Source organism: Neofelis nebulosa, chromosome 12, assembly GCF_028018385.1.
Source record: "Neofelis nebulosa isolate mNeoNeb1 chromosome 12, mNeoNeb1.pri, whole genome shotgun sequence".
NCBI lineage: Eukaryota > Metazoa > Chordata > Mammalia > Carnivora > Felidae > Neofelis > Neofelis nebulosa.
Genome location: NC_080793.1, coordinates 6779742 through 6832296, shown reverse-complemented (window position 1 = coordinate 6832296; position 52555 = coordinate 6779742). Strand labels below are relative to the sequence as shown.

General features: G+C 58.7%; 1 protein-coding gene across 1 annotated transcript; it reads left to right on the top strand.

Moving 5' to 3' along the window:
• The first annotated feature begins 9688 nt into the window (after nt 1-9688).
• On the top strand, nt 9689-51286 carry PRRX2 (paired related homeobox 2). The gene is made up of 4 exons (XM_058693842.1): nt 9689-10160; nt 48482-48675; nt 49530-49708; nt 50819-51286. Exons 1-4 carry the CDS (start codon nt 9890-9892, stop codon nt 50952-50954), a joined length of 780 nt encoding a protein of 259 aa, XP_058549825.1. The 5' UTR covers nt 9689-9889; the 3' UTR covers nt 50955-51286.
• The last annotated feature ends 1269 nt before the right edge of the window (nt 51287-52555 follow it).

Here is a 52555-nt window from a genome sequence, read left to right as displayed (position 1 = left end):
CTGTCCTCAGAGTGGCCCCAGGCCCAGCCCCGAGGGGGCACAGGAAGGAGCGTGGCACACATTTGTGGAATGGATGTCTCATGACCTTGGTGCACACGGAGCCCTTAATCATGTAATTCAAGCTCTTGGCAGGGAGGGGAAAGTGAGTCACGGTGAGACCAAAAGGGACGCTGCGGCAGGGCCCAGGTCAGGGGGGAGCCTCTCTGGGTCCCCTGCCTGGCCGTCTCTGGACCCCAGCCCTTTCCACCTGCTGAACCCTGCTCGTGCCTCACCAGTCCGCTCAATTCCCCCTCCCCGCACCCCTTCCCCCATGCTCCCCGGATCTTCCTGCTTCTCTAGATTCTCTGCTGGGCTGTCTGGGTCACCACTGCATCCCCGTGTCCCAGCCAGGCCCCCGCACCAGAAGGCGCCCCGTGAAAACGTGTCTATAGGCGTACTGAGCCCTGCATTCAGGTCCTGCCAGCTTGTTAACGGGGGGGGGGGGGGGGGGGGGGGCGCGCGGGGAAGAGGCCAAGTCCTGCCCCCCGGCTCTGCTCTAGGTCTGGGGAAGCTGTAAAGGTGGTGTTGACAGGGGCTGCGGCTGTAAGTGGACACGTGCTGTGCGCTGGGGACCAGGCAGATGCTCGGGGAGCCCGGCAGAACCTTCTTACGGCCGCATGGCAACCCCGGGGAGGGAGGGTGGGTAACTCTTGTTATCCCCATTTGACAGATAAAGAAATGCAGGTTTGGAGAAACCGGGTTGTTGGTCCACAGTTATGGGGTTGAACGGCAGAGCTAGGACTGGAACTCGGCTGTGTCTGGGGCGGCATCATTGGCATGACCTCAGGGCAGTACTTCGTCCGGGTGCAGGGAGGAAGGCCTCCAGGGACCGAGGGGACCAGGTCTGAGCAGCGAGAGGCAGGTGGGGAAAGGCAGGGGATCTGGGACCCAAGGGCTGTACTACGATCTGGGTGATCAGATGGGGGGTGGTGGGGCAGGGGCACAGAATGCAAGGGTCGAGGCTATACTAAGGGCGGGAGCAAGAGGCCAGAGGCCCCAAGAGCCACCAGATCTGCAAGGCCATCGGTGGGCCCGCACTAATCCGAAACAAACGCAGAGGGAGACGTGGGGTCCCTCTTGCAGGCCCTGACAAGGTGATGATATACAGAGTTTTAAATAAATGTATCTCATTAGGGCCGTATTGTCTGGCAGGAGAAAAATGATGCCCTTCCCCACCCCTGCCTCCCACCCCCCTCCCCCCACCCCCCGCCCCCCGCCCAAAAGGGGGAAAAAATCCAATGCTACAGCTAAAAAGGAAATTGCATTAATACAGATTGTTTTATTTAAAAAACCTTGACCTCCACTTCAAAAAAAGTCATTAGACATTCTCCTTCTCAAAGGCCGCCGGAGCGATTATGGGGCGGCCTGCTCATTCCTCAATGACTTACTGTTCCCGCGCTCGGGGAAATGTGTGAGGAATCGGGGAGTAATTTAAGGCTCCCTGCAGAAAGGTGTGTAAATCTTTGCATGTCTAAAGAAACTTTACCAGACCACTAAGTCAGAGGAAAAGAAAACTGGGAGAACCCACCCCCCTCCCTTTTTTTTTCCCCCCATTTCTTTCCTTTGGAACTCTGATCTCTTTGATGGTAAAAATGGTCATATTTCACCCCCAAAATATCAGCAATCAGCGAACTAAAGGAAGTGGGAGCCCTGGGGAGTTTCACTGCCGATTAGGCCCTTGGTTTAATTATTTAACGCCTGCCTGGATCGTGCAGGCTGCGAACACACTCTCCTGCCGTGGGTTCAAGAGCAAGTTATAAATAACAATAAATATTATATCCCCAATTAAGCGGGTGAGCTGAAAGCCTCGTCCCCCCGCCTTCCAGCCCTGCCTGGTCCTCAGCCACTGCCCCCCTTTTATTGAACATGCCCTCCCCCCACCCCCACCCCCCCCACCCCCCCACCCCCCCCACCCCACCCCCCCCCCACCCCCCCCACCCCCGCCCCATTGCTGTGTGCAAGGAGGAGCCTCCCAAGCCCCACCCCACTCGCCACAAAGTAATCACAGCAAGATGTTGCAGGGCCCGGGAGGGAGCCAGAGCAGGGCCTGAGGGTTCCGGAAGCCTTTATGAAGGCTCAGGCCTCTCCGGGCCTCAGCCTGTGCTCCCCCCCACCCCCGGCCCCGGGCATCCTTCCCCTGACCCGTGGCAAGGCTGGGGGGGTGTCGGGGCAGTTTGCCAGAAGAAAATGCTGGAGAGTTGCATGCGAGGTGGATCCCCAGTGTGGGATGGGTCCTTTCCCCTTTGAGCCTCAGTTTCTCCGCCTGTAACAAGAGGGGTCATCCTGGGAGTCATGTGGGTCCCAGCCGCCCAAAGCCTGCGGCGTGGGAAGATGTGTTTACGGGAACAGAGTGATTGGCCCGACTGAGTTTAGTCTGTGAGGCTCAGCCGGACGAGAATACCTCCTCAGGAGTCCCACCAGGGTCAGGCGCTCCCCGGAGGGAACTCGGCATACAGTAGGTGCTCCATAAATCCCCATGGAATGAGTTGTTCTGGACCGTTTCCCATTGCCCCATCTCCCCGTGAAGTGTGCGGGTGGCAAGGGGTTTGCTGCGGGTCTAGAGTGCAGTGAGCTGTGCCCTCCTGGAGCCGTGCATACAGTAGGCACTCAATAGGAGCTTGTTCGGCCCTAGGCCTGGATGCAGGTTTGTCCTGGCCCTGCCGGCTCCTCGGGACCCCAGACCTGCCTTATTGCCGCCCCGGCACCAGCCCAGGCACGATCCACCATGCCGGCCGGGCGTCTCCTGGGCAGTGGGGGTTCTGACCCCCGGCCACCCAATCAGCTGTCCACTCTCAGGACAACCACGTGTGGAGTCGTACTGTGTGCTGGGGCAGGGCCCGCGTCAGCTTCTCCTTTTTCTCCCCAATGCCAGGTTCTGGGGACGCAACGGTGAGCGGGAGAGAGCGGGCCGTCTGTCGGCAGGACGGGAAGCGGAGGCTCGGAGAGGGGGGCACGTGACCCGAAGTCACAGCACGTCCACAGTGGGGCCAGTCTCGAGTCCAGTCCAGTCTCCCCATTTAGGCCATTCTCTCTGCTCTCTTGGCTCTTATCAAAGCCTTTTCTTCATACCCGCAGGGGACGTTTATCAAATATTTTCCCCATGCCAGGCCTTCGATTTACACGGCCGGCTTTATCTGCTTCTCGCAAGAGCCCCGGGAGATACGCCCTGTCATTCCCTCCGGTTGACAGGCGAGGACAACTGAAATCCAGGGAGGTTAAGTGACCCAGTCCCGCTGCTGGAAAGTGTCAAACACCCTAACTCTGACCCTAACCCTAACTGCGCCCCCAAAACTCTGAAACCAAAACAGGAAAACCAAAAGGCTTTTTGGTTTTTGAACCAAAAACTCTGAACCCCAAAACTCTGAAACCAAAACAGGAAAACCAAAAGGCTGCGTGGAGGCTGGTCCGAAGGTGGTGAGTGAACACAATTTTAGTCCGTTACGGATCGGGCTCCTCATTCTATTCTTCGCCCCCTTCTCACTACTGCATTTGGCTTATCTTAAAAAAAAAAAAAAAAAAAAAAAAAAAAAAGGCGACACGGAAAGAGAAGGAAAGAGAAGCTAATACACCGACTTGCCATCTGGACAGATAACATCACTATGATTATGTCTTTTTTTTTTTTAATGTTTATTTTTGAGAGAGAGAGAGAGCATGAGTGGGGAGGGGCAGAGGGAGAGGGAGACAGGGAATCTGAAACAGGCTCCAGACTCCAAGCTGTCAGCGCAGGCCCCGACGTGGGGCTCGAACTCACGAGCCATAAGATCGCGACCTGAGCCGAAGTCGGATGTTTCACCAACTGAGCCACCCAGGAGCCCCAAGAACCAACGATTATGTCTTAACTTTAGCTTTGGAGTTCCTGGTTAGCCAAGGCAAAAAGGGAAATGCAACGTCGGCCATGTCTAGTTATATCCGGAGTTTTTTTGTTTGTTTTTTGTTATTTATTTTTTTAAGGAGACCGTAACCCTTCAAGAGAAACACAGAGCTTCTGAGTCCTAAATTCCCATGGAACCACTTGGCATGATGGTCAACAGCCTGACAAACTTACTGGAACACCAAGCTTATGCTTCCTGGGTCTCGGTTTCCCCTCCTCGCACGGTAGTTGGGAGGACAAGGTAAGACAATGTGGTTTAAGGTGAGCCGCTGCCATTACGGAACCCATGTCAATCTTTGGATTTGCAGGTAAAGCAGAAATATTTTTCAAAGGAGCATAATAGTTCAACCCTTGCCAAGAGCTGAAGACCAGTCACTTCAGCAGGATATCCCGGCCGGGAGATCCTCAGGAGGGAAACTGAGGCTGGGAAAAGTCCGGGCAGTGAGCTGAGGGAGAGAACCAGATGTCCTGCCCCGTTGGGCCCGACTCCACTTCCCACAGGGTGGACGGGGGTCTGGGATGAGCAGGGAGCCCCGCTGTGATCGCAGCCTGACACAATATTTACAGAACCCTGTGATCTGTCACGGTCATGCCTGGTCACGTCTGAGTCACATCAGCCTGCGCTGTTTACGATTCCCCAGACGCACAAGAGTGAGCGCAGTTCAGCCCGTGTGCCTCTGCTGTCCCTGATGAACTGGCTCCTTCGGAAGAGGCTCCTGGGTACACGGCCACAGGGGCCGATTAGATGAACCAGAAGAGCCGTAGGATTCCGTGCCATTCTCGGTCTCAGTTTACCCATCTGTGAAATGGGCCTTGCCCTTGAACGACGGACAGTCGAGTGTCTTGTCGTTGTTGTGGCTGAGGAATGACGCCGATTCAACTCCAGAAGAAATAGAACCATGGCGGGAGAAAAATGGGTAGTGACTATAGACGGACCTCTTACAGATAAGAAACGCGAGAGGTCATTAGATACCAAAAATATTTACCTTCCGCAGCCATTCATCGTAGGCAGGTTGAAACGGGAGACGCCTTTCCAAATTTAAAATAATTTCTTAGTACCGCTCTGCCTCAGCACTGCCTAAGGTACTCACTCCTTGGCATCATGCTGCCCTCAGGCCCCCGGTGAAGTCCAAGATCATCAAACACACACACACACACACACACACACACACACACACACACCCTAAGAAGTTCATTTGGTGCCAGTCCGACTGACAGGTCAAAATTAAGTGTGACTGGCACTGACCACAGGACGCAGAGATTCAGGGGCCAGTTCTCTATGCCCCACAGTGGTTCTAAGAGCAACAAGAAAATAAAGGGTGGGCTACCCAGTGGCTTCCAGAAGCTTCTGGGCCACAACATCAAGGAGCCGGAAGTCACAGTGATGCCGGTGTGCAAAAAAGATCTTACTGTATGGGACTGGTCACAACGGTTCCTCCGAGAACTGCAAGGCGGTTGTAGAAAACTCAGCCAGCGGGCCGACGGTCACCAGTCCCCTCACCGGGCTGCGTGGGGAGGAAAATGAATAGACAGCCCATGTGCATGTTTCATTTGTGTTAAAGCCACAAAGACATTGCCGTAAACAAACAAACAAATAAAATACCTCGTGCTAACCGGGACGCAGAGACCCAGGAATAGAAACTGAGACAACCTTTCCGGAGGAGGCTCTATGGCAATATGATCGAAAGTCTTCAATCTCTCGCAGAATCTCGGACCCAGCGCGGGAGGTTTCTACTTGGGCTGTGACAAAGGATCACAAGCCTAGTCCTTGAAGATGATAACAAACGTATTACCTTTCCGTTCTGGAGATCGGAGAGTCCGGGGCTAAAATCAAGGCCCGGCTGGGGGGCGGTGCTCCATGTCTCCCCCGTGGGGGGATCTCTTAAGGAAGAATCTGTTTTCCTTGCCTTTTCCAGCTTCTAGAGGCTTCCCACCTTCCTGAGTTTGTGGGCGCCTTCCTCCTTCTTCAAAGCCAGTACCGGCCAGTGGAGTTTTTCTCAAATTGTATCACTCTGACAGAGGCTCTCCTATCTCCCTCTTCCCTTTGGAAGGGCCCATGTGATTACACTGTCATCTACAAGGATCTCCTTTGGGTAGACAGGCAACCTTAATTCCATCTGCTACCTTAATTCCGCTTCAGCAAATCCACAAATTCCAGGGATTATGCTGGGGACATCTTTGGGAGGCTATTATTCGTCTACCACATCCGGATATTTATTAGCAAGAACCTAAGTAAGGATGTATAGCAGCAGGGAATGATGTATCACTAGGGGTTCATTAAAAATAGTGGTGGAATGGGGCACCTGGGTGGCTCAGTCGGTTAAGCATCCAACTTGGGCTGAGGTCATGATCTTGTGGTTTGTGGGTTCGAGCCCGACGTCGGGCTCTGTGCTGACAGCTCAGAGCCTGGAGCCTGCTTCGGATTCTGTGTCTCCCTCTCTCTCTGCCCCTCCCCTACTCATGATCTGTCTCCCTCTCTCTCTGTCTCTCAAAATAAATAAATCAACATTTAAAAAAACAGTGGTAGACAAGACACAGTAAGCAAGCTATAAACAGTTGTTACAATGTAGCTTGACTTTTAAAATATGAATGATGATCTTTCTCCATCTAGAATACAGATATAAGCTGGAAAGATATACTCAGATTATTTTTTAGCTCATTCCTTTTCCTTGTCTTATTGCTTTTCTAGATCTTCAATATTGAATAAATATAGTGATTATCTTCAATTTCTTTCATTAAACCAACTTTTATTTATTTTTACTGTTTTTATTTTTGACTTAAATCCAAGTTGGTTAACTTACGGTGTAATTCATTAAACCGACTTTTTAAAAACATGTATTGAATACCTACTGTGTGTCAGAGACATCTGGGAGTGGGTCATATGTAATTTTTATGTTCTCTTGTTTGTTTTCTTAAGTTTATTTATTTATTTTGAGAGAGAGAGAGAATCCCAAGCAGGGCCCGTGCTGTCATCGTAGAACCCGACGTGGGGCGCAAACTCCCCAAACTCACGATCCAGGAGATCATGACCTGAGCCAAAACCAAGAGCCAGACTCTTAACCAACTGAGCCACCCAGAGGCCCCAGTCACTTTTATTTTCTTAATTTTATTGATATTTTCTAAAATCTCTACATCAAGCATCTTATTTCTGCGATAAGAATTTAACTTTTTTTTTTTTTTTAAAGCATGTGAGCTTTTGAGACTGGGACAAACAGGCACTTTAGCTCATGGTCTCACCTAGGATCCAACCTCTAGCAGAGTCACTAATTAAGGATCAGCTCCTTCTCTGCAGAACCTTCTCTGGAGAGCAGGGAACCTCTCTGTGCCCCCCTGTTCCTCCCCATCCCTGCTGCCTGGACCAGGGCCTGGTTCAGTAAACCCTTGTTGAACTGAGGTTCTCAACTGTGATCCTAATTCCCCTTCATTGCCCCCTCTGGGTTGACATCCCGGGCCTTGATCTCAATCACCATGGAAATGGTTTCTTTCCTAGCCGCGTCCCTGGGGGGTAATGAGTTTTGCCTTCTCCAGGTTAACTGGAATTTCCTCGGCTACATCAGGCCCAGAGTTCTTGCTCAAGGGCTCAGCTTTGGAATAGTGGCCTATGCCCCCGGCCCCAGGACTGACAAGGGTCGTAACCACTCAATAGCAATGACATCAAATAAAATTAAAAACAAAAACAAACAAAAAAAAACCCCAGGGACGCCTAGGTGGTTCAATAGGTGAGCGACTGACTCTTGGTTTCAGCTCAGGTCATGATCTTGTGGTTCCTGAGTCTGAGCCCTGCATCCGCCTCTGTGCCTCGAAGCCTGCTTGGGATTCTGTCTCCTCTCTCTCTGCCCCTCCCCCTGCTCGTGTTCACGCTTTCCAAATAAATAAATAAATATTTCAAAACGAGCGACGACCCTAGTTGCAACAGTGTCCGATTCACAAGAATTCAGGTATCGGGTTGGTCTCTTTTCTTATCCCTACGTACAGGTGACGGATCAGACTCAGAGAGAACTACTGAGTGACCTTTCCAAGGCCACACAGCTAGCAAGCGGCAGGGAAGAGATGCAGGCCCACGTCCCTCCAGCTCCAGAGTCTGACTTCGCCATCACTGCCCTGCACCGCTTCTAGGAATAAATGCTGAAAAAAAAAAAAACAAATGTGTTGACGCTCTCTGGGTGCTCACTGGATAGCAGGTGCCCCACGATGTCCGTATCAACTTACTTAGTCCCCCTAACAGCCCATTTTACAGAGGAGATAACCAAGAGGAGCAGTCCAAACAGACTGCCAAGGCCCACGGCAAGGAAGTGCAAGGTCTGGATTTGAAGCCAGGAGGCGGGGGCCGAGCACCCTCCGTCATACACAGATACAGCATGTTACGTCTCTGAATGTGCAGGATGGAAGGACGAGCTCAGGGATGAAGCCACTGGGGACTGAGACCGGACCACCGTACTCCTCACGGCCCCCTCTTCAAAGGAAGGGCTCGGACGGAACAATTTCCATGGTCCTCCCAGCCCCGGAAGGAGCTTCTGCGTTTGCTGCCTCAGTTTCCCCACCTGTCATGCCGGGGAATGGGATCTACATACTCTCTTGGGCCCTTCCCAGGTCCACAGGCCCTAGATTTCACCTGCTGAACCCCCCCCCCCAGGAGCGCCCCGGAGACTGGTATTTCACTCAGCCGGTTCTCTCCGAAGAAGAGAAACCCCATTTTCTCCAAACCCTCGATCTGCCCACGTGTGCACCTCCGTGGATTGCTGTGGTGACCACCACCTGGGGGACACTTCGCCCCACCTTAGGGGTCGCTCCCTTCTCGGGGGGGGGTGACTCCTGCAGAACGCAGGTGGCCGGTTCTGCAGATTCTCGGGGTGGGGGGCTGAGCACAGGCTGGGTGCAGAGGCCCAGGAAGGGCACGCGGAAGGCCTCCCCCCCTCCCGCCCCTCTCCACAGGCTTATTATTTTTGTCGGTCTGACATTACCACCGTGCAGGGATGGCAGGGAGGACAGAGGGCCAGGTCTCCAAGCGGCTGTCCCCGGGGAGACACCTGCGGTATCTGGAGGGCTTTCCTTGAAAAACCAACCAAGAGCAGAGACCCCAGCCTGCGGCTCTCTTACCCTGTCACCCATCTGTCAGCCTGGCTGTCGTCTGGCTGTCTGTCCTCTGGGCGTCAAGTAGGAATTCTGGAGGGAAACTCTTTCCTACCGGCTTGATTTTCCCCCGGGGAGGGCCTGGAGCATCTTGGAGGTGGGCTACGAGGCGTGTGTATTGGGGGCCGCCCGCGCCTACACCCCAGAAGCTTGAGAATGTGCTGCTTTCTGGGTCTCCCGCCAGGTGGAGTGAACAGGACGGACCCCGGGTTCTTCCCAGAAGATTAGGAACCGCGTTGGGGTGCACAGTGTGGGGGTGTGTGTGTGGGGGGTGATGAGGGTGGAGTTGGGAGTTGGCCCTGCCCCCCTCAGCTGTCTCAGAGTCGCCCCCCTCCACCCGAGGAGGACTTTCTGAATGGAGGCGGGGGGGGGGGGATTTACAACCGCCCCCCCCCACCGCCACGAACACTGAACTTTCCCACTCCTTACATTGTGGGTGGGGAGGGCGCGGGGAGGACACCCCTCCCCCCTCCCCTCCCCCTCCCTCCCCCCCCCCCCCCCCCCCCCGCCGGACTCCGCGCAGGACCCCCTCCCTCCCCGCAGCCGCAGGGTGGGGGCGGGCGAGGCGCGGCGCGGGTAGGAGGAGGAGGAGGAGGCGAGGCAGGGGCGAGGTCTGCTTCAAGAAGGGGCGTGCGGCCGGAGGAGCTCGCGTTTTAGCAACTTGGAGAGCGCGAGGCGGCGGAGGGGAGGGAGAAAGTTTGCTTCCCCGACGTCAGCGCCGGGCGGGCCGCGGCGGCCGGGGGGCGAGCAGGCGGCGGGGAGCGGGGCCGAGCGCGGGGCGGCCGCGGGGCGCGCTCGCTCCGACCCGCGCCTGCCACCCGCGCCGGCGACCCCGGGGCCCTGGCGGGCATGGACAGCGCGGCCGCCGCCGCCGCCGCCGCCGCCTTCGCCCTGGACAAGCCGCCGCTGGGCCCGGGGCCGCCGCCGCCGCCCGCGCTGGGGCCCGGCGACTGCGCCCAGGCGCGCAAGAACTTCACGGTGAGCCACCTCCTGGACCTGGAGGAGGTGGCGGCGGCCGGGCGGCTGGCGGCGCGCCCCGCGGCCCGGGCCGAGGCGCGGGAGGGCGCGGCGCGGGAGCCGTCCGGGGGCAGCAGCGGCAGCGAGGCGGCGCCGCAGGACGGTGAGTGCGGGCGGGGCGGGGGCGGGGGCGGGGGGTGGGGAGCCCGGGCGGAGGGGGGGGGAGCGGCCGGGGCCCGGGGCGGGGGCGGGGGGGGCGTGGGAACGGAAGCGCGGGGTCCGCGGGGGCGCGCGCTCCGCGGGGTCCGGGACGGGAGGGAGTCGGGGCGCGGACGCGGCGCGGGACCCGCCGGGGGTGCGGCTGCCGGGTGGGGGCCGTCGGTCTGCGATCGGGCGGGCTGCGGGGACCGGGGCTCTGGACCCGGGGAGGGGCTCGGCCGCCCTCGGCCACGGCCGCCGCCGCAGGTCGTGGGAACGGCGGGGACGTGTGCCGCCTTTGGTGCCCGGCCCGGTGGGGGGGGGGGGCGGGGTGGGGGGTGGGCAGCGCTCGCGGCCGCCCCGCCAGGTCGCCCGGGAAGTGGGTGCGATCACTGCCAAGTCACAGCCGGGGAGACCGAGGCTTCCGAGGGGCAGGGCAGCCGGGTCACACGCCTGGGTTTCAGAGGCCGCCCCGCTTCCTCCTGTCCCACCCCAGCTGCGGCTAGGTCTTAAGATGGGCTCCTTGGCGGGGGTGGGGATGCCTGTCCCCCCCCCCCCAACCCCACCCCCAGTTTACCCCACCGGGGGCTTCCTAGATGGACTGGCCCAACCCTAAGGAGCCAGCGAGGCCTCTCTCCTCTGCCGAGGTTAAAGGTCATCAGGAAAGGGCTTTAAAAACAAACAACCCACCCAAGTGGCTTTTTTCAGAAAGTCGTACTGGATCATTGGGGCCTGAGCCCTGAGTGAGACCGGGAGGGGGGGGGAGGGAGAGATGGAGATACAGCGAAGGTGCCTGGCCCTGGACGTTTCTCGTGGGAGCCGAGGAAGGACAGGAGTCCCCACGGCTCTCCTACAACCTGTAGAGTAGCCAGGGTGGCTGAGACCACAGCCAGGTCCCCTAGCTCCGGGGAGCCAGCTGGTCTGCTGGAAGCTCTGGGCCCCTTTAAGAGCCCTTCCCACCCCCTCCTGGGGACCCCCACTTCCTGCACCAGCCTCCAGGTCTCAAGGGAGTTGTGCCCCCCCCCCCCCGCCCCCCTGGCTGGCTACATGCCCTGCTTTTCAGATGAGAGGAGGTGCAGGGGGCACCGAGGTGACTCCAGCCTCGCCTGAGACCTTGTCCAGGAGCACGTGTGTACGTGAGGCGTGCCTGACTCCCAGCGGCACCTCACAGAGCACCCAGCTGGTGCCAGCCGCGTCCGGCCGCTGCTGGCTCCCTCCCGGGGGCGTCCACTTGCCCGCCAGCCACAGCCTTCCTGCATCTCTCTGCACCCTCCAGGGTGAGCACAAAGCAGGCCGACCCACCCGCGGGAGCTGGGGTTTCCCTGATGGAAAAGTGGAAGCCAGGTGTCTGGTTTGGGCCGGGGGCAAAGTGGGCGCCTTCTGGTGCAAGAGGAGAGGGGCTCTGCCAGCCTGAGTTCGTTCCAGGACCCCAGGGCTCCTGGGAGGAGCGGCTGGCTCTGAGCTGGCTTCCCCTAAGAGGAGAGGAGAGGTCTCTGATTTTACCTGAATGAATGGGGGACCCCCGCTGGGGGTGGGGAGAGAAGGAGGAGCAAATTGAAGGTGAAGCCAAGAAGGAAGGGCCAAAAGGAAGGACAGGAGAGGAGAGAGGGGCGCAGGAGTGGCCGCGAGAAGAAGGAAGGAGGCACGGGCTTCCTGCCCTCGAGACCTGGCCAGCGGCTGGGTGCCTGTTTCCAGCCCAGCCGTGGGGAGAGACGGTGGAAGGCATCGCCGCTGTTGGGACACAGCATAGGTTTCCCAAACGCAGGGTTTTTCTGGGGGTGTCCCAGAACTGCTTGTGTCAGCTGCGGACACAAGTGCCTGGACAGGGCCGCTGGCAGCCCCCAGGGAGCTCAGTGGGTAGGGGGCCTCTCCAGCACCCCCCTGCCCACCCTAGCCCGGCCACCCTCAGTGAGAGCCCGCGGTGGGGGTGGGGGTGGGGCTCTCCTTTCCTAGATGGGGCTTCCGCACCCTGGGGGCACCAAGGCCCTGGGGACAGGGGACGCACTGGGTGTGGGGTCGGGTGGGGTGGGGCAAGAGCGGCGGCAGGGCAGCGGTCTGGCCCCCAGAAGCGAGCATCTCCCACTCAGCCGTGAAACTGAAACCTGCATGGCCACCGTGGAGGGTTCTTCGGGAAGCTACACGTTTCAGTTTCCAGGCTTCTCTGTGTTGGGGATCACATCTTTCCCCGTCACGTGTGGTGTTAAAACGCCCTTTCTTTCATGAACTGGGGATGATAATTGGAGATTGTTTGATTTTAATGTCCTTACTTGGCAAAATTAAAAGGAGGTAACCCTATACTCATTCCTTAGATTGGAAGCAAATCGCTAGTCCATGAAATCCAAATGTTTTATATAGAGTCAAACGTCTCCCCAAGGCCAACTGGGCGCATTCCAGGGGTGCCCGCTGCGGGCAGAGTTCCCCCCCGGAGAGGCAGGCGGGACGCAGGGGGGGAGGGGACACTGTATGGCTGTCCCCCTGGCCCGTGAGACTCCCTCGGCTTGCTCTCTGCGTCTGGGCCTGCAGAGAGAGGGCAGAGGCTGGCCGCTCTGTTCTTTTTCCATTTCCTTCCCTCCTCAGGCAGGTGTCCCCTCCCACTGCCACTCACTGTGGATTCCCGAGTCTCGAAGTCTCCAAAGTGGGGGAGAAGGAACCTTCCCTCCCGGGATGTCGGGGAACCCAGCCTGCATCACGGGACCCCTTTCCTAAATAGGCAACCAGACCTCAGGGTGTCGGGATTCTAGACCCCAGGCCAGCAGGCACGAGGCCCTGGGCTGTGACTTCGTCCCCCAGTCCTGGGCCCGCCTGGAGCCCTGGCGCCTCGCCGAAGATTTGCCCATGCTCAGAAGTGGGTTTTCCTGTGGCTTCTGGAGCTGTTTCTGGGTCCAAAGAAAACAACTGACACCAAAGAGAGATGTCCTCCCCCCCCCCCCCCACATTAAAAATTAAGGGCTAATGGAGAAACTCATGAGTTAGAAAATTGATACATTTTCAGTCTGCCAGGAGAGCAGGCTCAAAATTAAAAAAGAAAAATTTTTTTCTTCTCTTTTGTTTTCACAAAGCCACCAGTAGATGTAGCCGAGCCTCGCCAGTGATTTTCCCAGAGCAGGCGTCCCCGGAACTGGCCGGGAAGGCTGTGGCTTTGCTGGTGACTCAGAGCAAAGCGGGGTCTCGTGTCCCTCCCAAATCAAACGCTGAGGTCTGCGCCGGGCGCTGAGCTATGCCAAGCACGTTAGGAAAATAAACCCTCGTTTGCTGTCTTTGCAGTGACTTACAACAAAAGAAACCACATTAATAACTGAGATTTTCTTTAAAGCATTCCCTCCTGTGGGCAGGGCGGAAACAGGGATGCGGACACACTGTGAAAATAAACACAGCCCCAGCCCGGGAGCCCTTCCCCGCCCCCCCCCCCCAAAGCCATCTGGCTGGTACCTGGTTTGGAGACCTCAGGACCACGAGGGTCCACTGCCCGGAGATTCAGGACAGCCGGGTGCTTGGGGGCTGAGGGCACAGGCTGGGCCGGAGGGTGGGCTGGAGCCCCGGGTGGGGGGTTCTGGGCTCCTTCAGCCACATCTGCGAATGGGGGGCCAGGAGGCCAAGGGTGAACCTGGTTTAGGGTGGGGGCCTGCCCCTTCCCCGGAGTAGGGGACCTGAAGGGACCCCTGAGTTCTAGAAACTGGCCGACCTGCCTTCAATTCTTAAAACTTTTATTGTGGCGAAATGTATCCAAGATTCAGCCCTTTAGCCATTCAGGGGCGCTCAGCGCATTCACGCCGTTGTTCAGCCGCCAACTGCTGCCCGTCCCCAGAACTTTCTCAGCGTCCCAGGCCGAGATTCTGCCCCCTTGAAACACTGACTCCCCACCCCCCACTCTCCTCTCTGTCTCTCTGAATCTGACAACTCTAGGGACCTCACGTAAGCGGGAGCTTATGACGTTCGCCCTTTTGTGACACTTAGCAGGATGTCTTCTGGGTTCGTCCATGTCTTAGGCGTGGGTCAGAATCTCCTTTCTTTTTACGGCTGAGCAGTATTTCGCTGAGTGCGTGTGCGTGTGTGTGTGTGTGCGCGCGCGCTCGCACGTGCCACGTTTTGACCATCCGTTCATCTGTCGGTGGACACGTGGATGTTTTCCACCTTTTGGCTGTTGTGACAAATGCTGCTGTGAGTACGGTGTGCAAATACCTTTTCAAATCCCTGCTTTCCTTTTCTTTTCTTTAACGTTTATGTATTTATTTTGAGAGAGAGATAGAGAGTGAGCAGGGGAGGGGCAGAGAGAGAGGGAGAGAGAATCCCAGGCAGGCTCCGTGCTCTTGGTGCAGAGCCTGACCTGGGGCTCGAACTCATGAAACTGTGAGATCGTGACCTGAGCCGAAACCAAGAGTCGATCGCCCAACCAACTGAGCCCCCCGGGGGGCCTAGAGCCTACCCTTCTTCCCTCTGGCCTTCCTTTCCTGGCATCCATTTCAAGGGGGCCCAGGGGGTGGGAGGACGGGGGCAGAGCCGTCTGCAGTGGGAGCCCTGGCTTTTGCTGCCCCCTCCGTGTGTGACCTTGGGCATGTCACATCCCTTCTCTGGGCTCAGTTCCCACCTGAAAGGGGGAGGCAGTGCCCAGATGTTGGAGGGGCCCCTCCCGCCTTTCATCGTGATTTGATCCAGGCTGAGAAAACGCATAGGAACGTGGAGTCTCTGGGGTCTGGATCCTGGCAGGGCCTGGTGAGGGCAGCCCCCCAGCCTATGCCCCGGGTAGGGAGAGAGGAGGGTGAGCGAGACGCTGAAGAGCCAGGCCTAGAAGCTGGGAGCCCAGGGGAATCCAGTTTGAGAACTGCTGGGTCGGCCGGGCTGGCGGGAGGGGCGCGTCTCTGGCTTTTTGTCAGTGGGGTGGGCACTCCCTGTTTAGTTCATTGTCCTCTAGGTTCCAGGCTCATCTTGGTCCTCTAGTAAATCATCTGCCTGGAGCTTGGGGTGTGGCACGGGACCCTCGGACCCGCTAGCACCCCATAAGGGCAGAAGCTCAACAGGGCCCGAGCGGTCGTTGTTCCCTCGCGGAAGATTCCGGAAAAGTAGTTTTGGAGCAGTGGTGAGAATGCCTGTTTGCACACCACACTTGAGGCCCTGAAGGCATTGCCAAAGACGACGGGGAGAACGGACCTGATGTCCCTGTAGGTGCGGGGCGCCCTGAGTGGGTGCGGGAGGCAGCACATAGTAGGTTCTCAATAAAGGGCCTCCATGGCAGCTCACTGGGATGCCCACGCCTGCCCTGGGAATCAGGCAGGGCTAGTGATTTACCATCCCTATTTTGAGGGGGCCCAGAGAGGCAAAGCAACCTGCCCAAGGCCTCCCAGCTGGGAAGGGAGGGGCGGGATTTGTTTGGGGAACTAAAGGGATGGAGAGGTGGGAAGGGCTAGGCCTTGAGGGCTGCACAGAGTGGGGCTGTGGGGGTAGGCCCTGTGCCGTGTTCAGGGTTTCTAAACGTCTGAAGACAAAGGAGGGCTTCCGGTGGCTCATCCTAGGCGGGGATGTGGGGTCAAATGGGGTGAGGCAAAACCTGAGGGGCGGTCGTGGTGTCTAAGACCCAAAGGACAGTGGCTGACCCCAGATGGAAATGAATCTTGGGGGGTGATTAACAGGGAGCCGGTGGGTCCCCTGAACACATCCGACACACGGCACGTCAGGGTCGGGACCTGGCCCGGGGTTGCCCTGGAGTTGGAGTGAGAAGTCGGTTGCGGGAGTAGAGAGAGGGGACGTGCCGGTGAGGCCGTGACCGTGGCCAGCGGCCCTGAGAGGCACGTTCGCTGAGTGCTCACCGCGTGCCAGCCAGGGCTCTGCCCGCCTCACCCCTGTTGTCTCCCCACCAACCACGGAAGTGGGTCTTTTTAGTACCCCCAATCTTTTTTTAAATGTTTATTTGTGAGAGAGAGTGCGCATGGGAGAGGGGCAGAGAGAGAGAGAGAGAGGGAGACACAGAATCCGAAGCAGGTGCCAGGCTCCGAGCCGTCAGCCCAGAGCCCGACGCGGGGCTCGAACCCACAGACCGCGAGATCGTGACCTGAGCCGAAGTCGGACATTGAACCAACGGAGCCACCCAGGCGGCCCCCCATCCCCATTTTACACGAGGGAGATGAGCCACTTGCCAAGTCACAGCTTCCCGTGAAGCTTCCCAGGTCTGTCCAGTTCTGAAGGCCCTGTTCTCCACCACTGCCTAAAGCCATCCCCAGAGCCCCCAGAACGCGGGCTGGTCCAACCAGGGATGGCCACTCCCAGGCGGATGTGGGCCGCACTCAGGGGGCATGAGGCAGCCTGTGGAGGGGTCTTTTCAGCAGCCCGGCCTGGGGGAGACGAGCAATCCTGGCAGTGTTGGGGGGCCGCCCAGCTTGGGGGGTTTGGGAAGGTGTGAGCCTAGTGGGGGACCCTCTCCTGCCCAGAAACGTCCAGAATGGCCTATCCCACCCTCCGCAGGCCTATCTCCAGCCTCCCGGACACAGGAGAGCAGTGGAGGGTCCTTGACTCTGAGGAACATCAATAGGACGGCCCCCTTTCCTAGTCGGCCGCAGCTCCCATACTCATTCATTCATTCATTCATTCCACAGTCGTTTTCTGAGTGCCCACTGTGTGTCAGGCCTCGAGCCCCTACCACCCGCCCAGGTTTTTGGATTCGAGCCCAGTGAGCTTAGAGGCACTGGCCCAGAGCGGCCGGTTGTACAAGTTGCCCAGAAACCCATTTACTCGCGACAGGACCGTCTGGTTGCCTCCGTTGCCTCCGTCCGTTTCAGACACAGAGACGCCCCCCCCCCCCCCGCCCCGCACACACACACTCGCACCCACAAACCCTCTCACGCCCACCCACACTCGCATCCGTACACACAAGCCCACTCGTTCGCACACACACCCTCATCGACACACACGTGCGCGCACACACTCACGCCCACAACGCTCACGCCCCTCCTCGAGGGCTCCAGCCTGGCCCAAGCGATCGCGTCCAGGCTCTTAGTGGGCAGGGCAGCCGCAGGCAGCCAGTGAGCAGTGAGCGGCCAGAAGGCTCTGGAACGGGCCAAGGGTTAAGTGCCTTTTGTGAGGTGGTGAGTAGGAGAGCACCGTGGGAGCTTCCTGTTTAGACAGAGGTGGGGAAAGTCATTGCACGGGCTCCCGTGCTGAGCAGACAGGGTGCTCTGGGGGGTAAGCGAGGGCACAGGGGGCAGGAGGCAGGAGGCAGGGTGCTCCCCATCCAAGGCTGCTGCCAGGAAGGAGCTGTGGCCTCCCCGGGAGCGTGGGCTTGCTGGCAATGGCAGGGGCAGAGCCCCCACCCCCCCACCCCGCCCCCAGCCAGAGCCCAGGAGTCGTGGCATCTTAAGATGTCCTGGGAATCAGGTCGCGGAACCACCCAGATGCTGTCACCGCCGCTGGGAGTCTGGCCCCTTGCTCTGTGTCCCTTCCACATCTGGGAAGCTGCCTGTCCCCAGCCTGGCTCCGAGGGGCCACCGTGATGACAGGCGCCGTCCACATGGGGTACTTTACAGCCGGCGATATGTTATTGCATCCTAAAAGATGAAGCGGGCTCTGGAAGGCATTATTTTTGGTCCCTCTTTGTGATCCATTCTGCTTTCCTGTGCATGGGAGGGGCAGTTGGGACCTTCCAGTTTGGGGGGCGGCGGGGGGCGAGGCGTGACAGAGAAGCCAAGAAGCTCGGACCTGGCGGCCCAGGGGGGGACCGTGGTCTTTGGGGAAGCTCCTTGGTGTGGGACAGTGATAGGGCAGGAGGCCGGGACAGGCACCCCTGGGAGCTTCTGCAGCGGGCCCTGAGCAAAGCATCTTGGTCGCCTGAGACCCGACCGGGTGAAGGTTTGTCACGTCTGTGACACTGCTGCTCAGGGGGTCGTAGGTGGGGCCCTGGACGTGGCCTGTCACTGGTCTGAGGGGGTTTGGACCCAGCTGTGGGTCAACATGTGGCCCCAGAAAGACGCACCCGGGCAGCCGGTTGAAAGGCATGTTCCTGGGCTCTACCCCAGCCCGTGGAATGGTGCTCCGTGGGCCCGGGCACCTGCATTTAACAGGTTCCCACGCACTTCTACGTGCATTAGGGGGTGCACGTTAGAGTGGCGGGCGCCACCGAACCCTCAAAGCCCCCTCCCGGCGTCCCGCCCGCCCGCGGCTCTCCCTCGCGGGGGTGGGTCCCCGGGGGGTCCCAGGAGGGCGGCCACCTGGCCCCCCCCCCCCCCAATCCCACCTCCCGGTCCATCCTCCCCTCCTGCCGTGGGCACAGACATCTCCACACCAGGGATGGCGTTATTAAAAGTGACATTTAACCAGAGCTGGAATTAACCACGCGGATGGCTGCAAACCTCGGAATCAAAGCGCGAGCCGCCGGGCGCGCCTGGCAGGGGTCTGGGCCTCTCCGCCGCCAGAGCTCCGCGCCCCGGCCTCCCATATAAAACCCCCGCGGAACGCCGAGGTCTTGAAAGCCAGTGCACCTCTTTTCATTAGACTAACAAATAACACGTAACAGAAAACATCTGTTAACAGCAGCCCCTAATGTTCTCAAGATGCTGTCGCGGGCGGCCGGTCCAGCCAGCGGGCAGCCAGGCCGATCAGGGCTCGGGTTCTGGCTGCCCCCCTCCCCGGGGGGGGGTCGCAGGGCCCTCGGGGGAGCCGGGCACCCGTCCCCCGTCTCTCCTGGGCCCCTGCACCCTGTGCGGCCCGGGGGATTCCTTCTCCGCCTTTCCTTCCTCTGACTCTCTCCCTGTTGATGAGAAGCAGTCATCCGAAGGTGTGTTTGCAGGGGTGGGGGGTGGGGTGGACAGTGCAGCGGGGTTCTCCCCCCCCCACCCCCCGCCAGCCGTGTGGCCTCGGCACGTTTCACAGATCTGGGGAAACACGAGAGCTGGCTGGCGGGGGATACGTGGCGTGAGGTGGTCAGCAAGGGTGTCGGCTGCTTTGATTACCGTCGGGGAAACGGAGGCTCCGAGGGGTCAAGCGACTAGCCTGGGGTTACACAGGGGGCGGAGAAGCGAGGCCCGAGACAGCACAGGCCGGCCCTGCCCTCGCGGAGGCCCCACGTCCCCTCAGAGTCCCCACCACTAACCGCACGGGCCCGGAAGGCAGAGGGGCCTGTGGATGCCCAGACGGAGGCCGGGAGACCTGAGCGCCACCCGCCTCCCGGGACCCGGAGCATCATCTTCTGGCCGCTTCCCAGACCGAGGGAGAGCCGTCCGGGAAAACAGCCCAACGGTGGGAGAAGAGACAGATTGGCACTTTGTCCCCTGTTTCCCGTCATGGTGAAGCTACAGAAAACAGGTCTTCTCGTCGTCCCCCGAAGAGACCGTTAAGCCCCAGCCCTCCCCACCCCTCTCTAAGATATGCCTTGCTTTGGGGTTGCAAGGTGACGGGCTGGGGCGCGTTAACTTGCCCGTTCATTCAGGGCACACGTGGTGTTGTTCCGAGACATCGTGCGGGGAGAAAACACCAGGGGGACAGGGGAGCCCTGGTCCCTCACCGGGGAGGGGAGCGCGAAGGCAGGGTCGCGGCCTGCGGTCTCAGCCGGCCGTCCCCACCTGCCTGGCTCAGCACAGCACTTCACGTGCAGCCCGCTGCTGAGCTCTCTCAGCGGCCTTAGGAGGGCAGGGAAGCATTATCCCCATCTTGCAGATGAGGAAACTGAGGCTCAGAAAGGCAGAGCGAGGTGGCCCAAAGCTGCTGAGGAAATGTGCGGTGATCCCCAGAGCTTAGGGACAAGGCTGGTCACCCCCTGCCGGGCCCCCAGGTGGCCAAGGAGTCAAAGGGTCCTCTCGCTGCAAGCAGCCCTGACATGGAGGGACTGTGTCTCCCATCTTCCTGGTTCTCACCTGGAAACCTCTGCAGTGCCCCCGAGGAGGGCGCTGCTTTTCCAGGGACACCCTTGTGCAGAGCCTCGCCCCCAGCGGTCAGGCAGGGGGACTCCGGGCTGTGCTGCGACGCAGGGGCTGGGGCCAGGGGCCCGAGTGGGGGGGCCAGGAAGGGACCCCAGCCCTTGGGAATCTCGTGTTTCCCAGACACGTCGTGTTTTCCCCGGGAAGGCCGGCCCCTCCCCCAGAGCCGTCTGCCCTGCCATCACAACCCCAGGCTGACCCCCAGGCAGGGCGAGTGTCAGGGCTCGAAGCGGGAAATTGCTAGAGACAAGAAGTAAAAATGGACTGCTCTGGTTTCACTGGGAAGGGAAGAGGAAAAGGCGAAGATCTAACGTGGCCGAAAGCGAGGTCGCTGTTGAAAGGCGATCGTTGCTGTTGCCGTGAACTCGAGTCGGGGCCGAGCAGAGCTCCCAAGAGGGCGGCCTTTTCGAGGGGCTGATTTCTCTCTCAAGGGAGGAAGAGAATGGGGGAGGCATCCGTGAACGCTTCCCTCCCTCCTTCCACAAATATTTGTCGAGCACCTACTCCATGTCGGGGGGTGGGCTGGGTCCTGGGGTCCCAGCGGGATCAAGGGAAGTGTGGTCCCCGCCAGAAGATGTCCTGGCTGCCCTGAGGACAGATAAAGGGGCCCCCTACCTGGTCTGGAGGTTCTGGGAAGGCTTCCTGGAGAAGGCGGAATTTCAGACTGTACCTAAAGGATGAGTGGAGTTAGCCAGAAGAAGAGGTGGGGGAAGGGTGTCTCGGGTGGCGGGAATAGCAGATACAGAGGCTCAGAGGTAGGAAAGAGATTGGCTGTTCCGGGAGCAGAGGGGTGTGAGGGAGCCCCGTGGCGGTGGGCCAGCGAGCAAGGCCTGACCCAAGACCCGCCGTTTTTTGTATGAGGAGCGGTGAGAACGCTTCCTGCTCGTCTGTGGGTGTCTGGAGTATCCAGAGCACCCAGGGCCTCCCCAGGAGCTCTCCTGGTGAGCCAGTGAGCCTGTCGTGTGGGATATGAGTGGCTCACTTGGGAACAGCAGGTGGCCTGGCTGCCCAGAGCATCCAGGGTGCCCCTGTCTCCAAAGGAGCTGACCACAAGCCCTAACTGGCTGCCCAGGGCCCAGTCACTCTGAGATCTGGGATCCCGAGTCGGGGAGGAGAGACTTTGCAACAATCCTGAGATCGAAGCTTCATTCGCGGGTCCGTTAACAAGGCGAAAGGTCGGCCCAGGCCGTCCAGCCGCAAATCACTGGAAGGACGGAGGGGACTTGGGGTGCTCGTGGCTGGGTCGGGGCAGTGGGGCCGGCTGATTTGTGGGCATGTTCACGTTCATCACGATCATCCACCAGTCCGAACCATCTATCGTGAACCTGCTGTTTGCTCAACCCTCCGTGGTTCCTCTCATCAATCCCTCCCGGATACTCTAGGAGGAAGGTAGTCTTCTGGCCCTGTTTTCCAGACGGGGAGGCTGAGGCCCAGAAAGATGAGCTATGTACTGAGGACACGGGGGTCCCAGGTCCTGAGGCCCTTGCTCTCAGCATGTTTCTCAGCCTGGCTGGCCCAGGGCCCCTGGGGCTGTGCTCACTCTGACCTCATCCAGCCTCTCCAGGCTTTGCTTATGGGAAAGAACAGAGGCTCCAGCTCGACCCTGGGACAGGGACAGCCTCCCTGGACCCCTGTGTGGCTCCATGGCGACACCGGCATAGAAACAGACAGCTGGTCCCAGAGAGTTCCAGTGGCTCCCCTGCCTTGTCAGGGGCCGGACATGTCGCTGGTGGGGTCTGGCCTGGCTGTGGGATTCTGGCCCCAGCCTCACCCCCCGATTTCTGACGATCTTGGGAAAGTGCCTTCTTTCCCTGAGCCTCATGTTCTGCGTCTGCAAAATGGGCGTAATGATAGCAGCCGGAGCTTGGATTGTTCTGAGGAGTTGGTGAAATCAAGCAGCTCAGAGCTCAGTGCTATGCCCCCCTGGCCAATTTGTTTTCGCGTTCGCTCTCTCTGCCGCGTGGGAGGAGGAAACAGCCCAGTTTAGGACTGCCAAGCCCTCCCACAGATGGAGAAACCAAGGAGGGAGAAGTTTCCCGAGGCCCCACAGGAAAAGGAGCTGAGATCAGGAACAGAGTTCTGGGTCCCAGGAGCTGGCTCTGGCGGCCTTTGCTGGGATCTAACTATGCTTTCCAAAGAGGGGACAGATTATCCAGCCCTGGGTGCCCCCCCAACACACCCACAGGACCCAAGCCCCACTGCCCCTGCCCAGCCCTGCCTGGTGACCTGGGGTCCCCTCTCTGGAAGGACAGCACGGATTTGCTGCAGCCCCAGCCTGGCTGATACGGACCGCTTGTTCCCGTGCAGAACGAGCCTCTTGCTTTATTTCCCGTGGCCCATATTGTATATATACGTATAATTTCATGACAAATGCCGTCTATAAAACACAACGCAAGTATGTTTATAATGTGGCATTTGAGGTTAAAAATTCAAATGAGAAATCAATTGCCCCTTCTAGAAGGTCCACACACACACACACACACACACACACACACACTCTCAACTGATCCGAGGGCTCCAGCAGAGCTGGGTTAGACATGGTGTTTGCCTTCGTGGGAAAGCTGATCTCGACGCGGGCTCCTTTCTCTGCCCAGGACCCCAGTTTCCTGCTGCCCACCGGAAGCAGGTTCTGTGATGATCAGGCACCCCCAAGTTCATGGGGGCAGATGGCAGGGGGAAATTCACAGAGCTTGGGGGACCAAGAAAAGAAGGTACCAGATTTACGTCTGCCGGCTGCCAGCTCTCAGCTTCTCCCTAAACCTTCTCCTCCCTCCACCCCTGAAAAACCAGACCCGGATGGAAATCTAAGTGAAGAGTGGGTCCGTGGACAGGGCAGACGGCATGGGAGGGAGCCCCAGTCAGGGAGGAGGGAGGAGAGCTGGGCCAGTCCCATCCCAAAGGGGCCGGAGGCGGGGTGCGTCTCCTTCGGCACCCAGGGGTCAACCCGGAGCCCCCACAGAAGAGCCTCAGGGTTCTGGAGAGTTCCATAGTAGCTTCTTGGGCTCAGCGGATCGTGAAGAATGTTCGCTGCTTTCTTCAAACCGGTGTCCTCTGCACGGCAGGTTTTCGTCTCTACCTTCCCCCGGTGCAGGCAGGTCTCTGACATGCATGCCCCCCCCCTCCCCCCCGCCGCCGTCAGGAAGGCAGAAGTTCTGAGGAGTTCGTAGCCAAGCCTGCAGCCTGGTGGCCTCCTTGTGTGTCCAAAGGGCCCCAGGGAGAGGAGGTCCAGAGTGGGGGCCAGTGAGTCCAACCAACCCCAGACGGCTCTCTGGGGCGAAGGGCTTTCCCTTCCGGGCCTCACTTTCTCCATCCGCAAAGTGGGGATAATGACAAGTGGGTTGTGGGGACGCAGAGTTGGGCAGCGCTTAGGCTGTGCCCCATCATTACTGCCATTGCTGTAATTAGCGACTCACATGCGGGGCCCTGAGAGAATGGGAGGAGGAACCCGCCCCACCCCTGGCAGCTGCCGGTCCCTAGGGTCCCTCTTCTCCCCAGCAAGGGACAGAAACTGTCGCAGCCCAGACTAGCTCCATATTAAGGCAACAGCTCTCTGCCCACCCCGAGCCCCACCGTGGGCAGGGCAGGGGGAGTCGGGGCTCGTCTGTTCCCCTTGTCTGCTGGCCCTGGCACGGGCGGGAGAGGAGGGGACATGCAAGCAACAGGCCGAGGTCTCCGCGGTGGGCACCCCACCCCCCCAGGCCGCTCCTGGCCCTGCTCTGGCGAGCCATCAACCTCGCTCCTTTGGGTGACGTCACTGTCCACAGAGAGCCCCTGCGGGGACTCCCTTCATAAGAGTGACAAATCACCCCCCCCCCCCAGAGGAAGCTCTCACCCAGGCCTAAGCCCAGGGCACACATCCCCCCCGCACCTCCGTCTTTAGAGGAGGCTGTCAACACTCCCATTTTACAGGTGAGAAGTGGAGGTTCCTCTACTCAACATATACTTCTTGAGCCCCATGCGATGTGCAGCCACGGGGCAGACATCCAGCCGTCAGCCTTTAGCGGCTTCCAGGTAACAGGAGACAGGCAATTAACTGATAATGACACAGACGGGGAATTGAGCCCAGTGCCAGTAAATTCCGCCGAGTTGAGAAGCACAGGGGGGGCCTCCGCGGCTCAGAGACGGGAGTTGCCGTCCCAGGACTGCACAGCCAGCCCCTGGCAGAGGGATCCCTGCCCTCCCCGTGGTGCGAGCTGTGGCTCACGAGAGCCCCTCCGAACAGGCTGCAAAGATCCCCGGCCCACAGTAGCTGGGAGAGGGGTCCGCGACCGCCCACGTGGCAGGGGCAGGGCTACGAGCAGAGGAGGCCGGTTGCCAAAGGCGGGTCCACAGGTCTCTCCGGTGCTGTACTTGGAGGAAGGGGGTTCCCCTCGTGGGGGGGCCCGCCGCCCTCGTTCTGCTAGGCTAGGGATGTAGGTGAGGCTCTGGCAGTGTGCTAGTCCGTGTGGTCACCCACAACGGAGAGAAAACTGGCCCTGAGCGAGGAGCTTAGGCGAAAGCAAGATCGTGATGTGCGTAACTCAAAAATGCAGGGCGGGACTTCAGGCCCGGCTCCATCCAGGGCTTCAACAATGGAGCGGCCAGCATCGCTCCCCCCCCAGGGTCTTGCTCTGCCAGGACTGGGTCCCTGCCCACGTCCGAACCAATCACAGAGGGGCTTGGCCGAGGGCTGGGCTGTGTGGGTAGAGGCTTCGCCCAAACCCTCTGGGCCAGGACGAAAGGAAGGAGGCCGGTCCTCCAGAGGGGTGCAGCCCGACACAACAGAGCTTGCACTTATAAGGAGGCGTTCCCCAAATAGCACGGGGGGCCTGCTGTGCTTGTTTGGCATGTATTATCTCACCTAATACTCACAGAGGGGCCTTTATGTGCCCGCTTTGTAGACGAGGAAACCAAGGCTCAGAGAGGTCAAGTAACTTTCCCGAGGTCACCCAGCCCGTGTTTAGAGGAGCTGGACCTCGTGTCTCAACCGTGACCCTCAAAGCAACCAGTGTCTCTCCAGGTGGCACCGGGGCCACCCTTCTGCCGTCTTGTCCCCTTCCAGCAGGGCAGGCAGCCGTGTCACTGAGGCCCCGTGCTCCCCCCCTCTCGGGGCCGAGCGAGTCCATTTGGCCACGTGGGTCTGTGCAGTGCCTGCAGAATCTGAACACTCTGTGTCCTGGGCTGAAGGCTGGTGGCAGGAAGACACGGAGGTAGCTTCAGAAGGGGGCTGTCACTGCCCTCGCCTGGCAGCTGGGCCTGTCAGGGTCTTGCTGGACATAGGACCCCCTTCCGGTAGCGGTGTCCCCCTCCCGTGACAGCAAAGACTCCGTGGCAAGTACCCTTTATCCACAGCCGAGAGCGGTGGCAGACTTTGCCTGTCCGGCTGACCTGCCGTCATGTGCGGTCAACGTGCCCTCCCCCATTTGTTAATGACCCTTCCACATTGGATCCTGGAGCCTCTATAGAAAACTCTATCGCAGGGGCGCCTGGGTGGCTCAGTTAAGCGTCAGGCTTCGACTCAGGTCATGATCTCAAGGTTCGTGGGTTCGAGCCCCGCGTCGGGCTCTGTGCTGATGTCTCGGAGCCTGGAGCCTGCTTTCGGATTCTGTGTCTCCCTCTCTCTCTGCCCCTCCCGCATTTGTGCCCTCTCTTTCCCTCTCTCTCTCAGAATAAATAAATAAACTTAAAAAAAAAAAACTGTATTTCACATCTTTCATTTTCCTGGGCTCTTAAAAAAAGCCCCTGGGCCCTAGACATTGTGGCTCTAAAGGCTAAACGGAGCTGGGCTGTGAGTCATTCATTAATTCATCCGGTGTTTACTGAGCACTTACCTACCGCCAGGCACCATTGTCAAAGCAGATGACCCTGGACAGGGACAGAGGGAAACAGGCTGGTGCCGTCCAAGGGAGCTTAACCAGTGATGGTGAAGCGGTGGGGGGAGGCAGACAGGTCCCCAAGCTTTTCTGGGCTGGGGAGGGGAGGGTTCCCACGGGAAGTGGTGCCCCAGGTGAGAGGTGAAGACTGGGTTGGGCAAGGTGGAAAAGAGTTCTAGCCAGGCCCCCCGTGGGTCTGGTGGCGGGAGAGGGTCTCAGCAAAATGCTAATGAAATCGGAGCTGCCCAGGTGGGGGCCAGGCCCTGGTTAGGGTAGAATTAAGCAAACGTGCCCAACCTGTGGCAGACTCTTTTCCATATTTGATTGGTGCCGGCTGAGGGACAGCCACCCGCAGCGCAGCCCCGCCGGCAGCGGGAGGGGGGATTGGGGACATATGATGGGGGTGGGGAGCAGGTTGCTTTCTCAGTCCTGGGAGGCTGCCAGACTCCGAGTGGGCTGCCCTCGGCATTCAAGGATGCTTCGTGGAAGGGAGGGGGCAAAGATGGGCCTCGTGGCTCGGCAGGGAGCTTGGCCTGTACGACTGCCCCCCCTCCGGACCGGTGAGGGGTACAGAGGGCCGGACGCATGCTTGTCAGCCGTGGTGACACCTGCGGGTCCCATATCTCGACCGCCTTCCGGGCATCACCCCACGGAATCCTCACAACAGTCCCCGAGAGGTGTGCCGTGCGCACAGGGAAACTGAGGCGCGGAACGACGAACTGATTTGCCGAGGTGGCAGAACCACAGCCTGATTTGCAGGCTGCCTTGGCCGCTGTGCCCGAGCCCATGGAATCATCCTAAGCACCCAGCGAGGATGGCCGTCTTCCTATACCCACCTGAGATGGGAAGCAGGAAGGTAGCACGGCCCAGGAGCTAAGGGCGGGCAGACTCGAGCTCAGATCCCAGCTGGGCAAACTTGGGCGGCCCACGTCAACTCTCCCGGGCTCTTTCCCCTTTCGTAAAGCCAGTCGATGACCGGATCCCCCTTGCACCGTCTCTAAGGGTGGGTGAGAAAGGGCTTCGAGGGCCGGAAGGGTCCCCGGGAGTGAAGGAGGGCTGTTTGAAGAGCCACCCTCCACCCGGGCTCCACGGTGCGGGCACGGACCATGCCTCTCCGCGCCTTCCTGCCCCGACCCCCAGAACCCCCGCGATAGCACACCGAACTCCTGTTTTCTCCAAGAAGCACCACGGACAGCAGCGTGAGGCTCAGCGACTCTGAAGGAGAAAGGGGGGGCGAGGGCTCCCCGGGTCCACGTGGCTCGCTCTGACTGTTCCGCTGAGGCTCCCCGGGAGGTAGGGACAACGAGGGTCTCGTTGGCGGGAACGTTCCACGTTGCCGTCTGCCGAGAGGCCCGTGGCTTACAGGTGCTGGTCCCGTGGCACCGGGAGACACTCCCACGCTCCTTACCGCACCCCCACCTCCTCTCCAAATCTCTCCCCTTTAAGCTTTCTTGGCTTCTCTGGGCTCCCCGGGCACTCACATCTAGAGCAAAAGCCTGCCCGCTCTGGTCTGAATCCTAACGCTGCCGACCAGCTAGCTGGGTGACCCTGGGCAGGCCCTCCTTCTCCCCGAGCCTTGGCTGCCCCCTCCGTAGAACCCGGGTAAGCGACAGCGTTCGTCTCCCAGGGTGGTGCATTTGGCTCGGTGCCCTGCACGCGAGGGTGGCTCTGCAGATGTCTCCAGAGTCCATCATTTCTCAGTCCCCTGCCTTCTGCCCGGCGCCGTGGGGTTAGCTACCCGAGTTATTGCCGGTGACGATCCATTTTGCAGATGGAGAACTAGGCCCGCTTGGGCTAAGTGGCCTAGTTCTGGGGCTCGACTCCAGGCGGGTGTGATGCCCAAAGACCATGCATTTGGCGTTGTCTGTGGGTGGTTCTCGACCCTGGCTTGTGTGATAGGCCAAACCTGTTGAGTCAGACTCTTGAGGGTGGAGGGCTGGGTGCGGCTTGGCATCTTATTATTATTATTTTTTTTAATGTTGATTTATTTTTGAGAGAGAGAGAGATAGAGCACGCACGGGGGAGGGACAGAGAAAGAGAGAGAGGGAGACACAGAATCGGAAGCAGGCTCCAGGCTCTGAGCTGTCAGCACAGAGTCCAATGCGGGGCTCGAACTCACGAACCGTGAGATGGTGACCTGAGCCGAAGGCGGACACCCCACCCCCCAGGGATTGTGCTGAGCACCTACAGCTAGGACCCCCGTTTCAGCTTGCAGCCCCCATCCCTCCCACCTTCCCCAGCCCATCCCCTGCTTCTCTCATGGCCTGTGTTTTGCGGGGTGCGTCCCTCTTTCCCTGAGAATTAGCACGAAACCTGAGTCTTCTCTGGCAGAACTTGTCAGCCCTTTGGGCACACTTTTGAGGCTAATGACTCGCTTTAGAAAGGCCCCCTGTGTTCAGGGCAGGTGATGTTAGACACACAGGTTGCTTCGGGTTGCCGGGAAGGATCTGAACCTTAGTGACCAGGTAAGCAGGATCCGGGGCTTGACAGGGCCGCCCAAGGGCCACAGTTCTGGGGGACAGATGCACCTATCACTGTCAACACAATACGTGCTCTCAAAATCCTAAATCGGATGTGCCTGGGCCAGGATGTGGGTAACTGGGCCAAACACCTCCCTTGGGTGGGCCAGAAACCGTAGTGGCTCAGGAGTGCCAGCTAGAAAATGTGCAGTGTTAGGGGCACCCAGGTGGCTTAGTCGGTTAAGCGTCCGACTTCCGCTCAGGTCACGATCTCACCGTTCCCGAGTTCGAGCTCCGCGTCAGGCTCTGTGCTGACAGCTGGGAGCCTGGAGCCTGCTTCCGATTCTGTGTCTCCCTCTCTGTCTCTGCCCATCCCCCACTCACACTCTGTCTCTCTCTCTTTCTCAAACATAAATTTTAAAAAAACATTTTTAAAAATGTGCAGGATTTTGGAAGCTGATTGTCAAACACAGATGCCATCGAGAGTTCAAGTACATAAACTCCCAACTACACAAGCTATATTTAAAGCAAGGGCAACATTTACTCCAAACTCCCGTCTTATCATTTTGCTACATTTACTATTATTTATATCCTTGGGGTCATTTGCATGTTCGGGATCTGGGCAACCGGAATAACTAGACTCCCCTGTGCTTCTGCGTGGCTCCTGGTTTTGCCTTCACTGGTGTTACATTGTAGCTAGAAATTGGTTGTGGTGGAAGCAGTTATACCCCAGAAACTGGCAAACATAAATCAAGGGTCACTGGTTGTGACACGTTTAGGCTGTGACACGTTTAGCAGCATACCACAAGCCATAACTTAAAAAAAAAAAAAAAAAAAAAAAATTTGTTTTTGGTTTTCCCTCGAAATAGACTTTGTTTTTTTTAGGGAAGTTTCAGGGTCACAGCAAAGGTGAGCAGGAAGTTCTCATCCCCGTCCCCCGCCCCTCCCACATGGTCGGCCCCAGTGTCAACCTCCTACGTTTGTCTGTCGCAGTTCAGGAACGCACACTGGCACATCATTGGCACCCCGCCCGTAGGCTTTGGACAAATGGATAATGACAGATACCCACCACTACAGTATCCTATGGAATGGTTTCGCTGCCCTAAAAAATTCCGTATTTCACCTGTTTATCGCTCCCCCGGATGCCCACCCCTTTTTCTTGTTTGCATAGTTTTGCCTTTTCCGGAATGTCATATGGTTGGAATCATACAGGGTGTGGCCTTTTCAGATTGACTTCTTTCGCTTAGTAGGATGCATTTAAAGTTCCTTCATTTCTTGGGGCGCCTGGGTGGCTCACTCGGTTAAGCGTCCAACTTCAGCTCAGGTCACGATCTCGCAGTTCGAGCCCCAGTTCGTGAGTGCGAGCCCTGCGTCGGGCTCTGTGCTGATGTCTTGGAGCCTGGAGTCTGCTTCGGATTCTGTGTCTTCCTCTCTCTCTGCCCTTCTGATGTTCACACTCTGTCTCTCTCAGATGTTCACACTCTGTCTCTCTCTGTCTCAAAAATAAATAAACATTAAAAAAATTTTTTTTTAAGTTCCTTCATTTCTTTTCCTGGCTTGATAGCTCATTTCTTTTAAAGCCGAATAATATTCTGTTGTCTGGATGGACCACGGTTCATCTGCTCACCTTCCAAGTTTTGGCAGCTATGAATAAAGCTGCTGTGAGCGTCCACGTGCGGCTTTTGGTGTGGACGTGGGTTTTCAACTCCTTTGGGTAAATACCAAGAAGCGCGATTGCTGGGTCACATGGTTAAGAGTAGGGTTAGTTTCGTAAAAAAACCTGGCAAACTGGCTTCCAAAGTGGCTGCACCATTTTGTATGCCCGCCAGCCGTGAATGAGAGTAAACCTGGGTTGTTTAGGGGCGCCCAGGTGGCTCAGCCGGTTAAGCATCCGACTTCGGCTCAGGTTATGATCTCAAAGTTCATGAGTTCGAGCCCCACGTCGGGCTCTGTGCTGACAGCTCAGAGCCTGGAGCCTGCTTCCGATTCTGTGTCTTCTCTTTGCCCCTCCCCCACTCATGTTCTCTCTCTCTCTCTCTCTCTCTCTCTCTCTCCCCCTCCCTCAAAAATAAATAAGAATTAAAAAATTAAAAAAAAAAGACTTGGGTTGGTTACAATATAATTTTGTAAAAAACTTTTTTCATGGTACGGTCTTAAAAATAATTGTTCTCTCGAGGTGAAACTTGGCTTGCCCACATTACTAGCAATGTGCTATTCCCGTGCAGTGGGCAGAATATTGTCCGTTTTATTTTTTTTAACTTATTTATTTTTTTAGTGTGTATTTATTTTTGAGGAAGAGAGAGAGAGAGAACGTGAGCGAGGGAGGGGCAGAGAGAGAGAGGGAGGGGAGAATCCCAAGCAGGCTCCGCGCTGTCGGTGAAGAGCCCGATGCGGGGCTTGAACTCACGAACCGTGAGATCTCACGGTTCGTGAGTTCAAGCCCCGAGCCGAAATCAAGAGTGGGGTGCTTCACCGACTGAGCCACCCAGGCACCCCATCCCTATTTTAAATACGTCAAAGGCGGTAGGACGACTTTTCTTGCCGCCACTGGGGCCCTGGACAAGGGCTTGCCTCCTGGAGATGCCAGATTGCCCCTCATTTATTTCCTTAAGGAGGCAAAACCGAACATACGTTTCTTCAAATGCACCTCTGTGAGCCGTGTCACAGATGAGTGTGTCAGGGGCCAAGGGGCAGTGAGATGATGGCCTATGTGACACAACCCTTGAGGTGGAAAGAGCCCCCAGAGGGGAGCAAAACCCATGCCCCCCTCTCTGCCTTTGTCTGGAACTCTCCCCGCGCCCCTGAGCACACGGTGCCTCCTTCCTGGTCTCTCTCTTCTGCTTCTGTACGACAAGGACGCTGCAGCCAGGCTGAGGACTGACAGATGCTCGCCTTCCAATCAGACCCCCCTTCCTGAGCCCATGGCAAACAACCAGGGTCCCTCAGGATCTTCCTTAACACAGTGTCCCAAACAGCTGTACCAGGCGATTAGAAGTGGTGTGGGAAGGCGCGTCGGGGTCGTGTGCCTGATTAGTCCCACGCTAACCGGCTGTGTGACCTTGGAGACGCCATTCGTCCTCTCAGATCCAGTGTCTACATCTGTGTAATGGGTTGATGAGGGTATCTGGTTCCCGGGGTTGCAGATGTGGGGACTCTGGAAAGTCACGGGTGCAGGGGGTCCGGCACACAGGGGTCTCCGTAGAGGGTGGCTGCGGGAGCCCCTTTCGGGGTCACACGAACTCGTACGGTGTCGGCACGTGGCCCCGGTGGTCAAGCAAAGGCCTCAGAGCTGGGCCGGGCCTCTGGCTTGGGAGGTTCAGCGTCCCTCCCCTCCCCAGCCACCCACCCTGGGCACCTGCGGTCGGCATCCTGTCCAGAGGCTTCTGGCTAAGGAAGGAGGGGGGGAGGCCACCAGATGGAAGGTCTGGTCACAGACCCCTGTGACCAGAAACTGTCGCAAGCTTCAGTACCAGGAGAAAGAAACCACCTTTACGGAGTGGCAGCCACTTTGTAAAATCCCTCCCTCCAAATTCACTGTCATTTGCTCCAGGCTCTACTCGGCCAGGTTGCCTCTTTGGTTTGGTTTTTACACCCGGAACCCCTGTCTGTTAGTCCCGGCCAGTGGCCTGGCCTTCAGTGGCCCCCAGCCCCACTCGGCGTGCCTTACCGTTGGGGGGGGGGGATATCTTACTCTGGGGGGGGGGAATAAGGGCTGGGAGCTGGGTTAGGAGCCCCCAGTTTGCAGGAGCCTCCCCTTCCTGCACCAGGCTGCCCTTCTCCTGGCACCCCGTTCTGGGTGGCGAGGGTGGGGGATGGGGCCCCCCCCTAGCCCAGAACTTTAACGTGGGGCTTGGGCTGGAGAGTAAAACCAGACGGGCTTTGGACGCCTGGGCGCATTCGCCAAGGCCGTCGTCGCAGAGCCTATCAGCCTTCGGCCGGGAACTTTTTAAAAGTGTGGTTTTGTTCTCAAACCCAGAGTTTCTGATGGCCCACGTTAACAAGCCCCCCAAGTGAATTCAGAGGGTATTAATGGGAAAGTTCTGAACAGAACTCCCCCGTGGTGTAAGCAGCTCCGGGGGGAAAAAAAAAAATGCTCTTCTCCTAGTTTTAAGGGCGAACGTGGCACTTTGATGTGGGACCGTTTTCTTATAAAGTCCCCTGCGAGGGGGGGGAAATGCTAAAATTTAACCTGCAGCCAACAAATTACTTGCAATTTGCAAGCACACGTGCTTACCTCTAGGGACTAAAGGCCGTAGTGTATATGCGTGTGTGTGTGTGTGTGTGTGTGTCTAAAGAGAGGGAAACCTGCTTCCACTGGCCGACCCACTTTAACCCGCTCAGATGGAGATCCTTTAAAGATCGTAGCTTCCTTTTTATTTTTAATTTTAATATTTATTCATTTTTGAGAGAGAGAGAGAGAGAGAGAAACAGAGCACGAGTGGGGGAGGGACAGAGAGAGAAGGAGACACAGAATCCGAAGCAGGCTCCAGGCTCCGAGCTGTCCGCACAGAGCCCCATGCGGGGCTCGAACTCACGAACTGTGAGATCATGACCTGAGCCGAAGTGGGAGGCTACACCGACTGAGCCACTGGGGGGCGGGGGGGGGGGGGCTCACAGCTTCCTTTTAAAGGCAAAACAGACATGGACATGCCGTCTACCCTCGAATAATAAAAAAAAGGCGCTTCCAAAGCGGGGCGGCTTCCTCCGGAGGAGCCGGAGTGGGCCTGAAGCGCACCCCGGGGCTGCAGGGTTGATTTCGGGAGCATTTCGGAATGAGGAGTCGGCTTGGAACCTTGCCGAGAGAAAGAATCCACCCACATTGCTGAGCTGTCCCCCCCGGAAGCCTCACCGCCTCCAGGTGTTCGGGTCGGAGGACCTCAGCCGAAGCCTCAGGGGTTGCAGCTGAGGACAGGCTCTCCTCCGAGAAAGGGGGTGTGGGCGCCCCAGGTAAAGGCCGGCGTTGCCTCCGCCGACTGCCAGTGACCTTGGGTTCCGGGTGTGCGCGTGAGTTGAGGAGGCGGCAAAACTGATGCCGAGCCGCCTGGGGTGTGTGTGTGTCGGGGGGGGGGGGAGCGGAGTCCTGCGCCCCAGTGGGAGACCAGCTGGGGTGCCTTCCCGATGGGTAACCTTGGTGCGACCGGCCGCTCCAGCCTCAGTTAACCGACCGTGAAATGGACGCGCGATGGCAGCGGCGTCTTCGCAGAGGGTCACGGTGCGCGGAGGTGCGCCCTCGCGGCGCCGCACCCCCGCGCTTGGCCCGGCCGTGCGCGCGGGGGCAAGCGGGCAGCGCCGGTCACCGGCTGGCGGAGGCCTCCGTGAACTCGGGTTCCCGGGACGGGAAAAGGGCAGTCCCGGTTCCAAGCCGGGGACGGAGCGGAGGCTGGGGGGCGGGGGTGGGAGGGAGGTGTCGGAGCCGGAGGGCGGGCGGAGGGAGGGGGAGGGGGAGGGGGAGGGGAGGGGGAGGGCGGGCGCGCCGGCCCCCGCGCGCCCCGCGCCCACCCCTGCGCGCCCGCCCTCCCGCGCGGGCGGCCGCCTCGCACTCCCGCTGAGCGGCTTGGCGGCGGCGGGCGCGGGCCGCGCGGGGCCGGGCGCGCCGATCTATTAACGTCTGTGTGTCTGGGCCGCGGGTCTGCGGCGAGGCAGGCGCCAGGGGCTCGCCTGGAACCAGATGTGCCGCGGCGCCGCTCTGGCCGCCACCGGCGCGGCGCGCTCGCACGCACGGGCTGGCGCGCACATGGCCGGGCGGGGCGGGCGGCGGCGGCGGCGGCTGGCGCGCCGGGCCGGGCACCACCCCCTCCCCCCCACCCCCCCCCACCCCCGCCCCCCGGGGTTCGGGGTCGACCCCGGCCCCGCGTGTGCGGAAAAGCGACCCCAGCCCCCACCCGCCAGCCGAGCGCCGGTGCGCCCCGCCCGGCGGGGAAAGCGACCCCCGGGGCGCGGGGCTTCCCCGGTTGGGGTCCGCCCAGCCCGCTGGCCTCATCCCCGGGAGGGAAGGATGGCCTCTTGGAGAGCCCCACCCCCTCCCCCCAAGGACCGGGGACTCTTCCCGGCCGCCCCCCAAGTTTGTTTTCTCAAGTCAGTGCGTAAGATTTTTCAAGTTCTGAGTCAGAGCTTCCCCTAAGATGAGGAGTTTGGGCCACACTGAGACAGGCCAGCGTGGGGGGGAGGGGAGCAGGAAACGGGGCGAAGGGAACGTGGGGGTTGGCCGCTTGGAAGCGCATGGATGCGCGAGGGGGCTTTTCGCCCGCCGGGGTAAAGGCAAGGGTTTCAGCGAGGCCTGTCCCCGCTTGGCAACAAATCGGCATCGACCGCAGGACGGGCTTCAGCCTCCCCCGGCGGCTTGGGGTGCCCTGCCCTTCCGGACCCCCTCCTTCCCTCCCTGGGCCCCCTCTGGGGTGCTGCGGTGAGCAAGGGACCGGGCCCCCAGCAGAAGACCACTCCCACCAGGGGAAGTTAGGAAGATGGGGGCGGGGGTGGCGAGGGGGCACCCTGGTCCCCCTAGATGGAGGCCTCGTGGAGAGCAGACAGGAAGCACGGGACAGGGTGGCGCTGTCGGTCTGGGCCGGCCCAAGTCTGGCTGCGGAGGAGGCGGGCGTCACCCAGGGCCTTGGGGTTTGGGGTGGTCCCCTCGGTTTGCAGTCCTTCCCGGACTCGTGGGAAGAGTGTTGCACAGAAAACCTTTGAAGATATGTGGGAAGAGTGCTTGCTCCTGGCCTTCCAGGCTCCTAGAAGTGGGGAGCTGGGACGCTGAGTCGCGGGAAGGGAACATCCGCCCCGTAAACACCAGCGCCCGGAAGCAGGTGCCTGTGGGGTGAGGGCTCCTGTACCTGCTGGGCCGTCCCCAGGGGCTCGGGATGGCGTGGAGAGGGCGAGACGCGGGTGGCCGACCGGCTGGCCGTTTCCCCCTGCTGCAGAGGAGGCTACCGTTCTCGCCACCGCCGGCCCGTTGGAGCACGTCACTCGTGAGGAGACCCAGGCCCAGTGGATCAGGCTCTGGCCCCCAAATTTAGAGAATAAATACATTCGTTTCTTCAGATGGGAGGGTCAGGAGAGTGGGAAAGCTCGTACACTTCACCCCGATCTATAGTGCATAAAAGTCTTCACGGATTGGGGTGGCCAGAGAATTGGGGTTACCTCCCCTTCGGCCCGCAATTCCATCCATCCATCCATCCATCCATCCATCCATTCATTCTTGCAATCAGTCATTCATATAGTTATTCATCCAGTATTTATTGAGCACCTACTACGTGCCAGGCGCTGAGCATAAAGAGGCAAGTTCAGTCTGGGACTGGGAGGGCTTCCTGCTGGAAGCAGCCCAGCTTCTGTGGAAGTGTCCGCGAAGGACAGACTTTTGGGGGCACATTCGGGGAAGCCTCTGTTGGGGGGGCGGGGCACCAGCCCTGGGGCAAAGGTGACCTTTAGGAGTGTTTGGGAGTGAGACTTCAGTGCGCCAAGACCTCTCAGTAGCCAAGGTCTCCACAACACAGATGCAAACGTGAGGTTCAGAGAGGTTAAGTAACTCGCCCCAAGGTCGCCCAGCCACTAGATGGCCAGTCTGGGACTCTAACTGAGACCCATCTGACCCCACATAATATACTCATGGCTGATGTGACGTAGCATGTACTAGGTCCCAGACGCTGTTTTCAGAATTGCATAAATGTGAACTCATTCAATCCGCGTAAGGGATAGGTGGTTATCTCCGTTTTCTAGACGGGAGCACCGAAGTACAGAAAGGTTGTAACTTACTCAGGGTCCTGAGCAGTGAAGCTAGGATTCGAACCCCGGGCGGGAGGGGGCGGGCAGGCTGATTCCAGAGTCCAGCTTTTAACCATCGTGCTGGGTGCATCAGCTTCAAAACTCTTGGGGGGAACCTGTTCTGGCAGGAGAGAGCCCAGAAGGTCCTGGAAGAGAGGTTGTAGGAACTAACGCCGAAGTGGGTGGAGTTTGGAAATCCAGCGGGAGGACAAAGACTCGAGCCATTTCCGCGGCGGTTGACGACAGAGGAAAATCGGACAGAACGTAGGTGTCCAACAAGAGGGGAATGACTAGTGAGGTGGTCTTAGGACCCCCGTGAGGCGAAATGATGCAGCCGCTCACGGTGAGCTTGACGAAGAGGGCGGAGCTTAAATGAACATCAACCAACACGTGCTGAGCCCTGGTCTGTGCGGCTCACAGCAAAAGGGAGTGAATCTTGGGGAATCCGCCCCCTAAAATCGTGAGGTGGTAGTCGTCGCCGACATAATAGCTAAGTGACTTGGGCACTTCCGAGGTGCCAGGGGCGTTGTCGGAGCACGTCAGGTACCGCTGCCTCCGTTGACAGTGAGGCAACCAGACTCCGGGAGGTGAAGCCACGTGTCCACAGAGCTCCCGTGGCTGGTGCGAGGTGGAGCCAGAACTTGAATGCAGCTATTTCCAGAAAGCAGAGGGCGGTCTAGCGGGTTGTCCACTGCACGACTATAGGGGGCACCAGGTACACTATAGTCTATGGGGATGGTGCCCTTGGAGTTGCGCAGTGCACAACCTGTGCAACCGTACATGCTGTCTCTGCTGCGCATGTCTGATCTTAATCCTGGCCTTTTCACCAATGCCTCGTCCCAAAAAGAAAATGTTATTCATGCGCACCGTTAAGTGGACTCAGGTGCAAGCTGGATACGTGTGGACGCGGGCCAAAAAGTCCGCAAAAAACTAAACCGATAGGCTGGCATGGTGGGATCGAGGGGTGATTTTTCTTCTTTCAAAGGTCCTTCAGGGCTGGTCTTTGTTGTGGTTTGTTCCCTCCCCATTAAAAAAAAAGAAGAAGAAAAATTGGAATGCCAGAGCAGCTCCCGCTGATACAACTTTCCGTAACGATGGAAATGTTCCCTGTCTGTGCCGTCCCACTCGTGGCCGTCGAGCCCTTGAAAACGTGGCTCGGGTGACTGCGGAACGGGATTTATGTTGTTATTTCATTCGAATCGGTGTGAACGGAGACGGCTGCGCGGAGCTCGCGGCTACCGCCTGGGACGGGGCGGAGCAAGAGCGCCCATCGCTGCTTTTCGTGTCGTGCCTCGCCATCCCCAGCTTGCGGCCCTGAAGCCCGCGGTGGCCACACTTGCGGGTGGGAGAGACTTTGCCGCAAAGTCCGAGCGGGAGCGCCTGGGTGGCTGCGTCGGTTGAGCGGCCGACTTCGGCTCAGGTCACGATCTCGCGGTCCGGGAGTTCGAGCCCCGCGTCGGGCTCTGTGCCCACGGCTCAGGGCCTGGAGCCTGCTTTGGATTCTGTGTCTCCCTCTCTCTGCCCCTCCCCCGTTCATGCTCTGTCTCTCCCTGTCTCAAAAAAAAAAAAATAAATAAATAAATAATAAAACGTTAAAAAAAAAAAAAAAAAAACTGGGACAGAGGAAACCATACTGGGCCCTTAGCAGCAACTTCACCCTGGTCCCCAAAGGGTTAACCGGAGCCCCTCTCCTCCAGGGAGCAACCGCTTTGGGGACCCAGAGACTAGGCATAAATTGTTTGCCTCATAGCCTGGCTGGGTGACCAGGGTCGGTGACTTCCCCTCTCTGAACCTCCCCATCCCCCACTGAGAACAAGGCTTAATAACGGTGTCTTCCACGTTTCCGAAGGCAGGGCTCTATAACCCAGGGCCAGGCACGTAATAAAGTTTAGTAAACGGAGGCCAAACAGAAAAAGGGAAGGGAAGGGAGGGGAGGGGAGGAGAAGGAAAAGAAAAGAGAGAAGAGAAGAGAAGGAAAAGAAAAGAAAAGAAAAGAAAAGAAAACAGAAAAAGGGAAGGGAAGGGAGGGGAGGGGAAGGAAAAGAAAAGAAAGAAGAGAAGAGAAGGAAAAGAAAAGAAAAGAAAAAAGAAAGGAGAGGAAAAGAAAAGAAAACAAAAGGAAAGGAAAGGAAAAACAAGGAAAGGAAAAGAAAAGGGAGGGGAAGGAGTCCCATGTCCTCACCCACAGGCCCAGCTGCAGTGACGAGAGCAGCCTAACAGTCAAGACAGCCTTGGAGCTCCTCTGAGCTGAGCCTCAGACACATTTTCCAGAAGGCCTGGAACTCACCAGCGGGTCATAAAAACCCTCTGGCCGTGCTTTAAAGGTTACCCTCTCTGGGAGCGCGGCGTGGACCCAGAGCCAGGGCTCCGCGAGGTCCCCCCGGCCTCGGGAGAGGGGCTAACGGGCACGGCCTCGGTCTTGCCTGCTCCCTTGGGGTAGGAGGGGGCGACCGGTGGGGACCCCAAGATGGAACAGGGGGCGGAGGGGGCGGGTTCTTCTGGGGCAAAAGAGACTTGGCTTTCCGTCACGCTGACTTTACAGGGTGGGGTCTGCGGACCGGATTCTCCGAGTCCGTGAATCACCCGAACGAGGTTCCATGCAGAATTTTGTGTGCACCTGTGTTTTTCTGGGAAGGACCCGTAGAATTCCTCAGATTCCTCCAGGGGTTCACAGTCGAAACGGGGGGGGGGGGGGGGAGGACCAGTGAGCCAGGGCCTAGGTTTCCCTTGGGGAAAAAAGTCAGAGCGGGGAGAAGGGTTGTCTGTGTCAAGCCCTCAGGGGAGCCCCGGACTGTTCCATCGGGGACAGGGAGGGGCGATGGTAACTCCTCTCACCCCAGCGCACAGATGGTGAAACTGAGGGCCCCGAAGCGAGGGACAGGGGAGTTTTCCCCATTCTCAGATGCTGGGGGGCAGAGGGAGGCAGTCATTTGCTCTCTGGGTGGGCTGCGGGTTGCCCCTCCCCCACTGTCCCCAAGCGTGCCCCGTCGCTGGGTCAAGGGTAAGCCGCATCCGCCCCGTTCCCGGGGAACCCAGGGACGCGGGGAGCAGGGGGGAGGCACACGTGTGTTCTTGCGGATCGCACCTCGCCTCAGGGGGCAGAACGTGGGACCCCAGTGCCTCGCTGGGAGCGTTTGGCCAAGCCAGCGCCCCCCTCCTTGCCGCCATTTCCGCATCTACAAAAATAAAGGCCTTTGACAGTTGAGCTGTGAGGACCCTGCAGGTCTGAGCCCTCGAGGAGACGAGAGTACCAGGCTTGAGGCCCCCAGGGCCGTTTGCGGGTTTTCTTCGGAACCGAGCTCTCCGAACGTCTCTCTCCCTGACCATCAGGGCTCACCGCGGTTCCCAGCAGGTGCCGGCTGCGGGCTTTGCGAGGCCCCCCCCCCCCTCCCCAGGCTCCTAACTGGGAGGCAGGACCCCACGCTGGCCCCTGAGCGGCAACGTCACCCCGGTCTGGAAGTGGTTAACGAGGGCAGCTTGCCTCCAAATACCAACCCCTTATTAAAATGTAGGTCTGACAATAAACTTGGCATTGGGCCACCAGCCTCGGATTAAAACCAGACGGGACAGACACTGCCCTCCTTCTCTGACCAACTTGTGAGCGGGGGAGGGGGGCGGGCCTGCTCCTCTTCCTCCTGAATGACTCCCCGACTCCCTTCCCTCCTGTGCTCCCACTTTCTGGAGGTGGTTTTGGGGTGTGGGGAGCGGAGGAGGCTGGGCCGACCGCCGATGTCAAGTTTGAACCCTTGGCTCCTGGGCTGCTAAAGCCAGAGGCCTGGGTGCGGGACACAGGAGGAGGCTTGGGAAACCCAGAGCCCTTGAGATGGCCAGCTGTAGCTGGCCTTGACCCCCTGGCCCTTTTCTGTGCCTGAGAATAGGACGTAGATATTCTCTGCCCAGTAGCTTTGTCTCTGCTCCCCGCTTGGGCCCAGTGACGCCATTTCTCAAAAGGCTCCTGGGCCTGAGAAGAGGCTTTGGCCTAATCTGTATCTGCCCCCTGGCTTCCCCCAGGGGTGGCAGCCCCACATGTCCCCTCTCCCATGGAGAGACGTTCTGCCCCCAGCCTTTCCTGTGTACTTCTTTTTATAGACCAACTTTATTGAGATATACTGCATGGGCCATACAATTCATCCCCTTAAAGTGTGCACGCCAGTGAGTTTTAATATGTTCACTTGTGCAACCATCGCCAAGATTTTAGAGCTTTTCCGGCAGCCCAAACAGAAACCCCGCACCCCTCGGTCATCACTGTCCATCCCCCCCACCCCACCCCACCCAGGCCCTAGCAGCCGCCGACGGACGTTCTGTCTCTCTAGGTTTTGCTTGTTCTGGACATTTCTCGTCTTCGGAATCCTTCATTATGCGGCCCTTCCTGGATGGCACGGGCTGCTTTTACGTAGCACGGTATTTTTAAACATAAATAACGTTTTTAAAGGCTCGCCCACATCAGAGCATGGATCAGCACCTCGTTCCTTTTTACGGTCAAAAAACATTCCATTGTAGGGGCGCCTGGGTGGCGCAGTCGGTTAAGCGGCCGACTTCAGCCAGGTCACGATCTCGCGGTCTGTGAGTTCGAGCCCCACGTCAGGCTCTGGGCTGATGGCTCGGAGCCTGGAGCCTGTTTCCGATTCTGTCTCCCTCTCTCTCTGCCCCTCCCCCGTTCATGCTCTGTCTCTGTCTGTCCCAAAAATAAATAAAAAAAAAAAAAAAAAAAAAAAAAAAAAACATTCCATTGTGTGGACAGACTACATTCTGTTTACCCAGTCATCAGTTGGCCGGGCGTTTGGGTTGTCTCCAAGTTCGGGCTGTTTGGAGTATCGTGGTGTGGACGTAGGTTTCATTCCCCCCCCCCCCCCCCCCCCCCGGGTAGATACCTAGCAGTGAAACTGCTGGGTCAGATGGTAACTCGGAATTTCACATTTGGAGGACCTGCCAGACTCTTCCAGAGCGGCTGCACCATTGGACTTTCCCGCCAGCGGTGCACGGGGGGGTCCAATGTCTCCAAATTCTTGTCCCCGCTTGTTATTATCTGCCTTCTGATTCTAGCCGTCATACTGGGTGTGAAGCGGCATCTCCTTGTGGTTGCGCGTTGCATTTTCTTGATGACTCAGGACCAGCACTTTTTTCACATGCTTGTTGGCCATTCACATGCCTCCTTTGGGAAAACGCCGATGCGGACCTTTTGCTCATTTTTAATGGGATGGTTTGCCTTTTTATTGTCGCGTGGAAAGCGTTCTTCATATTTTCTAAATACGATCCCTTACCGAATATGCGACTTGTGGATATTTTCCTCGTTCTCTGGGTTGTCTTTTTCACTGTCTTTTTTTTTCCTTAAGGTTTATTTATTTTGAGAGAGAGGGCGGGGGAGGGGCAGAGTAGAGGGAGAGGGAGAGCATCCCAGGCAGGCTCCGAGCCGTCAGCACAGAGCCCGACGCGGGGCTCGAACCCACGGATGTGAGATCGTGACGAAGCTGAAGTTGGACGCTCAACTGACCGAGCCGCCCAGGTGCCCCGACCCCCTTTTTCACTTTCTTGATGGTGTCCACCAAAGTTTTAATCTTTATGAAGTCTGATTTATCTTCCTTTCTTTACTGGCTTGTGCTTTGAGTTGTCCCATCTAAGTAACCGTTGTCTGGCCTTTTGAAGGGCAGGGGGAACTGGGTTTGGATGCTGGGACTTCCCATTGTTTTCTGGAGGGAGGCCTTCCCTCATTTATATTGAGACATCTTTTTGAGACCAAACTTCTTGCCCAGTCCCGGGGATATAGCAGTGACAAGGCGCACACAGTCCCTACCTCCTAGAGCTGAGCTAAAGGGAAGAGACAAGCACAAAGTGGAGAACCAGAACAGAAGAACAACTTCATTGCAGACGTTCAGGAGAGGGAGACAGCCCAGGAGCCTGTGGCGAGGAGATCTGGCCTGGCCTGGGGGCTTGGAAAGCCTTTCAGGGCAGGGAATTTAGGTTTAGACTAAAAACTGGGTAAGCATGAGGCAGGAGTGCAGAGGGAAAAGCATGTGCAAAGGCCCTGAGGTGGGGAGGAGCTCGTGTGGTCTTGTAGGGTAGATTCCATTGGTGCACTGGGTTTCTTGGGGGTGGGGAGGGGGTCCAGTCATCCTGTGGAAGCGTATGCAGCACCCCAAGACCTTTGTGCATGTGAAGGAGAGGCTCCAGAGCCTAGAGAGACCCTAATGCGTGGCAGCTGCCTCCAGGGCTCTGCTGAGGTTTCTAGGGGACACGGGGGAGCCTCCCCCAGCCTCCTCTAGACTCCAGGGTCGGCCGAAGCCTGCTTAGGCCCCCTTGTAGCCACACCGGTCACTGGCCTGGGGGCTGTGAGGGGAGTATGGGCGTGACAGTCCCAGGTTTTTCATTCCCTCGTTCACCCAGCACTCAAAAAAATATTTGTGAAGAGTTTACCCTGAGCTAGGTCCTGTGATGGGTTCCAGAGAGACAAAACCCAGTAAGTTCCAGTCCCTGCTGGACGAATGACCCCACGTCTGCTCTACAGTGTGTCACAGCTATGACAGGAGTCTGGGAGGGCTTCCTGGAGGAGGGGGCATTCTGCTGCTGAAGGTAAAAGTCAGGGAGGGACAGAGGGGGGCGGTGGAAAGCCCAGGAATGGTATGCAGAAGGGGTCCACAGTGAGGGGTGGGCACGTCCAATGTGAGTACCACCAGCCCTCCTGAGGTCCAGGCCCTGGCTCTGCCCACCAGGGTGGCCTGGGTGGCCCCATCCACTGGATAGAGCCAGAAAGGCCCTCAAGAGAAAGCCTCTGTCCTTCGGTTGTGCTCATCATTGGATTTGCCCAGCCCTGGGCTGGGGGGCGGGCTACCTCCTCTCTCCATTATCCCAGACGACTGGCTACCAGGGATGTATCGAGAAGAGAAAGGGCTGCGGGAGTGGGCTTTCCTTGCTGCGTGACCCCGGGTAGGTCCTGGCCCCTCTCTGGGCCTCCCTCTGCCTTCTCTGTAGGACAGAGACAGCCCTGCCCGCCCCTCGTGAGGCTGTTGGGGGCCTCCGGGGAGGTGATGCTGGAAAGTCTGCCTGTGTGATCTCACCCGAGGACCCGAGGCCCTCCCCTGTGTCTTAGGCCTGGTCCCTCAGTGTCCGGGACCAACGCCAGCTTGGCCGGACATGAAACCAGCTCTTAAGGTTCCTCGCTTGGGATCCTGGCTGGAGTGGGGCCGGCCGCCTAGGGAAGCCCTTCTCCAGAAGGCTCCAGGGACCATGTTTCTTCTCCTTTCTCCCTCCTCCCCCCTCCCGTCTTTGCTTCCGTTCTTCCTTCGAACGTTGGCCTGACTGGGTGCCGTGCTCCCCTCTGGCCCCGTCTCCCAGGCTGGGCGGCCCGCGCACCCTTCTCTCCTGTGCTTCTCCAGCTGCTGCCTTCCGTGTCCCTCCTCCTGGTTCACCCTAAGCCCACGGAGAGATTCTCAGAATCCCGCTGCGGGAGGAACGAGGGTGCGGGCCTCTTAGGGCCGGTCCCCCCGCCGCGCCAAGGTGTTCAAGAACCTGGGCCTGGTGCCCATCGGCAGGTTCAAATCCCAGCTCCGGCCTTGACGAGTCTTACGGCTTTGGCATGTTGCTGTCCCGTGTGAGCCTCAGGTGCCTCATCTGTAGAATCGTGGGCTAGGGGCCCTCGTGTAAGGCCCATAGGAGGGTTAATGAGGTCATTTCTGTTGTTCCCAGTTTTCCGGGAGATTCCAGAGGCTGGGAGTCGCTAACAGATTTGCCCTGGCCACTCTGCTGGAGATCATTCCCCCTCAGCCACGCGGCTGTAGGCCTCTCACGTCTCACCTGAAGAGGTGACACATTTCCCTTCGGGTGTCCCCTGTTGGCACCGGAGACAGCTAAGGACAGATTCCAGAGTTCCCGTCTGAGCCCCGACAAGGCAGAACCAGGGGTCTTTCAGAGGAACCCTCGTCCCTTCCAGGAGACCTGGGGGGTGGGCCCGAAGCTTTTGCAGGCCCCTCCGGGCCCTCCACCTTCTTTTCTCCAGTCTTCCTCAGACTTTCCCGGCTGTAAATATTTCTGCAGCTTGGAGCTCCTTTGACCAAGGGCCGGTGTTAATTTGTTAAATCCACATCAAGGTCCTGGGGACCCGTTGTTTATTTTTGCGAACGTGTTGGCAGAGATCACATGCGGGGGGGGGGGCGGCGAGGAGAGGGGCTGCTTTTCTGGTCAGAATAAATGCTAATTAATAAAAGTTATTTATTTGGGTTGGAGCTCGCCGCGGCCCCGGGGTCAGGCACAAACTGACTATTTGAAGCAAAAACAAACAGAGGGTGTCTCTCAACAGCTTGAGGAAGGCAGAAACGAAGAGGCTGGGTTTATTTGTCTTAGGAAGAATTTGCAGTTAATTCCCTCCAGACTATTTAGACCCTTAAATTACACGGAATAAGAAAAACCATGGGTGCAGGAGAGAGAAGCCAGGACCACTCGATTATCTGGCTGAGAGCGGAGTTTTTAAATGTCTTTGGCCCTCAGTCAGCTAAATAAATGGTACGTGTGAAATAATTTAATGGCAGAAAACTGTGCACAAGTCATTCTTTTTTTTTTTTTATTGTAATGTAACCGGGGGACGAAGTAATTCGGTTTTAAGGGAGAGGGGGTTTTAAGGGAGAGGGAGCGTGGGCGGCGGGCCTCCCCTGTCTGAATACCTTTCTCTCTCCCCCTAGAGAGAGAGAGGCAGTTTCAGGCTTTCTTTTTCAACCCCAGAGAAAAGCAGGACTTTTACCGAACAAAAGGAAACTTGGGGACTAGCCCGACTTGGAAAGGGGGGGGCGGGGCCAGCCATTGCTGGCCTGAGGCTTAGTGAGTATTTATTTCTTTTCCAAATGCTTCAAAGTCCCAGCGTGGAGCCCCCAGGGGGACACACGCCCACCACAATACATTTCTCAGGCGGTGACTCAGGGACTTAGGGTAACAAATATCCAGCACATCCGCTGGGAAGCCGGTGGCCAGCCGGTGGGAAGGCCAGCCGGTGGGTTCGAGCCCCGGGTCACCTTCAGGACGATGCTTCAGTCGTCCTCGGCCTCGGCCGCCTCTCAGCCTCTGCCCGGCAGGGACTGCAGACCCGGCTTTCTACTGCGGGCTGGGACGAAGGGACCCAAGGGCCGAGAGAAAGACCCTTGGCTTCCTCATAAGCGACAATGCTAAGGGCAGCCGCTATTTATTGAGCAATTACTATGCTCTCGGCACGGAATTAAGCTCTGCTCCTCTTAGGAACTTTATGTGACTCTGGGCACGCTGTGTGTTGTCCCTTGCCGCTTCCAGAGGTGACGTCTTCCTTCGGAACAAAAGCGGGACCCAGGGACGTACTTCCCACAGTCTGGGATGGAGACCCAAGGGCATTTCCACACTTAGGCCTCCTAGAGCCAGGACTGAGATTGTGACAGACCCCTGCGTCACCTTCCCTGGGGGCAAGGCGGGTGAGGGAGGAGAGGCCGAGCCTACAGCCCCGGGCCGGCCCAGAGGTGCAACCTTGGCCTCAGTTTCCCTGTGTGTGAAATGGGGTCACACCCCTCAGGGTGGGGGTTAGGGAGCAGGTGGCCCGCTTGGCACCCCCCGTGGCCCCAAACCAGCTTTGGCTGAGCGGCCCCCGTCGGAGCGGCCTTGCTGTGACCCCGGAGAGAGCGGACCCCAGACCGGCGAGGAGCCCAGCTGGGGCTGGTGTGGCAGGTTGTCGGGGACCTGGCGACAAATGCCTTTGCGTGAGGGTTCCGGCTCCAAGTCACTACTCGGTTTAAACCGGCGACGAAAGAGCCCAGTCTCTTCCGACGCCCACTTGGCGGGGCAGAAGCTGAAGAATGGTTTTCATTTAGACACCCTCCGTTTGGGATTGCTCGGAAACTTCTCGAAAAAGTCTCCTTTTTTGGCCGAAATGCCTCCTGCGTTGGGTGTGTGCCCAATCGGCGTTGCCTGAAGGGGGACGGAAGTCGTCTCTGGGTTGGCTGGTGTTCCAGAAGCTTCTGTCCCCGCTTTCGGGGCTGTTGATCACCCCCCGGTTTTCAGCTCACGGGCCCTCGTTGTTTTGGTTTAGATTTCCTCCCGCTCCAGGGGACAGGGATGCGGGGCAGAGACACGGTCACAGGCACCAGGCATTCTCCTCCACTTTTCCGTTTTCGGGGGGGGGGGAGGGGAGAAGGCTGGAGCCAGGCCAGGGGACACGGCGGCTCCCTTGGGACCACTCGCGTTCCCCATCGCTCCCCAGCCTGTGTCTCCTGTGTTTGCAACCATCCTGAACGTCCCGCTGAGCCAGGGCCGTGGGCATGGTGCACGAGAAGATTCTTCGCTGTGGGGGCCTGTTCTCGTCTTGAAGGGTATTTAGCGACAGCTCCCGGCCTCCACCCGTTCAATCCCCATGGCACCTCCCGCCCCCCGGTCCTCACAATCAAAACTATCTCCAGACACTGTCAGATGTCCCCCCGGAGGCAGAACTGCCCTCAGATGGGAACTTCTGGTCCAAATTCAGCTGTAAGGTCATCTGTGCCCGGGCATTCCCTGAGTCCTGCCTGAGAAGACCCCCTCTTTGCCCCCACGATCATTTACCAGTCCCGTGGACCACTTCAGCCTCAAGTCCAATCAGTGGATTGCCCCAGAGGCAATAAACCCTGCTCGCGTGGGAACTTATTTGAAAGCAGGGACTGAGTGGTAGCCATTGCCGGGCCTGGAATGTTCTAGATGCTCAGCAGAGCCAATACCCGGCATTGTGCAGAGAACACTGAATGTATGAAGGGAACGTGTTGCCGGGGAAAGCAAAAAAAAACACAAGGCGTGGACTGAACTCCCAAAGGCCGACAATACGTTCTGTTGTCCAAACTGGGCAAAACAGACCTTCGCCTACACCGCTGGTGGGAAGGCTGGTGCGGGAACCTGGCCACATCTAGCGGTTTTTTGGGGTTTTTTTGTTTTTTATTGGCCCGGCGATTCCCGCTTCTAGGAATCTATCCCAAACAGACACTGGCAAAAATAGAAAATCATGTCTTCACGAGCTTATTCATCATGGCACTCTTTCAGTTGCGGAAGATTGGAAACACGCCAGAGGCCCATCCATAGGACTCTGGGAGGATAAACCAGGGGACGGTCCCCCAGCCAAGGGCCTTGGGGAGCTGGGGAGAGGAATGTGAATGATTTCTGGGCCCTGGATGGAGGGATCCCTGAGATAGGTGCTAAGTGGGGAAGAGGTGAGGTGGGGGGCAGGACGTCGTAGGTGACTTTTTGATAGGAAAAATATGGTACGTATTTTATTATATTTGCAAAGAGCGATGCTCCAGCAAAAGCAAAAACGGACCTAAAAAAACTAAGTCCCTACGCGTGGAGGGAGGGAACACAAGAGAAAATAGAGTATGCAAAACAATCCAAATAAAGAGGGCTGTGTTTGCTGTATGCGAGATGGAATGTCTGGAATATTATCAAGTAAAAAACAGGGAAGTTGAAGCACCAATGTGTTCAGCACGGTCTCATGCTTGTAAGTTTTTTAAAGGTACATTTGTAATCTGGTAAAGCGCGGGGAGAGGAGGGTACTTCGTGTCACTTTTTTACCCCCTTCTGGTTTTCGAATCCGTTCCTGCCACCAGCAATGACATTACTTTGTTATTATCATGTACGTTTTTAATAAGAAAATCGGATAGGTGAGGAAGGGCTGACCTGGGCAGTGTCGCGGGTGGTGCCGGTGAGCGCGGGAGGGGGTCCCACGTGGACCCGGGTGATCCGGAGGGCTGCCTGGAGGAGTGGGCAATGAACTGGGCTCTTGGGGACGAAGAGTCAACAGTTCTGCCCATCGATGTGGCAATAGTGGCTGAATACCCCCCCCCAACCCGTCCTCTCAAAGGACAGGGTGGACCTAAAAGGTAAGGGTTGCCGACCCCGTGCGGTCCCTAAGGTTGTGCTGGGCATCCTTACCTGAGCCGCCCGTTCTGAACCAGAGGCCAGCACAGACCCTTGGTCGGCTCCTCTGCTGGGAGTCACCCTCTGGCTCATTTCCACCTCCTGTGGCATCTGCCTGCTTTTGTTCACTGTTATATTCCCCGTGGGCCCTAGCACTGCGCCGGTCACACAGTAGCTGCTCAGTTAATACGTGTTGAAGAATGAACGGATGGATGAATGAAGGGATGCGTGAAGGAGAGAATTCAAGGGATCCGCTCCCGCCCTCGGGGCTGGACCCTCCATCCATCCGCTGCGGGAGACACGAGGAGAGCGGAGAGCGCTCAGCGCACGCTGCCGAGCCAGTGGGGGTGGAGGTGGGGGGTCGGGACCCCCTGGGCACCTCCGGGGGGGGGGGGGGCGGGACGGGGCGGGGCTGCACCGGCTGACACCCGATCCCCTCCGCAGGTGAGTGTCCGAGCCCCGGGCGCGGCGGCGGCGGCGCCGCCAAGCGGAAGAAGAAGCAGCGGCGGAACCGGACCACGTTCAACAGCAGCCAGCTGCAGGCGCTGGAGCGCGTGTTCGAGCGCACGCACTACCCCGACGCCTTTGTGCGCGAGGAGCTGGCGCGGCGCGTCAACCTCAGCGAGGCGCGTGTGCAGGTGAGCGCCGCGCACGCGTGGGCGCCCGCGGGAGCGCGCAGCCCCCTCGCCCTCGGGGGGGGGGGGGTGCGCAGCTGCTGCGGAGGGGCGGTAATTAAGAGCCGGAGCGTCAGAGGCCCGGAGCACCGAGGTTCGAGGTTCGAGGCCAAGCCCTGCCACTTCCCCGCTGTGTGGCCTTGGGCAGGTTACCTAACCTCTCTGGTGCCTCCCTGTAAAATGAGGATCGCGTGGGTCTGTTTCCTGGGGTTCTTATGAGAACCAAAGTAGTTGATATATTTGGGAGTTTTACATTTTTTTTTTTTTAAACGTTTATTTCTGAGACAGACAGAGACAGAGCATGAGCAGGGGAGGGGCAGGGAGAGAGGGAGACCCGGAATCCGGAGCAGGCTCCAGGCTCCGAGCCGTCAGCCCAGAGCCCGACGCGGGGCTCGAACCCACGAGCCGTGAGATCATGACCCGAGCCGAGGTCGGACGCCGAACCGACGGAGCCCCCCGGGCGCCCCTGGTTAATATGTTTGTAAGCGGGCTTGGAGCCGTGCCCGGCGTGGAAGGTTTGGGTGCATAAACGCCGTGTTGCAGTGTTCAGCTCTGCTCTGAGCCAAGTGCCCTTCTCTAGTTGCAACCTTACCACGTGAGGTGCTCATGTTTGCATCCCTTTCTCCAGCACACGCTTACCCAGCAGCCTTAGCATCCCCATCTTCCCGAGGAGGAAGCTGAGGCTCCGTGGGGCCGCCCGTCCACAGAGCTGGTGGCACAGCGGGCCCGCACCACCGTCCCAAAGGACTTGGGGTCCCCCCCTTGCGGCCTGCGGCTCCCGGTTCAACGCCTTCCCACCCCCCCACCCCCCCCCCCAGGTCTGGTTTCAGAACCGCCGGGCCAAGTTCCGCCGAAACGAGAGGGCCATGCTGGCCAACCGCTCTGCCTCGCTGCTCAAGTCCTACAGCCAGGAGGCCGCCATCGAGCAGCCCGTGGTTCCCCGGCCCGCCACCCTGAGCCCCGATTATCTTTCCTGGACGGCCTCGTCCCCCTACAGGTGAGAGAGCAGGAACCCCTTCTGGCGGGAGGGGGAGCAGCCTGGGCGACCCGCGCGGCCTCTTAGGGCCCGGGGCTCCTTTGAGCATCTCAAGACAGCTGTGCATGGTGCCCAGGCGCCCCTGAAGCCTGGGCCTTCCGTGTGGGGACACGTGTGTGCGCACGCTCATGAGTGTATGCGCGTGGGTGTTCCACGAGCACGCGTGTGGCTGGGTTTCGCGAGTACGTGTGCGCGTGCGTTTCCACATCGGTATGTGCACGTGGTTGTGCGTGCGTCTTGTGCGCGTGACTGTGCGTGAATGTAGGGGTGAGAAGATGAGGCCTGTCTGGAGGGGGCGGGGAAGGACCCATCAGGCCACCCTGAGGAAGTTGAAAACCTGGAGGAAGATTTCCGGGTTGGCAAGAAAGCCCCAGCCCCCTGTGTCGATCTCCCTGGGGGGCCAGGGAGGGCTGAGGGCACGGCTCCCCTGTCCCAGGGACTTGGCTGGGGTCCAGAGCCACGTTCTGGGGCACTTTTGTCCTGGTCAAAGCTGGAAAAAGGCGGCAGGGCAGGAAGGAAGAGGGAAGGGGTGCCAGGGAGTCGTTTTTCTGTGCCCACAACTCCAGGGGGTGAGCCCTGGTCTTGTGGGAGGCAAGATCCAGCGGGTCGGCTTGTGGGGTCAGAGTCCTCGTGATCCCGTGTTGGCCAGCTCTCCTGCTCTGTCCTTACCCGGAGCGGAAGAGCCACCAAGAGGTGGTTTGCCGCGTCTCCATCCTGCTGTGCACCAGGCCCAGTGCAGGAGCTGGGGGGGGGGGGGGGGGGGGGGGGGCGGGGCGGGGACGGGACCCAGGACCTGCTCTCCGGAGGCTCCTGATCCACGGAGGGACGCCTACAGATCCACAGGAGCTGCCTGTGTCCCCGTGCTGTCTGTGGGCATTTCTGACTCCTCCCCAAATTCTGCAGCCCCGATCATGCCCATCCCGTGGCGGGGAGGGCTTCCCGGGAACGTAAACCGAGGAAGGGAGGCGGGAGGACCAGAGGCTGGGGTCCAGGGCTGGCAGCCAGAAGTGGTCAGCTTCGGGCATCACGTCAGCCACAGCCCCGTGTCCTGGTATCTTCTGTCGCCCCCAGCACGGTGCCGCCCTACAGCCCTGGAGGCTCAGGCCCTGCGACCCCGGGAGTCAACATGGCCAACAGCATCGCCAGCCTCCGTCTCAAGGCCAAGGAGTTCAGCCTGCACCACAGCCAGGTGCCCACGGTGAACTGATGGTCGGCCCGCCAGGACCCAGCTGCCCGCCTGGTCTCACAACGGCAGAGAGGGCAGACGTGCGGGAGAGTGCCCTTCTCCTGTCCCCTGTCTCCAGGACAGGGATCTCCTGGGCCCTCTCTCCAGTCTGGACTCCCGGGCCCAAGAGGCTGCTGAGATCCCGGGAGCCTGGCTCAGGCCCCCGTCTACAGCCGTGGGAGACTTTGGCCCATGACCTTTGGGGGGGGTTGGGCCAGAGGTGGAGCAGGAACCCCACGAGGACTGCATTTATTTTGTGTATTAAAACCAAAAAGCTTTCGTCTTTAAGAAATAAAAAAAAATTTTTTTTTAAACCCCAAAAAGGTTGAGGGAGGGCGGGCGGACGAGGGCAGCAAAGTAATTGAGGGGTGGCCTTCTGGGGCCCTGCTCTGGCCTGCAGCCGTCGTGGGGACGGCCCTGGGCCATGCTCGGACCAGCAGCCATGGCAGGACCAGATGCCCTCATGTCCCAGCCTTCTTCTGCACGAAGCTCTCCATCACCCTGCAGAGCCCCAGGGCTGGGGAGTGGGGGAGGAAATCAGAGACTGGCCCTGGACCCCGCGGACACCCAGGCATCTGGGAGAAATCCCTGCTGTGTGACACTGGGCGGGATCCCTTCCCTGTCTGGACAGGGAGTATCCCCTCTGGGCAGGGAGTATCCCCTCTGCCCTATGGTGGGGGGCAGGGTAGGTGACCATGGATTCCTGGGCTGAGCTGACAGTGTGTGAGGCAGGTGCTAGAAATTCAATTCCTTATCTCTGGGGCTTGCAGGACGTATGGGACCCTCCTGGGCATTTGACTGTAGAGCGGCCGAGACAAATGCCCCAGACATAGTGCAGAGTGGAGGTCCCAGGTGGCCCCCCGGGACGGAGGAGTGGTCCCAATAGTCAAGGACAGCAGAAGACCTTACCCAAGTCCGCCCGCCTTTTTGCAGACGATAAGGGTCACAGAGGACACATGTGCCACCAGCCAATGACGTCACTTGTAAGGGAGTCTGCGGGAAGCCCGGGCCCCTTCCGCCTGGCCCCATACCACTCTTTCTGTGGGGCGCACCCTCCAGGGAAGTTCAGAGTCATTTCTGCTGAGGGGGCCCTCAGTCAGCCCCCAAGTAAGTAGGACAGCGCTCCCCGACCCCCAGAGGGCACGAAGGCGACCAGTCCCTCCTGGCGATGGCCCTCGTGGTGACACGGCGGTCACATCCCATGGGGTAGATCAGCTGACCTCTTGTCCCGTAGTCTGCCCTGCCCTTGCAGCCAAGTGCCCCAAAGCGTCCGTGTTCCCGCCCACCAGCTGCACACCCCTGATGACCCCAAACGGGTCAAAGCCTCGGGGACAATCCTTGTGTCGGGGACGATCCCCATTTGTGTCTTGGGAGGTATGGTAATTATACCTGCGAGTCAGACGAGGACCCCTCCCCACCCTTCAGCTGGAATTTCGCCACGAAAACGGGGTTCTCGCTCACTGAGCTTCTTGCCTCCTTCGGACGCGCCGACGAGCCCCAGGACGCTCCCCGTGTGACTGCCTTGCGGCTGGACAGTTGGGACTCCGTCCGCAGGAGAGCGTGGGGCACCGTTGAGGGTGAGG

Excerpts from the sequence above, each read along its gene's own strand:
- PRRX2 (XM_058693842.1), top strand. The coding sequence starts at position 9,890 with ATGGACAGCGCGGCCGCCGCCGCCGCCGCCGCCGCCTTCGCCCTGGAC. Across the intron at positions 10,161-48,481 it reads CGAGGCGGCGCCGCAGGACG|GTGAGTGTCCGAGCCCCGGG; the intron begins GTGAGTGCGGGC and ends TCCCCTCCGCAG. Across the intron at positions 48,676-49,529 it reads TCAGCGAGGCGCGTGTGCAG|GTCTGGTTTCAGAACCGCCG; the intron begins GTGAGCGCCGCG and ends CCCCCCCCCCAG.